Here is a 72,089-nt window from a genome sequence, read left to right on the forward strand (position 1 = left end):
ATTAGAGGTATACACGGGTGTTTCACACAAAGGTTCACATTGATGTTCACATTAATGTCCATTAGTATAATATAGAGCTACACTTTTTCTTTTTCATATTTACTTACACAATTAGTCTAATTGGTGGTGTTGGCTGCTTGATATATTGCGCGGGCGCAGCAGTTTTTCCTCCACAATCCATTTGTTTACTACCTTATAAAGTCCCAATTCCTCGCCTTTTCTTATACTTAAAAGTAGAATTGCAATTTTTTGTTTCACTTTAATTTTGCAAAAAAAAAAAAAAAAAAAAAAAAAAAAAAAAGAGGAAAAGAGCAGTCTGCAGTCTGCTTGGCACCTAAATATGGGTGTAGCTTGGTCCTAAAAAGGTGGAGTTAGCCTTATAACAGTTTGTTAGGGCCAAGCTGGCCCAAACCAACAGCGTCCATTACAGATTGTTGCGGCTGCTGTGTGTGTTATAATGGACTGTAGTGACATTAGCTACATACAAAGCGACACTATGTTGCGGCGGCAATACAGGCGACTTCCTGTCTGCTGCTGGAAATAAAAAGAGCAGGGCAGAGTGCTTCTCCACCATTCAGGATAAGCCTTGAATTTTTTTTAAATCAATGAATATAAGGCTTCCTTTGATTGGCCAAGGTGGAAATCATGATGTCTCTCCACTTCAGCCAGAGGAAGCCTTGTATTTATTGATAAAAAAATACAAGGCTTCTGCAGAATAGTGGAGAAGCGCTCAGCCCGACTCTCATTATATCCGGCAGCAGATGGGAAGTCGCTCGTGGCTGCAGCCAGAGCACACAGGCGCCGCTGACTGTATGTAGCCAATAACACTACAGTACCGCACAGCGCACACAGCGGCTGCATCAATCTGTAATGGAAATAGATTTTGCACGCGGGCACTGGACAGGGAGGAGGGGCCAGGAGCACCGGCAAGGGACCTGAGAAGAGGAGGATAGGGGCTGATCTGTGGAATTCCATTGCACAGGTAAGTATAGAGAAGTTTGCTATTTTTATTTTTTATTTTCTTTAAATATTCCTTTACAATCACTTTAAAGATAAAAAAGTGCCCCTTGCACAGAAGGCTGTTACATTAAAACTATATTATAACATAGTATACATCAATATAAACCAACAGCAAGAAAGACGAGATTGAGAATAATTCTGTATATCAATATAAACCGATAGCAGACACATGAACGGAATTTTTTTTTTTTTTTGCTGAACCACAAGCTTTACTGCTGCCAGATAAGGTCAGACATGCAATCTCTCTGCCTGCCATCAGAGATAACTCAACGCACTGAGGTCACATGCCTGATGAAGGGGTCCTGTGTGGCTCCGAAACGTCGCTTTCTGCTGTAATGATGTGATCGCCGATTAAAGCTTTGGACCCATTTTTTTGGAGATGCTGGTGTGCTGGTGACATTACTTTCTATGACTCCACGCTCTGACGCATTTCACCCAAAGGACTTACTCATAGGAGGTGACCTATGATGAAGTCCACGGGGTGAAACGCATCAGTGTGTGGATTGACGTCTGATGGTGGAGAGAATGTCTGACCTAACCTGGCATCAATAAAAGACTTGTTACAGTGGAGTACGGCTTATGTGTTTTAAATGCTTTAAGGGGAAGAGGAGGATCCCAAAGCTCCTGTGCACTTATGGCCGATTGTTGCATGTGCTTCTCTGGAGTCTGGTTTGGGTTAATGTATATTATGGTCTGCTCCAGCCCTGAAGAAGTGGTCTCTGAGTCCCCGAAGCATGTTGGCTTGCCTTCATCACTAAATTAAAAATCAGATTTTGACCTCTCCATCCCTGATAATATATAATCTGGTGTTTCATACACCAACATACAGAAGAACTCTTATCTTGGGAGGTCCTCCTCCAGGTGTACAGCCCAAATTCATATCAACAGCATCCACATTTTCCCAACTTTCAAAGGAAATCTAAAACATCCCAATCCAGTACTACCACAGCAAAAGGACAGCAATAAAAACCTGACCGAGGTTCAAACCTCTTCCCCACTCTAACCAAACATATGTTCTGTACGGAGTTGGGCTTTAAGACCTCCATCCTATATTTCAAAGGAACCTTAAAAATCTGTTCTTTTTTTGCTTCATGCCTAGAAAATACGATAAAATCTTCAGACCGGCCATATCGATGCCCCGCAATGAACAGTACACTGCCAGTCCTTTATAGGGGGGTCTACCAGCGTGCGCCCCTTTTCTCAGCCACAATCTGGATGAAGTGGGCATGGTTGGCGTACAGACTGTGGTTCTGGCTGATATCCGCCCACTGCACTTTTCCGGCATCGTCGCCCGCCTCTAAGGCCAGATGGTCCAATATGTGGCCTGTCAGACAAGAAGAACAAGGAGGTCAGCGGAAAGAAGCGACTCGAGGGAAGCTGTGTGTGTTAGGTATCAGTATCCCCCCACCTGTATCATCATGGTAATTAACTGCTTGCGTCTCCATCCAGGCGTTATCAGTGTTCCGAGGGTCATCCACATACCCCTTGTAGACCTGTAAATCACATAGACGTTAAAAAAAAAACGCAGTACAAGAAATATCAGATAGAATATAGAACACGTCCCAGGAAGGAACAACAAACTGCCAGTCTGTTAGCTTTGCACCGACCAAGAGAAATGAGACTTAAAGGGCAACTCATAGTTCCCCCGTAACAGATTTATTACCCGATGGTGTTGTTACTCCTCTTCCTGTAACGGACCAAACTGTCCAGCAAAACAGGAAGTTGGAAGGGTTGGGAGAAACCATATTCCATCAGCAGGGGTGATAACAGTTGACTTTTATATGGGTCAAAAAAAAAAAAAAAAAAAAGACTCAACTATTGCTGTAACTGCTCAATAAGTGTAAGCTGGAGTTGGGCTTTAAGTTGTTTGCCGCTTATGTACAGTCCAGCTGAGACTACAAATCCATCAAAGACTATAGGGTGACAACATTGATGCATTATTTCACTTTGGAATTCACAGCCTTGCCTGGCTGTCATGGCAATCTGATTGGACCTTTTACAGCTCCAAATCTGCATGGTTTTTCCAGGTCTCCAACGCAAAATGACTGAAGCTGTAGGATTAGTATGGTAGCTGGTATTTTCAGAAGCAAATGGTTTCCAAATTGGAGACATAAACCACAATATAAAAGCACAGGGATGGTGGAGACCCCTCATAATGGGCACATCAGGTGTACAGACCCGGGAACTCAGCACAGGGATGGTGGGAAGCCCTCATAATGGGCACAGCAGGTGTACAGACCTAGGAACTCAGCCCAGGGATGGTGGGAAGCCCTCATAATGGGCACAGCAGGTGTACAGACCAGGGAACTCAGCCCAGGGATGGTGGGAACCCCTCATAATGGGCACAGCAGGTGTACAGACCAGGGAACTCAGCACAGGGATGGTGGGAAGCCCTCATAATGGGCACAGCAGGTGTACAGACCTGGGAACTCAGCCCAGGGATGGTGGGAAGCCCTCATAATGGGCACAGCAGGTGTACAGACCAGGGAACTCAGCACAGGGATGGTGGGAAGCCCTCATAATGGGCACAGCAGGTGTACAGACCAGGGAACTCAGCACAGGGTTGGTGGGAAGCCCTCATAATGGGCACAGCAGGTGTACAGACCCGGGAACTCAGCACAGGGATGGTGAGAACCCCTCATATTGGGCACAGCAGGTGTACAGACCTGGGAACCCAACCCAAGGATGCTAGGAACCCCGCAAAGGGCGCAGCAGGTGTGCGCACCTGAAGGAGTCCCCGAAAAATAGAAGAGCCTGTCAGGGGCTGAACTTTCCAGCACCCAAACACTAGGCTTTCGGTGGACTGACCCTTTAAAGGGGACCAGAGGTTTTCATATCACATTTCCTCTGCCATGTTGGGTTTAACTCAAGATACACAATGATATGGAATTCCATAAAAGGACTGTAGGTAGCTGATAAGCACAATGACAAACACTTCATTAACTAACCCAACATACTAACAAACCACATATAAAATTTTCCGTGAAACTTCCTGGTAGAGTACAGTGCTATCATAATTATTCACAGGGGCGTTGCTAGGATTGTGAAAGACCTGGGTCACCTCTGAGCATCTAAAGGAAAATAAGGATGGTGGGTGTGCCTACTAACTGTATACACAGCACACATGTCATAGTCCTTATACCCACAAAATATGCTGTGCCACAAGGGAGAGTTTTACAGAAATTACAAAATTGAAAAGGCATGTACACAAATGCTAGAAGTCTAGTTAATGAAATGGAGGAACTATTCTATAGGCCCCCTACTATCAAAGTGGAGGAAGAGACCCATCTACTTTCACAGTTAGAAATGGCGGGGAGGCAGGGCAATGTTATAATTATGGGGGGGGGGGAATTCAACTATCCTCACATTAACTAGATAGATGGAACTCACACTTAAAAAAGGGTCATCGTTTCCTGAATGTAATGCAGGACAATTTCTTGGGTCAAATTGTGAATGTCCCAACTAAAGATAATGCTCTGCTGGACCTACTAATTACAAACAGCACAGCAAAGAGCCGATTGGGATAACTTGGGTAACTGTGATCACAGAGTAATTACATTTGCCATAAAATTGTAGATAAAGGACATATAAAAAGGACAGGACAAGAACACTACATTTTTAAAAAGAGACAACTTTACTGATACCACATGACACTAACTGGGATCATATCCCAAAGTCCACAGAAGGGCAACAAAGCCAATAAGGAGGCTGGAGGACCTCAGTTATGAGGAGTGACTACAAACATTAAAGAACATGTACACCCAACACTTCATATTCCTGATATGTGCCTGCTGTACCATGTACTTGTATGAGAAAGTCTCCTGTTCTCCTCATATTATTTCATTTATGTGAAATCCCTGGTGTTCCTGCCAGTCCTGTTTTCCTAATAAAAATGACTAAGCATGACAGCACAGCGTGGTCAGTTCTCTAGCTGTGAGAAGAAATGCTTAAAGTAGAACTATAGGCAAAACCATTTTGGATAGCGTAAGGGAGGATTATAACCTCTGTCAGATTTTTTATCCCCCCCCCCCCCCACACCATCTGCGTCCCATTGCAGAGATTTCCCTTCACTTCCTGTCCTATAGCCAAACAGGAAGTGATGAAATCCCTGCAAATTAAGGGAACTCCTAGGTCACCAGAACTAGTGTCCCGATAGGAAGATTTCCCCGATTTCTACTTTTCTGGGGACAACCCAAAATTTTGGATTTTCCTTTACTTTCAATGATAATGGTAAAGAGGACAAATAGAGAAGGTGAATCTCCCTAATGGGGGCACAGACATCAATAAAAACTGTCAGGGGTTCTAATCCCTCTCCACTCTATCCAAAACTAAAAAAAAAAAAAAAAAAAAAATTCCCTTTAGTTATACTTTAGGAGGGGATATGTTAGCGATTTACAAATCTTTAAAAAACAGGGATTCTAGCATTGGGAGGAAACTTTTTAATCTTCGGTCTCTAAAAAAGATAAGCAACCAAAGTTGGGACAGAAATGGTTCAATCCTAAACTATGTAAGGGATTATTTACAGTTAAAGAGATTGTAAACCCACCCATCGAAGCTCCCGCAGCGGTCCCGGCACACCGCTGTGGCCGGTGACATGTCTCCTGGAGTTCTTTCCGGGTATCGCAGGCTCTGGCGCTGCGATTGGCCGGAGCCACAATGACGTCACTCCCATGCATGCGCCAGAAACGTAACAAGCGAGACGTTTCTTCAATGAGCATGTGCCGATGACGTCTGCTGATACAGGGGATTTAGGAGATATTCACGGTACCTACAGGGAAGCCTTATTGTAGGCTTACCTGTAGGTAAAAGCGGTGTGTAAGGGTTTACAACTACTTTAAGAGCAGTAAGGATGCAGAACTCCCCTCCACAGTTGGTGGTGTCAGCAGGGAGTTTAGATAAGTTCAAAAACCTATTAGATGCGTTTCATAGCAAACAATGCACAGGGATATGGAAAAAAAGAGAGAGAATGTCTCACTCTCACCCCTCCCCCTCTCACCCCGCTCTCTCCTCTGACCCCCCCCTCTCTCTCCTCTCTCACCCCCCCCTCCCTCTCTCTTCTCTCTCACCCCCCCTCCCTCTCTCTTCTCTCTCACCCCCCCTCCCTCTCTCTTCTCTCTCACCCCCCCCCCTCTCTCACCCCTCTCACCCCCCCCCGTCTCTCTCACCCCTGCCTCTCGTCAGAAGTATCAGGAGTATGTAATGCAGAGTGTGCAGGGAATACGACAGGAGTGCAGAATGCAGGGGTCAGGGGTAAGGAGTTTGTAATGCAGAGTGCAGGGGTCAGGGGTAAGGAGTTTGTAATGCAGGGTCAGGGGTAAGGAGATTGTAATGCACACAGTGCAGGGGTCAGGGGTAAGGAGTTTGTAATGCACAGAGTGCAGGGGTCAGGGGTAAGGAGTTTGTAATGCACAGAGTGCAGGGGTCAGAAGTGCATCACACAGAGTATAGGGACAGGATTACGAAGTACAGGTACCTGGGAGTGCAGAAGACAGATGTAGGCAACACACAGGCTAGTGTATGGAGTATAACCTAAATTACTCCCTCCTCCCAGTACAAATCCCCCCCCCCCCTCCCCCAAGCTCATATTCCCTACAGTACAGATGCTATTCAACAGCCCCAATCCCAGTACAAATTTTCCCCCAAACTCAAATCCCACCATCCCCCACCCAGTGCACACTCTCAGTACGGATCAAACCCTTCCCAATCCATCAGACCTTACAAACCCCGCCCCTGATCAGTACAGACCACCCCTCAGTACAATCCCCCTACTACGACCTCAGGACCCAGGGCTTCCCTTGTAGTACACAGAAGTGAGTTGGGGGGGTAAATATCATTGTATGAAACAACACTGCAGACAGCACTGGATCTCCAATAGGACAAACAGGTATTTCTTACAATTATCGAGCAGATATAATAAACCTTTAAAATGTTTGTATAAGTTGCAATAAGAAACTGATTGTAGGTGAGTCAGGTATGACCTGACCCAGTGTTGGTACTACGCGCCCCTCTCCTTGTTTGATCTAAGGGTGTGACGTACCAGTAAATGATCCTGGGAGAAAAGGTTCTGAATCCTCTCCTGTGTGTCCTTCTCTTCTCCCGACCTCTCCAGAGAGTTCAGAGCCTCCTCGCAGAACTCCCTGCGTAGTGTCGCTGTGATCACCTCTCCGGGATCCACCATTCCCTGCAAAGGGGAGAAAAACAACATCAATGACGTCCTCATAGTGAAGTGGGGGAAAAAAACAAAAAAAAAAACAAAAAAAAAAAAAACAAAAAAAACACAACTATTGCCCACAGAAACCAAACCAGTTTCCTGATGCTGCTTATGTTTTGGCCTCCCTGGTTTCTCCTCCCCTCCTCATCAACATACTAATGAAATATAAAAAACAAAACAAAAAAACAAACAAAAAAAACACACACACCACACCTTTTTCTGTTTACATACATTATTTTAGACACAGTGATGTCATCACTGGGTCTCTGTGCTCCTTTATACAATGCAGGCAGATCATTGCTGGTAGGAGGGGCCAGCAGGGGGCTGTACATACCTTCCTGAAGATATCACAGCACCCAGCCTCGGTGCTCCTCGGTCCTGGATGCAAGCAGGGGGCTGGATCTTGGGAGGAGTTATGCAAAATGTCTTGATGGGTGGGTCCACCTGGAGGAGTGGGTATTCCTAGGCAGGCTACATTTACAAAGTAGCGCCCCACATGCGATGCTGAGCCTCTGCGATTGACAGAACTGAAATCAAAATGTATGAAAGGGGCAGGGCCAGGGACAGTCAAGCTGGTGAGTAAAGGGTTAGATGATGCTGGGTGTCCGCCAGCCAGGAACTGAGGTGGGTTCTGACTTGCTGCAGCTTCTAACCTATAGCGCGAGAAGCTCACAGTGGAGAGACAAGCGACTGCAGGAAATCTCACCACAAGGGATTTATATTGTAAAGAGCTGCGTAGACTGTTGGCACTATATATATCCTGAATAATGATAATAATAATAATAATAATAACTACTGTCCCCGACACCTGAAACACCAGGCAATGGCCTGCAAAAATAGATTTTAAAAAAAAAGGGGGTAACAGTGGTCCCCAACTGCCAAGATTTGCTGCTTTTACAGATTTCACTTGCCACCTGCTGGTAAGATTTAGTACTGCAACGTGACCATAAACAGTTAAAGTCGTCTATGGAAACCACTGCATATACCACTCATACTAGTCTGCCAGGTGATGTGGGTAGCAGGAGAATGGAGGTCTTATTTTATGCTGGGCACTGGGGGAGGGGCAGGCAGCTCAGAGTTTCTAGATATTAATCTTATAGGAGTCCTCCAAGCGTGGTCAGCCATAAAAGCAGCAATAACAGGATGGTTTCAGCATTTCTTTACCAAGAAATGCTTTTCTCTCGGTCACTTTTACTATCAGTGTACGTCTTCAACCACTTTAGGTCCGCCCCATAGCAGATTTACTGCAACTGCTCTCCTGTGCAGGATCACGTACACTATATTACCAAAAGTATTGGGACACCTGCCTTTACACACACATAGTGTGTGTGTGTGTGTGTGTATATATTATATATATATTTATATATATTATATATATATATATATATATATATATATATATATATATATATATATATATATAAAACTTTAATAGCATCCCTGTCTTAGTATTGAGTTGCCCCCCCACAGCTATAACAGCTTCAACTCCTCTAGGAAGGCTGTCCACAAGGTTTAGGAGTGTGTCTATGGGAATGTTTGACCATTCTTCCAGAAGAGCATTTGTGAGGTCAGGCACTGATGTTGGATGAGAAGGCCTGGCTCGCAGTCTCCACTCTAATTCATCCCAAAGGTGTTCCATCGGGTTGAGGTCAGGACTCTGTGCAGGCCAGTCAAGTTCCTCCACCCCCAAACTCGCTCATCCATGTCTTTAAGGACCAGGTCTCAGCTGAAATCATTGGCTTAAATCGGCTCTTGGCCTCAGGGAGGCGGACCCCCTGGTGAAGGACGGCTCCTCTCTGCAGTCCTTCATTAGGCAATACATTGACAGGAGTCGTTCAGTCAGTGTATGGTGGGCTCATCATGGGGGATATCGCAGTTTTATAAAAAACAGAAAATAATTTCCTGTTGCGACATCCAATCGAGTAAACATGCATCGTATACAGGATTGCAGAGGTTACAGTTTTGTGAGTCCAGAGAGGAGATATCAGGTGAGTGGCTGATAACTGTCTACTCACCCCAGGTATAGCCCACTGGCCGCAATCCTTCCTCTGAATGGCTACAAACTGTAAGATGGCTTTCCCCGTCTCCGGGTCGGTCACTTTCTCTCCTGAAGTGTTTCTCTTCCACCTGTAGGGGGAGACAAATCATGACTGATATTTGCACCAAAGAGTTAAAAAAAAAAAAAAAAAAAAAAAATCCATCCTCAGTGTTCATCAGGCAAACAACTAAAATACAAATTCAGTGCCTCAAAAAAAGTATTCACACTCCATGAAATTTTCCACATTTTGTCATGTTACAACCAAAAACGTAAATGTATTTTATTGGGATTTTATGTGATAGACCAACACAAAGTGGCACATAATTGTGAAGAGGAAGGAAAATGATCAATGATTATCAACATTTTTTACAAATAAATATGTGAAAAGTGTGGGGTACATTTGTATGGCGCCCCCTGAGTTAATACTTTGTAGAACCTCCTTTTTCTGCAATTACAGCTGCAAGTCTTTTTGGGGATGTCTCTGCCAACTTTTACATCTAGAGGGACATTTTTGCCCATTCTTCTTTGCACAATAGCTCAAGCTCTGTCAGATTGGATGGAGAGCGTCTGTGAACAGCAATTTTCAAGTCTTGCCACAGATTCTCAATTGGATTTAGGTCTGGACTTTGACTGGGCCATTCTAACACATGAATATGCTTTGATCTAAACCATTCCATTGTAGCTCTGGCTGTATGTTTAGGGTCGTTGTCCTGCTGGAAGGTGAACCTCCGTCCCAGTCTCAAGTCTTTTGCAGACTCTAATGCCGTGTACACACGGGCAGACTTTGACAACAAAGGTCCGACGGTCTTTCTAATGAAAGGACTTGCCTACACACGATCACACCAAAGTCGGACGGATTCGTACGTGATGCCGTACACCGGACTAAAGTAAGGAAGTTGATAGCCAGTAGCCAATAGCTGCCCTAGCGTCGGTTTTTGTCCATCGGACTAGCATACGGACGAGCGGATTTTTCCACCGGACCCGAGTCCGTCGGAAAGATTTGAAGCATGTTCCAAATCTAAAGTCCGTCAGATTTTTGACCGAAAAAGTCCACTGCAGGTCCGATGAAGCCCACACACGGTCGAATTGTCCGTTGGACCAGTCCGGTCGAAAAGTCGTGTGTACTCGGCAGGTTTTCTTCTTATGCCGCGTACACACGAGCGGACTTTACGGCAGACTTTGCCCGGCGGACTTTTCGACGTACTTTACGACGGACTTTCTGAATGAACGGACTTGCCTACACACAATCAACCAAAGTCCATCGAATTCGTACGTGATGACTTACGACCGGACTAAAACAAGGAAGTTCATAGCCAGTAGCCAATAGCTGCCCTAGTGTGGCTTTTTGTCCGTCGAACTAGCATACAGACAGCGGACTTTTCGGACTCGATTTCGACGGATTAATTTAAAACATGTTTCAAATCTAAGTCCGTCCAACTTTTGAGAAAACAAAGTCCGCTGGAGCCCACACACGATCGAATTGTCCAACGAAATCCAGTCCGCCGGGCAAAGTCTGCCGTAAAGTCCGCTCGTGTGTACGCGGCATAAGATTGCCCTGTATTTGGCTCCATCCATCTTCCCATCAACTCTGACCAGCTTCCCTGTGCCTGCTGAAGAAAAGCATCTCCACTACATGATGCTGCCACCACCATGTTTTACGGTGGGGATGGTGTGTTCAGGGTGATGTGCAGTGTTAGTTCTCCACCACACATAGTGTTTTACTTTTAGGCCAAAATGTTCAATTTTGGTCTCATCTGACCAGAGCACCTTCTTCTTCTCTCTTTGCTGTGTCCCCCACATGGCTTCTCGCAAACTGCAAACAGGACTTCTTACGGCTTTCTTTCAACAATGGCTTTCTTCTTGTCACTCTTCCATAAAGACCAGATTTGTGGAGTGGATGACTAATAGTTGTCCTGTGGACAGATTCTCCCACCTGAGCTGTGGATCTCTGCAGCTCCTCCAGAGTTACCATGGGCCTCTTGGCTGATTCTCTAATTAATGTTCTCCTTGCCCGGCCTGTCAGTTTAGGTGGACGGCCATGTCTTGGTAGGTTTGCAGTTGTGCCATACTCTTTCCATTTTCAGATGATGGATTGAACAGAGCTCCGTGAGATGTTCAAAGCTTGGGATTTTTTTTTTTATAGCCTAACCCTGCTTTACACTTCTCCACAACATTATCCCTGACCTGTCTGGTGTGTTCCTTGGCCTTCATGATGCTGTTTGTTCACTAAGGTTCTCCAACAAACCTCTGAGGGCATCACAAAACAGCTGTATTTATTCTGAGATTAAGACCCCTTTCACACTCTGCCGCCACGTAAAGTGGCACTATTTTTAGTCTGTCGTTATTCGGCTGCTAGCGGGGCGGTTTTAACCGGAGCGGCGTTTTGCTGGTGGTATCGCAGCGCTGCCCCATTGATTTCAATGGGGAGCAGCGGTGGAGGAGCGGTCAGTTCACCGCTCCAAAGAAGCTGCTGGCAGGACTTTTTCTGACGCCCTGCCAGCGCACCGCTCCAGTGTGAAAGGGGTCTAAGTTACACACCGGTGGACTCTATTTACTAATTAGGTGACTTCTGAAGGCAATTGGTTCCACTAGATGTTAGTTAGGGGTATCAGAATAAAGGGGGCTGAATACAAATGTACGCCACACTTTTCAGATATTTATTTGTAAACAATGTTGAACCATTTATCATTTTCCTTCCACTTCACAATTATGTGCCACTTTGTGTTGGTCTATCACATAAAATCCCAATAAAATACATTTATGTTTTTGGTTGTAACATGACAAACTGTGGAAAATTTCAAGGGGTATGAATACTTTTTTTTTTAAAAAGACAGATGAAATAAATGCTGTATATGGGAGCCATGTTATTTGTATTTCTGTCCATCCAGTCCTAAGACTTAAAGAGCTAAGTAGGCGTGGCATAGGAAACAAAAAAATGTGGCACGCGCAGTGCGCCGCGCCCAAAAAATGGGCGTGGTTTACGTGGAATGGTGGGCGTGGCTTGAAGGGGCGTGACTCAAAGGGGGTGTGGTTAGAGTCTGAGATGAACGAGGGATGGAGGTAGAAACAAAGGGATGAAGGGACAGCAGGCCCAGATCTTACACCACAATAGAAATGTGTGTATTTCAGAAAGTTTAACAATCAGCAAATAAAGATACTCCAAAAACCTGGTGTTAGTGCTTCAATCATCCCTTCACCATGGTTGTTATGGTGTCAGGATGATAGAAGCGCATTATTATCATTATTACATTGTAATAAGAATTTAAATAGTTCAACTCACCATATTGCAGAACCAGTGGGAGCCCCAAGTGTGTCACTTGTCACGTCGCCTGCCACCAGATGCCATCAGGTGTCCCCAGTAGATTCCCTCCTTACATCTCAGGTGTCCCCAGCGGAGTGCTTCCTTACATCTCAGGTGAGTGTGGGGGTCCCTCTATGACAGGTGGTCAGTGTGGAGATTAGGGGTCCCTCTATGACAGAGGGTAGGTCCCAGAGGGACCCCTACACTCCACACTGCCCTATCCCCTGTCATAGAGGGACCCCTACACTCCACACTGCCCTATCCCCTGTCATAGAGGGACCCCTACACTCCACACTGCCCTACCCCCTGTCACAGAGGGACCCCTACACTCCATACTGCCCTACCCCCTGTCATAGAGGGACCCCTACACTCCACACTGCCCTACCCCCTGTCATAGAGGGACCCCTACACTCTACACTGACCTACCCCCTGTCATAGAGCCTCTATGACAGGGGGTAGGTCAAGAAACATCCAAACTGGTGCACTCACTCACAGGGCTGCTGTTAGAAATTATTGGGACCCCATACAACCTATCTCATAGGGCCCCCACCCCCTGAGGAGGGAAAGAGGGAGGTAAGAGGAGGAGGTGAGAGAGAGAGGCAGTAAGGGGGGGGGGGGGGTGAGAGAAAGGGGGGGAGGAGAGATGAAAGAAGGGGATCTGACAGAAGAGGGGGGGTTTGACATTACACGAGGAGGACTATACGTTACAGCCTTTCGTGTCCCACAATACAGGAGGACTACCAGTCCCAGCCTACCATGCCCCCCAATACAGGAGGACTACAAGTACAACTCCCAGCCTCCCATGTCCCAGCTACTAGGAGGACTACAAGTCCCAGCCTCTCATGTCCCAGCTACGAGGAGAACTATAAGTCCCAGCCTCCCATGTCCCAGCTACTAGGAGGACTACAAGTCCCAGCCTCCCATGTCCCAGCTACGAGAAGAACAAGTCCCAGCTACTAGGAGGACTACAAGTCCCAGCCTCCCATGTCCCAGCTACGAGAAGAACAAGTTCCAGCTACTAGGAGGACTACAAGTCCCAGCCTCTCATGTCCCAGCTACGATGTGAACTAAAAGTCCCAGCCTCCCATGCCTCAGCTACTAGGAGGACTACAAGTCCCAGCCTCTCATGTCTTAGCTATGAGCAGAACTACAAGTCCCAGCCTCCCATGCCTCAGCTACTAGGAGGACTACAAGTCCCAGCCTCTCGTGTCTCAGCTACGAGGAGAACTATAAGTCCCAGCCTCCCATGTCCCAGCTACTAGGAGGACTACAAGTCCCAGCCTCTCATGTCCCAGCTACGAGAAGAAGAACAACAAGTCCCAGCTACTAGGAGGACTACAAGTCCCAGCCTCCCATGTCCCAGCTACTTGTAGTCCTCCTGTATATAGGAACATGGAAGGCTGGGAGGAGGGGTGTCTGACAGAGAGGAGAGGGGGCGGCTGACACAGCAGATGAGAGAGACCATTGACCAACCTCAGGAAGCAGAGACACACAGCACTAGTTAGAACTCCAGGAGCATGCAGGGCTGGCGTGATTACCCACAGACACAGTCCAGCCCTGCATCCACATGTGACCAGTTCCCTCATGTCCTCCATCCGTCCTGCACATGACCTGCTCGGCCAATCACAGGACACCTGCCGCTGCCCAATGCTGAGCCTGAGCTCGGCTCAAACACAGAGCTGATCAATGTTTAGGCAGCAGTGTGAACAGGCACGGGATGATCATGCACCCCTCCGGGGGCGGGGGGTGGGCGGCGCCGCAGCTCTCTTTCCATTGTAGCTTGAACCCGCCTGGTCCTCTGGAAAATGGCGGCCGACGGAGACATTATCTCCGCCGGCTGCGGACCTCTAGTGGCGGAGAAGGACATCTCCTGGTAAACACTAAAATCGGGAAAAGGGTCCAAATCCTGGGAATGTCCTGGGAAATTCGGGACTATTGGCAACTATGCATCACAGCTAAGTCACCTCCCTTGTCCCTCAATGGTAATTGCACAGTTAAAACGGCTCTTCAGTCATTTTTTCATCTTTCCATCTATTAAATCTTCTGTCCTTGTTTTACTATCCAAAGTTAAAACATTTTTTTTCTGCCAGTAAATCCCTTATACAGCCCACTTCTTTCTTGTCTGGTCATTAGCCTAGGCTTATTATGTGAGTTTGCCAGAAAGTGGGGGGGGGGGTCATAAGAGGGCCAATGAGAGCTGCAGAGCTGGAGGTGTGCCTCTGTGTAAATCCAGGAAGTGAACAGGAAGCAGCTTCAGCTGCCCACAGTTAAAATGGTTGCAGACTCAGTGGAGGGAGATTTCTGCAGCATATTTGGCAAGTACAGAATCACAGTATATATAAAATAATATGCAAAGTGGTTGGAGAGAAGCTTCAGAATGGCAAAGATGTTTTTATCACAAATTATGTGAGCAGACTGCCGTTCCTCTTTAAGGAACAGGCTGATTGCTAAATATGGAATGATTGTACTGTACGAAGAAAAAATGTCTGTGGGAAATAAAAACGTTTAATTAGAAAAAAAAAAAAAAAAAAAAATGAACAGGCTGGTAAGGTCATCTCTTTGCTCTCTCCTCCTGTCAGCACGGTCCTGGTTAGCACATGTGAATGCAGAATAACTGGCTGGCCCGAAGCACTAATCCTCCCCTCTCTCAGCCTGAGTGCTGCTGAAAGAGCTTACAAGACATTGAAATCCAGCAAAATCAGATATTTATATTAGTTGCATTTAAAAGAGATCATGTTGCTATACACAATATTATAAAGCAAGCCTGTAAAATGATGGCAGCAAACGCTTAACCTTTCCTGCTGTCTGCATTGCTGAACTCAGCTCCAGTCCTTAGAAAGCTTCTGCTGATGTCCCCAGTGAAACCAACCCATCTGGGAGTGTCCACCTCCTGAGTCCCCCCCCCCCCCGCCTCTCAATGGTTTCTTCCTCTGATTTCGCCACTGTTCCTGTAATAGGTGGGAGGTCAGAGGAAGGAAGCTGGGGGGGGGGCGTGGCTGCAGGGGACCCAGCAGTTCTCACTGGATGGGCGCAGGCATATGATGAACCCAGCTCTGCAAGCTCGCCAGGCAGCCATCACTATACTGGGCCAATCATAAGCTGTTGCGGTAGTCCCTACCCCCCAGCTGCATTTATATATGTGGCTGCAGAGCAGGAAATGCCCCGATTGCAGATGATTGGCCCAATACAGGTGACAGCTTCCTGGCGGGCTCACACATGTGGGTTTAACCACTTAAAGACCGGGCCTCTTTTTTAGATGTGTTGTTTACAAGTTAAAAACAGGTTTTTTTTGCTAGAAAATTACTTAGAACCCCCAAACATCATACTTTTTTTTTTTCTAACACCCTGGAGAATAAAATGGCGGTCGTTGCAATACTTTCTGTCACACCGTATTTGCACAGCTGTCTTACAAGCGCACTTTAAAAAAAAAAAAAAAAAAAAAAAAAACACTTTTTTTTAATTAAAAAATAAGACAACAGTAAAGTTAAAAAGAGCGAAAGGGGAAAATACTGCGCTCAAAAAATGAGTATATAGACTATAGAGCATAACAAAACATATAAAAGCAGCGGCATGCAGTGGGATATACGCACAGGAAACAGTAGGAACCAATCGTTCCCCATTGATAACGGCTGCTAATGACAAAACGCGTCTGGAGGAAAAGTACGCAGTGACCTCACCACGCGATCTTACTAGGAGGACGGGCTCCGTGTGTGTATGCCGGTCGGGACCTTTTAATTATGCATACAATCTTCTACTTAAGTGTAAGTGCATTACCTTGCTTTTAATAAACACAGTTTAGACAGTATTACGCTATGGTTAGTCTGGTTTCTTCTGGGGCACCCGTTTGAGTACAGGACGAATACCATAGGTGGAGAGAGGAAGGGTTTTGTACGATCCAGCCCACCGGCACCAGTGTTGACATCTACAAGCTAAAGGCCTTGGCTGGGCTATAGCCATCCGTCCTTTATGCTTGCCATCTGGTAAGCTGATATTAGTTACGGTGGTTGGGCTTTCATGTCTGTGCATATACACTGTGGTGATGTCAAGATTACAAGTGTTTCATATGGACTCTTTTTATCATTGATGGTTTTGATTGGACTTACCGATTAAGATTTTTTTAGCGCGGCTTCTCCACTCCCAACAGTAGAGTTAGCCCAACTTTTTTTTATACCGTGAAAGATAATGTTGCACCGAGTAAATTGATACCCAACATGTCACGCTTCAATATTGCGCCCGCTCGTGGAATGGCGACAAACTTTTATTCTTAAAAATCTCCATAGGCGACATTTAAAAAAATTCTACAGGTTGCACGTTTTTAGTTACAGAGGAGGTCTAGGGCTAGAATTATTACTCTCGCTCTACCGATTGCGGCGATACCGCACATGTGTGGTCTAAACACCGTTTTTCATACACGGTCGCTATGGTTGCATTTAAAAAAAAATTTTTTTCCTTATTTATTTTACCTTTTTTTTTTTTAAAACATTGTAAAGATAAAAAGAAGTGTCACTTTTATTCCTATTACAAGGAATGCATCATTAAATATGAGATATGGGGTCTAAAACCTGAGATCTCATGTTTACACTAAAATGCAATAAAAAATAAATAAATACAAAAATTTTTGTCATTTAAAAAAAAAAAAAAAAAAAAAAGGCCTTTTATGAGCTATGGGCGAAAGTGACGTTTCGGACGTCGCTTCCGCCCTGCAGTGTCATGGAGACGGGTGGGGGCCATCTTCCCCTCACTCGTCTCCATGCACAGCCACGGCAACGACCTGGAGGATGGGATAAACAGTTCAATCTTTGTATTTGCGGACAATACTAAGCTAAGAAGGGCAATAACTTCTCCGCAGGATGTGGAAACCTTGCAAAAAGACCTGAACAAACAAATTAATGGGGTGGGCAACTACATGGCATATGAGGTTCAATGTAGAAAAATGTAAAATAATGCATTTGGGTGGCAAAAATCTGAATGCAATCTATAGACTGGGGGGAGAACCTCTGGGGGAATCTAGGATGGAAAAGGACCTGGGGGTCCTAGTAGATGATAGGCTCAGCAATGGCATGCAATGCCAAGCTGCTGCTAACAAAGCAAACAGAATATTGGCATGAAAAAGGGGATCAACTCCAGAGATAAAACGATAATTCTCCCGCTCTACAAGACTCTGGTCCGGCCGCACCTAGAGTATGCTGTCCAGTTCTGGGCACCAGTCCTCAGGAAGGATGTACTGGAAATGGAGCGAGTACAAAGAAGGGCAACAAAGCTAATAAAGGGTCTGGAGGATCTTAGTTATGAGGAAAGGTTGCGAGCACTGAACTTATTCTCTCTGGAGAAGAGACACTTGAGAGGGGATATGATTTCAATATACAAATACCGTACTGGTGACTCCACAATAGGGATAAAACTTTTTCGCAGAAGAGAGTTTAATAAGTCTCGTGGCCACTCATTACAATTAGAAGAAAAGAGGTTTAACCTTAAACTACGTAGAGGGTTCTTTACTGTAAGAGCGGCAAGGATGTGGAATTCCCTTCCACAGGCGGTGGTCTCAGCGGGGAGCATTGATAGCTTCAAGAAACTATTAGATAATCACCTGAATGACCGCAACATACAGGGATATGTAATGTAATACTGACATATAATCACACACATAGGTTGGACTTGATGGACTTGTGTCTTTTTTCAACCTCACCTACTATGTAACTATGATCGCCTTCGGTGCTGCCGACGGCTCCGGTAAGCGGCGGAGGGCCCTCTCTCGCCGATAAAAGTGATCTTGCGGCGAATCCGCCACAGAGACCACTATTATCTTGTGCCGCCCGAACACGAGGATACCGGGGTTATGGCAGCTAGCTGTCATCTTTTATAGGTATGGCTTGCTTTACAACGTGCTGTATGGGGACCGGGTCCCTTTAATGATGATTTAAAGTGGTTGTAAACCTCAGACATGAAATATGAACAAAGCCTATCCCTCTATAGTGTGTACTTGTCTCAATCCAGAGCACTAAGTGTAATTTCTGTCTGCTGCCTCCTTCCTCTGCTATCAGCGTGAATCGCTTCTGACAAGTTTTCCTGACACCAAGAGAAAAATGGTGACAGGTGGAGGGACCTCCAGCTAATTGACAGCTTCAGCTCTGTTCCCGTGTGAAGGAGGGTGTGTGTCCCTTCTGTCCAATCAGCTCTCAGAGCTTTCATCACTGAGCTCTTTAGCTCCCCACCCCCTGCTTTCTGGGCTCTCAGACAAGCTTTATACATTCTGCACTTTGAATGGATGTAGAGAAGAGAAGACTGCAGATAAAACAAGTACAACTTATGTAGGAGGATTTGTTTAGGCTCTGTGTATCACCCGGAGGTCAGTCACTTCACTGTGTATATGGAAGGGTTTACAACGACTTTAATAAATAAATAACTACATTCATAGTGGAAATCCTTACCGTGTGATGATGGGGTCAGCTGCATGGTTGGGTCCCCACCTTCCCAGTAACCCTCTTCCTGTCACCCCCGTCCTTCCACTGGGGTTCCTGACAAGAACACATTGTGACAGATGTCAGAGGTGAATCACAACTTCAACAGCAAGATGTGTTCTTTGCACTTACTTGGGCTTCCCGTCCTCCACCAGGTACACCCCCTCGAAGCTGGTCCTCTGCACATGGCCGTCCAGAGTGTTGTACTTCGGGTGAAAGTCTTCAGCGCTGCAAGACACAATGACCGGACTTCACATACATGCAGCTCACCAAGAATCATAGGGAGTAGTGTGCAGGAACACGGGACAGGAAGGTGAAGGGATTGGTGCCAAACCTGTGGCACTTTTGTAACATGTCTGCAGTCTCTGACCATCTCCCGTCTCATGTCTGCAGTCTCTTAACCATCTCCCGTCTCATGTCTGCAGTCTCTTAACCATCTCCCGTCTCATGTCTGCAGTCTCTTAACCATCTCCCGTCTCATGTCTGCAGTCTCTTAACCATCTCCCGTCTCATGTCTGCAGTCTCTTAACCATCTCCCGTCTCATGTCTGCAGTCTCTTAACCATCTCCCGTCTCATGTCTGCAGTCTCTTAACCATCTCCCGTCTCATGTCTGCAGTCTCTTAACCATCTCCCGTCTCATGTCTGCAGTCTCTTAACCATCTCCCGTCTCATGTCTGCAGTCTCTTAACCATCTCCCGTCTCATGTCTGCAGTCTCTTAACCATCTCCCGTCTCATGTCTGCAGTCTCTTAACCATCTCCCGTCTCATGTCTGCAGTCTCTTAACCATCTCCCGTCTCATGTCTGCAGTCTCTTAACCATCTCCCGTCTCATGTCTGCAGTCTCTGACCATCTCCCGTCTCATGTCTGCAGTCTCTGACCTTCTCCCGTCTCATGTCTGCAGTCTCTGACCTTCTCCCGTCTCATGTCTGCAGTCTCTGACCTTCTCCCGTCTCATGTCTGCAGTCTCTGACCTTCTCCCGTCTGCAGTCTCTGACCGTTTCCCGTCTGCAGTCTCTGACCTTCTCCCGTCTGCAGTCTCTGACCGTTTCCCGTCTGCAGTCTCTGACCGTTTCCCGTCTGCAGTCTCTGACCGTTTCCCGTCTGCAGTCTCTGACCGTTTCCCGTCTGCAGTCTCTGACCGTTTCCCGTCTGCAGTCTCTGACCGTTTCCCGTCTGCAGTCTCTGACCGTTTCCCGTCTGCAGTCTCTGACCGTTTCCCGTCTGCAGTCTCTGACCGTTTCCCGTCTGCAGTCTCTGACCGTTTCCCGTCTGCAGTCTCTGACCGTTTCCCGTCTGCAGTCTCTGACCATCTCCTGTCTGCAGTCTCTGACCATCTCCTGTCTGCAGTCTGACCATCTCCTGTCTGCAGTCTCTGACCATCTCCTGTCTGCAGTCTCTGACCATCTCCTGTCTGCAGTCTCTGACCATCTCCTGTCTGCAGTCTCTGACCATCTCCTGTCTGCAGTCTCTGACCATCTCCTGTCTGCAGTCTCTGACCATCTCCTGTCTGCAGTCTCTGACCATCTCCTGTCTGCAGTCTCTGACCATCTCCTGTCTCATGTCTGCAGTCTCTGACCATCTCCTGTCTCATGTCTGCAGTCTCTGACCATCTCTTGTATCATGTCTGCAGTCTCTGACCTTCTCCTGTCTCATGTCTGCAGTCTCTGACCATCTCCTGTCTCATATCTGCAGTCTCTGACCATCTCCTGTCTCATGTCTGCAGTCTCTGACCATCTCTTGTATCATGTCTGCAGTCTCTGACCTTCTCCTGTCTCATGTCTGCAGTCTCTGACCTTCTCCTGTCTCATATCTGCAGTCTCTGACCATCTCCTGTCTCATGTCTGCAGTCTCTGACCATCTCCTGTCTCATGTCTGCAGTCTCTGACCATCTCCTGTCTCATGTCTGCAGTCTCTGACCATCTCCTGTCTCATGTCTGCAGTCTCTGACCATCTCCTGTCTCATGTCTGCAGTCTCTGACCATCTCCTGTCTCATGTCTGCAGTCTCTGACCATCTCCTGTCTCATGTCTGCAGTCTCTGACCATCTCCTGTCTCATGTCTGCAGTCTCTGACCATCTCCTGTCTCATGTCTGCAGTCTCTGACCATCTCCTGTCTCATGTCTGCAGTCTCTGACCATCTCCTGTCTCATGTCTGCAGTCTCTGACCATCTCCTCTATCATGTCTGCAGTCTCTGACCATCTCCTCTATCATGTCTGCAGTCTCTGACCATCTCCTCTATCATGTCTGCAGTCTCTGACCATCTCTTGTACCATGTCTGCAGTCTCTGACCATCTCCTCTATCATGTCTGCAGTCTCCCGCTGCTTGTAAAAACAATCCAGCAGCTAGATAACCACTAGGATTGCTTTTACAAGAGAGCCGACAGCGTGTACAGGTACGTTGCTGGTCAGAAAAATGGTTAATCAGACAAAAAAAAAAAAAAAAAAAAAAAATATGCCCAATATGTAGCATAATCTAGCCACACCCACTTTTTGCTATGTGCACTGCAGGTCACTGTCTCCCTGTTAGGGGCCCCAGTGCGTTACTTTGCCCAGGGGCCCATAAAGCTATTAAGATGGCACAGACAGGAAGTCTCACACTGGATGACTGCACAGATCTAGAAAAAATACACAAAAAGTACATTGAGATTCAGGAAGAATACATATGAGGAATGTATAGAGACAAGATTTGTTTAGCTTGGGGTTCAACCTAAAAACAGGAACTGAAGTTTTCTTTAAATATTGCACAGAGCCGGGCTTTAAACATACAAAGCGTTTGATCCAGATTAAGAGAATTACAAAAATAGAAGAGGAAAAACCAGCCAGGTAAAAAACAAACGCCTCTCACCTGTGTGGCGGGTCTGCCCAGACTGGCTGGGCGAGCACAGGGCGAGCCGTGTACTCTACAGGCTCGTACTCCGGCCAATCAACAGACCAGTTGACCTTTTCTGGGGGTACCGGCCACCTCTCCACCTGAGAACCTGGATACGGAGAGGTGAGCGCCTTCACGTGACCCGTCATGGCAGGCTGCCGGCTGCGCTTACTGTACCAGTATGCAAACACGAAGCTGTAGAGAGAACAATAGACCAGACATTAGATCGGTCACCTCACCCCATAAGCTATTCCTAATTTATGAAGACAAATGACAAATCACCTGACAGCAAACAATCAATGGAAAGCTTCCACCAGGACAATAACAGGACAACAATCTAAGATTGGCTGCTATGGGGCAAAACTGACACACAATCTGGTAACCACTTAGTTTAAGAGTTACTCCTGTGGTGTCCATTAATGAGGGGTTCCCACCATCCCTGTGCTGAGTTTCCGGGTCTGTACACCTGATGTGCCCATTATGAGGGATTCCCACCATCCCTATGCCGAGTTCCTGGGTCTGTACACCTGCTGTTCCCCTTATGAGGGGTTCCCACCACCCCTATTTTGAGTTCCGGGGTCTGTACATCTGATGTGCCCATTATGAGGGGTTCCCATCACCCCTGTGCTGAGTTCCTGGGTCTGTACACCTGCTGTGCCCATTATGAGGGGTTCCCACCATCCCTGTGCTGAGTTCCTGGGTCTGTACACCTGCTGTGCCCCTTATGAGGGGTTCCCACCATCCCTGTGCCGAGTTCCTGGGTCTGTACACCTGCTGTGCCCCTTATGAGGGGTTCCCACCATCCCTGTGCCGAGTTCCTGGGTCTGTACACCTGCTGTGCCCCTTATGAGGGGTTCCCACCACCACTGTTTTTAGTTCCCAGGTCTGTACACCTGATGTGCCCATTATGAAGAGCTCCCACCATCCCTGCTTGAACAAAGGGAAGATCAGCGTTCTAAGGTGGGCAAGAACAAAAGACATGGAACTACGGCAGGGAGATCTTACATTTGGAGTCCCCAAGATTCAGCCCACCAGGCCCCACCTATCACTAAACTGTCACTTGTGTAACCAACATGTGAAATCATATGGATTGAATTTGCACCTTCCAAAAGCAGCTAGTGCAGCTGTGATGGAAACCGTGGTAAGAAGACGAGGCACGTTGAGCCACACCATCCAAGCGACTCCGATCCACCAATTGCAGTAGCGTCAGTCTTCCTAGCTGTGGAGGTGAGGGATAAGACGACACAAATCAAACAGAGAAAAGAAAAAAAAACATCCAAACGACTTGCTTCCTATAGAACAAAAGAAAAGGGGCGACACAGACTACAGTACAGCAAAATGGTAGACATCCCCAATGGTGCTCTTCAAAGGGGTCAGCCCAATCATAAGTGAGATTTCAGCTATAGTTGGGAACCCAAGGGGCAGAGTCACCTTCTGACTTTCTATGTTTTTTTGGGGAACTCTGAGATATCGTACCATTAGCTGCTGGCTAGCAGAGAGTTTTGGGTGTTCCCATTACTGCATTCCCTGTAAGATTGGATAACAGGGAGAGTGAGAAGGTGTACAGACCCAGGAATTCAGTAAAGAGATGGTGGGAACCCCTCATAATGGGCACAGCAGGTGTACAGACCCAGAAACTCAGCACAGGGATGGTGGGGACCCCTCATAATGGGCACAGTAGGTGTACAGACCCAGGAACTCAGCACAGGGATGGCGGGAACCTCTCATAATGGGCACAGCAGGTGTACAGACCCAGGAACCCAGTGCAGAGATTTCACCAAGAGTCCCGAGAGACAGAAGAGACTGTCAGGGGTTAAGTCTCCAGCATCCAAACACTTACACTTATCTCTGCAGCCTTCTTGATGGTTGGTAAGTGTCTGCTCCACCAAGTTCTTTCTCCTTCTTACTCTGATTTAGCACAGAAGAAGTTGGACAATAGACAATGTCAAAGTCAAGCAGGGAGAGGTTGCATAGATGAAAAACCTGTCTGACCACCTCTGTCCCTGAACAGAGTGATGCGGTGGCACATCTGCCCCCTTGTATGGAAGTGTTCTGTTTTGGCAGGTCAGTCAACATAGATTTGAGCCCTACCTGAACCACGTCTGGTTTGGTAAAGCTCCGTGTATCAAACAATTGCCATGTTGGCATAAAATACCAGGGGTTTCACCTTTTTATTTCCAGCTCAGTGCTGCCGATCTCCTGCATGCAGCCTCCTTCAGCCACTTCCAGTCTACATGCACCAGCTCCACCAACCGGCTGCACATCATTGCTCTGGACCGGCTTCCTGACAGGGACCGTGTCTGAGCAATGTGTGTCTGCACAGCCACTCATAGTCCACCAGGAGTGGATGTGACAAGCTGACAAGGACAGGAAGGGCCCCAACAAGGACAGGAAGGACCCCAACAAGGACAGGAAGGGCCTGAACTGAACAAGGACTTCCATGGCAGGAATTATTTACATGAAAACGGCTGATTTTAAAAAGGTCAAAGTTGAACTGCAATCAGATATGAAAAGACAAAATAATGCAGGTCTGTATTCATCAATGCAAGAATGCATCATGATCCTTTAGGCCTCATTCATGCAGATGGCGGTAAAAACGGGTGGTCGTGCTGCGATTTTACTGCCCACCTAAAAGGAGAACATGCAGCCGCTCAGGGCTGTACACATGCAGTGCCAAAAATGTTACCCGGTTGCGTACTGCCGCTGAATACGACCTATTCCAGGTAAAAGGTCATTCATTACCTACAAGGGCTTGGCAATGCATTGCCTGGGGATGGGCAGCCGAATGACACATAGGACATCTGGGAAAGCCCCGCTGTCAATCAAAAAGCACAGGGCTGCCGGGGGGACAAGGCGGGAAAGCTTGAGGATAACCTGTCAATAAAGTAGAACTGGTATGCTGGGGGGTGGGGGGGTTGGCAGCGGTAGCAAATCTGACAACAGGCATGCCGTGCTTCAGCATCCCTAGAAATCATCTGCCGGATTTCCAGTCTCTTGATTGGCTGGCAGGAAATGACATGATCCTATATATACATACGGGAGTCCATGCACAGCTCAGTGTATTAAATTCATTTCATTCAGTAGAAGACTAAGCAGGCAGGTACAGTGCTTTGCAAAAGTATTCACCCCGCTTGGCTTTTTACCTATTTTGTTACATTACAGCCTTTAGTTCAATGTTTTTTTTAATCTGAATTATATGTGATGGATCAGAACACAATAGTCTAAGTCGGTGAAGTAAAATTAGAAAAATATATACATAAAACTATTTTTCAGAAATGAAAAACTGATAATTGGCATGCGCGTATGTATTCACTCCCTTTGTTATGAAGCCCATAAAAAGCTCTGGTGCAACCAATTACCTTCAGAAGTCACATAATTAGTGAAATGATGTCCACCTGTGTGCAATCTAAGTGTCACATGATCTGTCATTACATAGACACACCATTTTGAAAGGCCCCAGAGGCTGCAACACCTAAGCAAGAGGCACCACTCACCAAACACTGCCATGAAGACCAAGGAACTCTCCAAACAAGTAAGGGACAATGTTGTTGAGAAGTACAAGTCAGGGTTAGGTTATAAAAAAAAAAATATCCAAATCTTTTATGATCCCTAGGAGCACCATCAAATCTATCATAACCAAATGGAAAGAATATGGCACAACAGCAAACCTGCCAAGGGACGGGCGCACACCAAAACTCACGGACCGGGCAAGGAGGGCATTAATCAGAGAGTTAGGACAGAGACCTAAGGTAACCCTGGAGGAGCTGCAGAGTTCCACAGCAGAGACTGGAGTATCTGTACATAGGACGACAATAAGCCGTACGCTCCATAGAGTTGGGCTTTATGGCAGAGTGGCCAGAAGAAAGCCATTACTTTCAGCAAAAAACAAAATGGCAACGTTTTGAGTTTGTGAAAAGGCATGTGGGAGACTCCCAAAATGTATGGAGGAAGGTGCTCTGGTCTGATGAGGCTAAAATTAAACTTTTTGGCCATCAAAGAAAACGCTATGTCTGGGGCAAACCCAACACATCACATCACCCAAAGAATACCATCCCCACTGTGAAACATGGTGGTGGCAGCATCATGCTGTGGGGATGTTTTTCAGCAGTCGGGACTGGGAAACTAGTCAAAGTTGAGTTGAGCTAAATAAAGGGACATTTTTGAGCAAAACCTGTACCACTCTGTGTGTGATTTGAGGCTAGGACGGAGGTTCACCTTCTAGCAGGACAATGACCCCAAACACACTGCTAAAGCAACACTTGAGTGGTTTAAGGGGGAACATGTAAATGTGTTGGAATGGCCTAGTCAAAGCCCAGACCTCAATCCAATAGAAAATCTGTGGTCAGGCTTAAAGATTGCTGTTCACAAGCGCAAACCATCCAACTTGAAGGAGCTGGAGCAGTTTTGCAAGGAGAAATGGGCACAAATCCCAGTGGTAAGATGTGGCAAACTCATAGAGACTTATCCAAAGCCACTTGGAGCTGTGATAGCCGCAAAAAGTGGCTCTACAAAGTATTGACTTTAGGGGGGTGAATAGTTATGCACATTGACTTTTTTTGTTATTTTGTCCTATTTGTTGTTTGCTTCACAATAAAAAAAAAAAAAAAAATCTTCAAAGTTGTGGGCATGTTCTGTAAATTAGAAGATGCAAATCCTCAAACAATCCATGTTAATTCCAGGTTGTGAGGCAACAAAACAGGAAAAATGCCAAGGGGGGTAAATACTTTTGCAAGGCACTGTAAGTGTTTGGGGTGTGTAATGGGGTTTGGGGTGTAGTTTTTTTTTGGGGAACTCTGAGATATCGTACCATTAGCTGCTGGCTAGCAGAGAGTTTTGGGTGTTCCCATTATTGCATTCCCTGTAACATTGGATAACAGGGAGAGTGAGCAGGTGTACAGACCTGGGAACTCAGCACAGGGATGGTGGGAACCCCTTATAATGGGCACAGCAGGTATACAGACTTGGGAACACAGTTCAGGAATGGTGATAACCCCTCATAATGGGCACAGCAGATGTGCAGACCCAGGAATTCAGCACAGGGATGGTGGGAAGACCTCATAATGGGCACAGCAGGTATACAGACCCAGGAACTCAGTGCAGAGATTTCACCAAGAGTCCCGAGAGACAGAAGAGACTGTCAGGGGTTAAGTCTCCAGCATCCACCAAACACTTATGCCGCGTACACACGGTCGGACTTTTCGTCTACAAAAGTCCGACAGCCTGTCCGACAGACTTCCGGCGGACTTTCGGCGGACTTTCGGCGGACTTGCAGCAGACTTTCTAACGAACGGACTTGCCTACACACGACCACACAAAAGTCCGACGGATTCGTACGTGATGACGTACACCGGACTAAAATAAGGAAGTTCATAGCCAGTAGCCAATAGCTGCCCTAGCATGGGTTTTTGTCCGTCGGACTAGCACACAGACGAGCGGATTTCGGGTCCGTCGTAGTTACGACGTAAAGATTTGAAGCATGTTTCAAATCTAAAGTCCGTCGGATTTGAGGCTGAAAAAGTCTGCTGAAAGTCCGGAGAAGCCCACACACGATCGGATTACCAGCCAGCTTTAGTCCGTCGGCATCCGTTGGACTTTTGTAGACGAAAAGTCCGACCGTGTGTACGCGGCATTACACTTATCTCTGCAGCCTTCTTGATGGTTGGTAAGTGTCTGCTCCACCAAGTTCTTTCTCCTTCTTACTCTGATTTAGCACAGAAGTCGGACAATAGACAATGTCAAAGTCAAGCAGGGAGAGGTTGCATAGATGAAAAACCTGTCTGACCACCTCTGTCCCTGAACAGAGTGATGCGGTGGCACATCTGCCCCCTTGTATGGAAGTGTTCTGTTTTGGCAGGTCAGTCAACATAGATTTGAGCCCTACCTGAACCACGTCTGGTTTGGTAAAGCTCCGTGTATCAAACAATTGCCATGTTGGCATAAAATACCAGGGGTTTCACCTTTTTATTTCCAGCTCAGTGCTGCCGATCTCCTGCATGCAGCCTCCTTCAGCCACTTGCAGTCTACATGCACCAGCTCAACCAATCGGCTGCACATCATTGCTCTGGACCGGCTTCCTGACAGGGACCGTGTCTGAGCAATGTGTGTCTGCACAGCCGCTCATAGTCCACCAGGAGTGGATGTGACAAGCTGACAAGGACAGGAAGGGCCCCAACAAGGACAGGAAGGGCCCCAACAAGGACAGGAAGGGCCTGAACTGAACAAGGACTTCCATGGCAGGAATTATTTACATGAAAACGGCTGATTTTAAAAAGGTCAAAGTTGAACTGCAATCAGATATGAAAAGACAAAAGAACGCAGGTCTGTATTCATCAATGCAAGAATGCATCATGATCCTTTAGGCCTCATTCATGCAGATGGCGGTAAAAACAGGTGGTTGTGCTGCGATTTTACTGTCCACCTAAAAGGAGAACATGCAGCCGCTCAGGGCTGTACACAGGCAGTGCCAAAAATGTTACCCGGTTGTGTACTGCCGTTGAATACGACCTATTCCAGGTAAAAGGTCATTCATTACCTACAAGGGCTTGGCAATGGATTGCCTGGGGATGGGCAGCCGAATGACACATAGGACATCTGGGAAAGCCCCGCTGTCAATCAAAAAGCACAGGGCTGCCGGGGGGACAAGGCAGGAAAGCTCGAGGATAACCTGTCAATAAAGTAGAACTGGGATGCTGGGGGGTGGGGGGGTTGGCAGCGGTAGCAAATCTGACAACAGGCATGGCGTGCTTCAGCATCCCTAGAAATCATCTGCCGGATTTCCAGTCTCTTGATTGGCTGGCAGGAAATGACATGATCCTATATATACACATATGGTAGGGAGTCCATGCACAGCTTAGTGTATTAAATTCAATTAATTCAGTAGAAGACTGTGAGCAGGCAGGTACAGTGCTTTGCAAAAGTATTCACCCCCTTGGCTTTTTACCTATTTTGTTACATTACAGCCTTTAGTTCAATGTTTTTTTTAATCTGAATTATATGTGATGGATCAGAACACAATAGTCTAAGTTGGTGACGTAAAATTAGAAAAATATATACATAAAACTATTTTTCAGAAATGAAAAACTGATAATTGGCATGCGCGTATGTATTCACTCCCTTTGTTATGAAGCCCATAAAAAGCTCTGGTGCAACCAATTACCTTCAGAAGTCACATAATTAGTGAAATGATGTCCACCTGTGTGCAATCTAAGTGTCACATGATCTGTCATTACATAGACACACCTTTTTGAAAGGCCCCAGAGGCTGCAACACCTAAGCAAGAGGCACCACTCACCAAACACTGCCATGAAGACCAAGGAACTCTCCAAACAAGTAAGGGACAATGTTGTTGAGAAGTACAAGTCAGGGTTAGGTTATAAAAAAAAAAAATATCCAAATCTTTGATGATCCCTAGGAGCACCATCAAATCTATCATAACCAAATGGAAAGAACATGGCACAACAGCAAACCTGTCAAGAAACTCACAGACCGGGCAAGGAGGGCATTAGTCGGAGAGGCAGCACAGAGATCTAAGGTAACCCTGGAGGAGCTGCAGAGTTCCACAGTAGAGACTGGAGTATCTGTACATAGGACGACAATAAGCCGTACGCTCCATAGAGTTGGGCTTTATGGCAGAGTGGCCAGAAGAAAGCCATTACTTTCAGCAAAAAACAAAGTGGCACATTTTGAGTTTGCGAAAAGGCATGTGGGAGACTCCCAAAATGTATGGAGGAAGGTGCTCTGGTCTGATGAGACTAAAATTGAACTTTTTGGCCATCAAAGAAAACGCTATGTCTGGCACAAACCCAACACATCACATCACCCAAAGAACACCATCCCCACTGTGAAACATGGTGGTGGCAGCATCATGCTGTGGGGATGTTCTTCAGCAGTCAGGACTGGGAAACTGGTCAGGGTTGAGGGAAAGATGGATGGTTATAAATACAGGGATATTCTTGAGCAAAACCTGTACCACTCTGTGTGTGATTTGAGGCTAGGACGGAGGTTCACCTTCCAGCAGGACAATGACCCCAAACACAGTGCTAAAGCAACACTTGAGTGGTTTAAGGGGAAACATGTAAATGAGTTGGAATGGCCTAGTCAAAGCCCAGACCTCAATCCAATAGAAAATCTGTGGTCAGACTTAAAAGATTACTGGTCACAAACGCAAACCATCCAACTTGAAGGAGCTGGAGCAGTTTTGCAAGGAGGAATGGGCAAAAATCCCAGTGGTAAGATGTGGCAAGCTCATAGAGACTTATCCAAAGCGACTTGGAGCTGTGATAGCCGCAAAAGGTGGCTCTACAAAGTATTGACTTTAGGGGGGGTGAATAGTTATGCACATTGACTTCTTCTGTTATTTTGTCCTAATTGTCGTTTGCTTCACAATAAAAAAAAAAAAAAACATCTTCAAAGTTGTGGGCATGTTCTGTAAATTAGAAGCTGCAAATCCTCAAACAATCAATGGTAATTCCAGGTTGTGAGGCAACAAAACACGAAACATGCCAAGGGGGTGAATACTTTTGCAAGGCACTGTAAGTGTTTGGGGTGTGTAATGGTAGGGGGTGCTGTAAGTGTTAATTTATATTCAAGGGTGACAATACTTTTGCATATACAAATTATCGTGCAAATTAATAAGCAAAGGCAGCTCCGCCCTGGAAATAACCACCGCTCCTGGCAGACGGCAATTCTTATAGCTGATCCTGATTGGTTTTCTTATTATAATCTTCACAAACCTCCTGAAATAAACAAAAGAATAAAACAAAAACCGAGAAAGAGAAAATGATAGAACTGAACAGAGCTTGGGGATAAAAGTGAAGCTGAACTGACAAACGTTCTGAGAAAACAAAACCAGATTGTTCTCCGTAAACAGAAAGGGAAAGTAATGTCTCCTGATCACACAGCCGGGTGGGGTCCCGGTATTGGAATACGGGTCAGGCCTAGAACTCCTCTACATGGAGAGGACATTGGTTTTAAATACGTTGCCTTAGCCCAATGCACACTAACACACAACATAACGTATACTGATCCCCGGACACATGACAACCGCATGGTTATCACTGCAACTGAGGCAGACATAGACTGTGAGTCTGTCAATGTAGATCTCCATGGAGAGTACATGAGAAGGATGGATTTCACCATCAATATTTCATGTTTCCGGCACTTAAAGCTGATGTGGTGACCGGCCAGAAGAAGACACGGCTGGGGAGAGAACAGATGGACGGAAGATGGATCCTGGGTGTGTTTTCACCCCGAGCATCACTCCCCGACATCCTACAATTCAGTTCATAAGACAAATGGTAACTCACAGCGAGGTAACCCATAGCAACCAGCAAGGCTGCCAAGGTAGAGCAAGGTAACCCATAGCAACCAGCAAGGATGCCAAGGCAGAGCAAAGTAACCCATAGCAACCAGCAAGGATGCCAAGGTAGAGCAAGGTAACCCATAGCAACCAGCAAGGATGCCAAGGTAGATTAAGGTAACCCATAGCAACCAGCAAGGATGCCAAGGTAGAGCAAAGAAACTTTAAGCAACAACGACAAGGCAGTGTGAGGTAACTCATAGCAACCAGTGAGCCCACTGCAACAGATCCTCAGAGGAGGGTCCCTGGCTCTTATCAGACGCCCGACACACTCCCCCTCCTATCTGCCCCCCAGGGTAGGTTATTACTTACCCAGCGTGACATCTGGAAGTGTTTCAGCCCTTTATAAAGCCTTGGGCCCCCATTATAGTAGTATTATGTATGAAGTATTTTCACATTTGTGGGGCTAGCAGCAGTCCCTTCCCCAAAATAAAAACGATACATTTGCCCACTCAATGTGGGAGGAGGGGGAACTGGGCTGGGACAGGAAGGGGGACGGGACAGGGACAGGAGGGGGACTGTGCGGGGACAGGAGGGGGGACAGGAGGGGGGGACGAGACAGGAGGGGGGACGGGACAGGTGGGGGACGGGGCCAGGACGAGGGGGACTGTGCGGGGACAGGAGGGGGGACAGCAGGGGGGGCAGGACAGGAGGGGGGGACGAGACAGGAGGGGGGGACGGGGCAGGAGGGGGGGACGGGGCAGGAGGGGGGCCGGGACAGGTGGGGGATGGGGCCGGGGCCAGGACAGGAGGGGGGACAGGACAGGAGGGGGGGACGAGACAGGAGGGGGGAACGAGACAGGAGGGGGGAACGAGACAGGAGGGGGGAACGAGACAGGAGGGGGGAGCGAGACAGGAGGGGGGGACGAGACAGGAGGGGGGGACGAGACAGGAGGGGGGGAACGAGACAGGAGGGGGGAACGAGACAGGAGGGGGGACGGGCCGGGGATGGGGCTGGGACAGGAGGGAGGCCGGGACAGGGATGGGGCCGGGACAGGAGGGGGGGACGGGACAGGAGGGGGGGACGGGGCCGGGGCTGTGTGAGGACACCGTAATGTATTTTGTCTTTCTGCTATGGAACCACAAGTCCCAGCATCCCCTGCTTCAGCCCCTCTGAACCAATCACACTGCAGCCCCTTTTCTAGGACTTGTAGTTCCACTGACAACACCTGCTAAGTTTTCTCCCCTGGGACCTCATTGGCTGGCACAGCTGCCAGTCTCACACTGCGCGGTCTTGCATTGGTGGGGCGCTAGGCGGAGGGAAAGAAGGAAGGTGGCACGCGGCCCGCTCTTACCTGCTAGGTGCCCAAGTAGCCCTATGATTGGCCGGGCGTCCGTGGCACGAGGAGCGGAGTCCGCACCGTAAAAGCGCGGTAGGGAACAGCCCGGCGACACTTCTCAGGTGACAAATCGGTGACATACTGCGCTTGCGCAGCCCAACCCTGCCCCGCCCCTTGCACGCGCACGGCGTTGCTAGGGGAGGAGGGAGTGTGGGCGGGCACTTTGCGCCTCTCCAACGGTTACTAACGTTGCACAAATAAAATCTGTATTGCTCTGTGTACTGCTCATGCGCCAAATTCAGTCTGTTTTTTTTATAGAACGGATCTACTCCATAGTATATTTTCTCACAGCAGAGGCCCTGGAGAATAAAACGGCAGTTGTTGCAATTTTTTTTATGTCCCACAATGTTTGCACAGTTATTAACCACTTCAGCCCCGGAAGGTTTTACCCCCTTCCTGACCAGAGCACTTTTTACAATTTGGCACTGCGTCGCTTTAACTGACAATTGCGCGGTCATGCAATGCTGCACCCAAACGAAGTTTGCGTCCTTTTCTTCCCACAAATAGAGCTTTCTTTTGATGGTATTTGATCACTTCTGCCGTTTTTATTTTTTGCGCTATACACGGAAAAAGACCGAAAATTTTGAAAAAAAATTATATTTTCTACTTTTTGTTCTAAAAAAAATCCAATAAACTCAATTTTAGTCATACATTTAGGCCAAAATGTATTCGGCCACATGTCTTTGGTAGAAAAAAATATGTCAATAAGTGTATATTTATTGGTTTGTGTAAAAGTTATAGCGTCTACAAACTAGGGTACATTTTCTGGAATTTACACAGCTTTTAGTTTATGACTGCCTATGTCATTTCATGAGGTGCTAAAATGGCAGGGCAGTACAAACCCCCCCCCCAAATGACCCCATTTTGGAAAGTAGACACCCCAAGGAAATTGCTGAGAGGCATGTTGAGTCCATTGAATATTCATTTTTTTTGTCCCAAGTGATTGAATAATGACAAAAAAAAAAAAAAAATTACAAAAAGTTGTCACTAAATGATATATTGCTCACACAGGCCATGGGCATATGTGGAATTGCACCCCAAAATACATTCAGCTGCTTCTCCTGAGTACGGGGATACCACATGTGTGGGACTTTTTGGGAGCCTAGCCGCGTACGGGACCCCGAAAACCAAGCACCGCCTTCAGGATTTCTAAGGGCGTAAATTTTTGATTTAACTCTTCACTGCCTATCACAGTTTCGGAGGCCATGGAATGCCCAGGTGGCACAAAACCCCCCCAAATGACCCCATTTTGGAAAGTAGACACCCCAAGCTATTTGCTGAGAGGCATGGTGAGTATTTTGCAGCTCTCATTTGTATTTGAAAATGAAGAAAGACAAGAAAAAAAATTTTTTTTTTCTTTTTTTAATTTTCAAAACTTTGTGACAAAAAGTGAGGTCTGCAAAATACTCACTATACCTCTCAGCAAATAGCTTGGGGTGTCTACTTTCCAAAATGGGGTCATTTGGGGGGGTTTTGTGCCACCTGGGCATTCCATGGCCTCCGAAACTGTGATAGGCAGTGAAGAGTTAAATCAAAAATTTACGCCCTTAGAAATCCTGAAGGCGGTGCTTGGTTTTCGGGGTCCCGTACGCGGCTAGGCTCCCAAAAAGTCCCACACATGTGGTATCCCCGTACTCAGGAGAAGCAGCAGAATGTATTTTGGGGTGTAATTTCACATATTCCCATGGCATGTTTGAGCAATATATCATTTAGTGACAACTTTGTGCAAAAAAAAAAAAAAAAATTGTCTCTTTCCCGCAACTTGTGTCACAATATAAAATATTCCATGGACTCGACATGACTCTCAGTAAATAGCTTGGGGTGTCTACTTTCCAAAATGGGGTCATTTGGGGGGGTTTTAAACTGTCCTGGCATTTTATGCACAACATTTAGAAGCTTATGTCACACATCACCCACTCTTCTAACCACTTGAAGACAAAGCCCTTTATGACACTTTTTGATTACATGAAAAAAAAAATTTTTTTTGCAAGAAAATTACTTTGAATCCCCAAAAATGATATATTTTTTTTAAAGCAAATGCCCTACAGATTAAAATGGTGGGTGTTTCATTTTTTTTTCACACAGTATTTGCGCAGCGATTTTTCAAACGCATTTTTTGGGGAAAAAACACACTTTTTTAAATTTTAATGCACTAAAACACACTATATTGCCCAAATGTTTGATGAAATAAAAAAGATGATCTTAGGCCGAGTACATGGATACCAAACATGACATGCTTTAAAATTGCGCACAAACGTGCAGTGGTAACAAAATAAATACATTTTTAAAAGCCTTTAAAAGCCTTTACAGGTTACCACTTTAGATTTACAGAGGAGGTCTACTGCTAAAATTACTGCCCTCGATCTGACCTTCGCGGTGATACCTCACATGCATGGTGCAATTGCTGTTTACATTTGACACCAGACCGACGCTTGCGTTCGCCTTAGCGCGAGAGCAGGGGGGACAGGGGTGCTTTTTTTTTTTTTTTCTTTATTGTTTTTTTGCTTTTTTATCTTATTTTTAAACTGTTCCTTTCTTTTTTTTTTTTAAATCATTTTTATTGTTATCTCAGGGAATGTAAATATCCCCTATGATAGCAATAGGTAGTGACAGGTACTCTTTTTTGAAAAAATTGGGGTCTATTAGACCCTAGATTTCTCCTCTGCCCTCAAAGCATCTGACCACACCAAGATCGGTGAGATAAAATGCTTCCCCAATTTCCCAATGGCGCTATTTATATCCGGCGAAATCTAATTTATAAAATGCTCGTAGCTTCCAGTTTCTTAGGCCATAGAGATGTTTGGAGCCACTCTGGTCTCTGATCAGCTCTATGGTCAGCTGGCTGAATCACCGGCTGCATTCTCAGGTTCCCTGTTGAGACAGGAGAGCCAGAGAAAAACACGGAAGACGGTGGGGGGGGGGCATTCTCTCCCACTGCTTGCAAAAGCAGTCTAGAGGCTAATTAGCCGCTAGGATTGCTTTTACATGAAAGCTGACCGCTGGCTGAAAAGAATGATACCAAGATGATACCTAAACCTGCAGGCATCATTCTGGTATAACCACTCAAAGTCGTGAATGGCGTACCTGAAGACAAAAAAATGGTTAACAATAAAGCACAGTAAACGGTAAAGTATAAAAAATTGCATACCTGAAAAGGAAACATGATAAAACATAATAACAATAAAACATTGCAGAATAGAATACAGTAAAAAAGAGCAGAACAATAGAGAGAGAGAAGAGAGAGAGAGAGAACAATAAAACGACAACTATTTTTTTTTATTTTATATTTTTGTTTGTGTTTTTTTTTTTTTTTTTACACTTTTTTTGTAACTGTAACTTTTATAACTGTAACCGGTTCCAGGTTCGGGTCTCTCAAAATGCGATGGCATCTTGGGAGACCCTGTGAAAGTGTGTCTAGTCTGTGCAATGCTGTACCCTACGCTAATACTCAACTAGTGAATGGTAGCGTTCAAAACATTCACCAATGCAAGACCAGGATTGTCAGGACAGGAGGGACAATAATAGCGGGTGTCACGCCTATATCCGCGCTTGCTGCAGACACAACATCTTTTTTGGGAGGGTTCGTTGGGTAGGGGTACTCGGGAGGACATAAAGAAAATGCCTCTCATGCAGCCGACTGCATTTGGTTGGGGATGTGAATGGGGGAAGTACGGGCGCTGCAGAAGCGGTGGGTTCCCAATTAGGATTGACGAATGCAGCAGGAAGGGCACTATGGACACAACGGGCCTGTGTTCGTCTTTTTGGTGGCAGCGGGACACTACTTGTGCTTGCCACCTCACCAGCTTGAACTGCACTTATGGGACTCGCCACGTCACCAAGTGTTACTGCAGTGCTGGTTTGACTACGACCGGGGTGTACTAGGGTGCTTGCCAGTTCAATAAAAAGCTACCAAAAAAACTGTTAGCGATCGCAGGGATCAGGCCTGACTCTGCGAATGCTGCAGTTATGTGTTTAGTGTTTTGTAAGTGACAGTGATCGATCGATACTGCACTTGGGTGGGCTGGGCTGGGCCGGGCGGAGGGGCAAAATGCAGGTGCTAGCAGGTATCTGGGCTGATCCCGCTAACACTGCGTTTTTGGGAACCCTAAACTGCTGGGGACGCTAGTATAGATCTGATCGGATCAGATATTGATGCGTTCAGATACTATACCACTAAGGGAGGTGTACGGTGCGTGTGTGGGTGTTAGCGGTACTGTCGCTAATTTGACGCTGCTTGGGGCGACGCGTATCACCGCCGGGCGATCAGGGGGCTAAACCTTTATTCGGTAATAAACGGCGGGTGCCCTGACACTATAAAAAATAAACGAACTAACCAGCGTCACCCGTAACAGTTATACGGTGATCAGTGGTGAAAGGGTTAACTAGGGGGCAATCAAGGGGTTAAAACATTTATTGGATAGTATATGGGGGTCCCTGTCGCTATAAAGCGCTGACGGCGAACCTAAATATTTACCTCCTTAACTAGCGTCACCAGCGACACTAATACAGCAATCAGAAAAATGATCGCTTAGTGACACTGGTGACGGGGGGGTGATCAAGGGGTTAAAACTTTATTAGGGGGGGTTAGGGGGGTATCCTAGACCTAAAGGGGGCTAACCCTAACTGTCCTAACACTGTAACTGTCACAAACTGACACCATGCAGTAATCAGAAAAAAAAAAAACCTGCTTGGTGTCAGTTTGTGAAGGATTGGGGGGGGGGATCGGGGGGTAATCGGTGGGGGGGGATCGGGGGTGTATTGTATGCCTGGCATGTTCTACTGTGTGTGTGTTGTGCACTCACATTACAGTCTTCTCTCCTCGGCGCCGGAACGGAAAATACCGAGCCGAGGAGAGATGACATAATTTCCTCTGCCCCTGTGTACAATACAGAGGCAGGGAAATGATCCCATTGGCTGGGAGCGATCGCGAGGGGGGGGCCACGAATGGATGGCCTCCCCCTCACCACCGATCGCCGGGGGAGATTTGTCGACCGCCGCAGGCACCGGGGGGGGGGGTCCGACCCCCCACCCGCGGGTAGGCAAGGACGTACCTGTAAGCCCCTTTGCCTGCCCGTGCCGCTCTGAGGACGTATATAGTCGTGCGGCGGTCGGCAACTGGTTAATCAAATGTAAATTTTCAGGAAAAAATAGGCTTTAATGAATTTTAGGGAACACAATATAATACCCATTTTTCTGGTAAAATATAAGAGATGATGTTGTGTCAAGTAAATAGATACTAGAAATAAAATGGGAGTGGTTTATGTGAAATAGTGGGCATGGCTTATAGGGCGTGGTTCAAATGGGGGTGTGGTTAGAGTCTGAGATGAATGAGAGATGGGGAAAAGAAGGAGGGAGGGAGGGACAGCAGGCCCAGATCCTACACCACAATAGAAATGTGTATTCTGGAGTTTAACAAATCAGCAGATAAAGACACTCCAAACACCTGGTGTTGGCCCTTCAATCATCCCGGCACCATGGTTGTTATGGTGTCAGGATGATTGAAGCACATTATTACTATTATTACATTGTACTATAGAATGAAATCATTCAACTCACCATAATCCAGAATCAGTGGGACCCCTGAGCGTGTCACCTGCCACGTCGCCTGCCACCAGATGCCATCAGGTGCCCCCAGCAGAGTCCGTCCTTACATCAGGTGCCCCCAGCAGAGTCTATCCTTACATCAGGTGCCCCCAGCAGAGTCTATCCTTACATCAGGTGCCCCCAGCAGAGTCTGTCCTTACATCAGGTGCCCCCAACAGAGTCCGTCCTTACATCAGGTGCCCCCAACGGAGTCTGTCCTTACATCAGGTGCCCCCAGAAGAGTCCGTCCTTATATCAGGTGCCCTCAACGGAGTCCGTTCTTACATCAGGTGCCCCCAACAGATTCCGTCCTTACATCAGGTGCCCCCAGCAGTGTCCGTCATTTCATCGGGTGCCCCCAACAGAGTCCGTCCTTACATCAGGTACCCCCAGAATCAGAGGCCCTCCTTACAGATCTGTGTCCCTGGCAGTGGAGCCCCTCCTTACATCTGGTGTCCCCAGCAGTGGAGCCCTCCTTTACATCTGGTGTCCCCAGCAGCGGAGCCCTCCTTTACATCTGGTGTCCCCAGCAGCGGAGCCCTCCTTTACATCTGGTGTCCCTGGCATTGGAGCCCTCCTTTACATCTGGTGTCCCCGGCAACGGAGCCATCTTTTAAATTTGGTGTCCCCGGAAGCGGAGCCCTCCTTTACATCTGGTGTCCCCAGCAGCGGAGCCCTCCTTTACATCTGTGTCCCCAACAGTGGAGCCCTCATTTACATCTGGTGTCCCCGGCAGCGCAGCCATCTTTTACACCTGGTGTCCCCAGCAGCGGAGCCCTCTTTTACATCTGTGTCCCCGGCATGTAAGTCCGTCCTTACATCAGGTGCTCCCAACAGATTCCGTCCTTACATCAGGTGCCCCCAGCGGAGCCCTCCTTTACATCTGGTGTCCCTGGCAGTGGAGCCCTCCTTTACATCTGGTGTCCCTGGCAGTGGAGCCCTCCTTTACATCTGGTGTCCCTGGCAACGGAGCCATCTTTTAAATTTGGTGTCCCTGGCAGCGGAGCCCCTCTTTACATCTGGTGTCCCCAGCAGCGGAGCCCTCCTTTACATCTGGTGTCCCCAGCAGTGGAGCCCTCCTTTACATCTGGTGTCCCCGGAAGCGGAGCCCTCCTTTACAACTGGTGTCCCCAGCAGCGGAGCCCTCCTTTACATCTGGTGTCCCCAGTAGCGGAGCCCTCCTTTACATCTGTGTCCCTGACAGTGGAGCCCTCATTTACATCTAGTGTCCCCGGCAGCGGAGCCATCTTTTACATCTGGCGTCCCCAGCAGCGGAGCCCTCCTTTACATCTGTGTCCCCAGCAGAGTCCGTCCTTACATCAGGTGTCCCCAACAGAGTCCGTCCTTACATCAGGTGCCCCCAGAAGCAGAGGCCCTCCTTACAGATCTGTGTCCCTGGCAGCGGATCCCCTCCTTACATCTGGTATCCCCAGCAGCGGAGCCCTCCTTTACATCTGGTGTCCCCAGCAGCGGAGCCCTCCTTTACATCTGGTGTCCCTGGCAGTGGAGCCCTCCTTTACATCTGGTGTCCCTGGCAGCGGAGCCATCTTTTAAATTTGGTGTCCCCGGAAGCGGAGCCCTCCTTTACATCTGGTGTCCCTGGCAGCGGAGCCCTCCTTTACATCTGTGTCCCCGACAGTGAAGCCCTCATTTACATCTGGTGTCCCCAGAAGTGGAGCCCTCCTTTACATCTGTGTCCCCGGCAGTGGAGCCCTCATTTACATCTGGTGTCCCCCAGCAGCAGAGCCCTCCTTACAGATCTGTGTCCCCCAGCAACAGAGCCCTCCTTACTTCAGTGTCTCCAGCAGCTGGCAGCAGCGGAGCCCTCCTTACAGAACAATCTGTGTCACCAAGCAACAGAGCCTGCCTTACTTTAGTGTCCCTGGCAGCAGCAGCGGAGCCCTCCTTACAGAGCAATCTGTGTCCCCCAGCAGCGCGGCAGCTACAGTTCCCGGCAGTTCCCGGCTTTCTTGTGTGTGTGTTCAGTGGAGAGGGGAGAAGCTGATTGGCTGCCCCTCCCCTCTCCACTGAACACAGGGGAAATAATCCTCCTGATAATGGCGGCGGCCATCTTTTTGTAGCCCGCCGGCCGTTTTTTCCTAAAACATTCCCGATTTTCCCGGGACAAAGGCAAAATCCCGGCAAATTAATCGGGACGAGCTCCGATCGAGACGAGGGTCCCAAAATCGGGATTGTCCTGGGAAAATTGGGACTGTTGGCAAGTATGTAACAGTTTGCGCAGTGCTTTACAATGTAAAGGGAGACACTACACCAACAGTACAATTCAAAACAAGAGGGTTAGAGGAGCCCTGCTCCTACAAGCTTACTAATCTAAGAGGTAGAAGCTGGTTAACCACTTGCTGACCGGCTCACGCCGATATACGTCGGCAAAGTGGCATGTTCCCGCAAAACAGCGTATGGGCACGTCTTCCCCTTTAAGAGCCGCCGGAGCCTCACATGGCGGGGGACCCGATGCGCGTGGCCGGTGGGCGCGATCGCCGCCCAGCAGCCCGCAATCGCGGGTATGAGAGCAGAAACACACAAATCCCTGTTCTGTCAGGGGAGAGGAGAGACAGATCGTCTGTTCCTAGTGATTAGGAATGAAAATAATAGATTTGTTGCGCTAAATACACAAAAAGATATACAAATAGCAGCTAACACTAAATTGCTGGACACAATAAGCATAATGTGGATAAAAGGTGTAGCGCTCAAAACATTAAATAATAAAAAGACATAAAGTTCATAGTTGAAAGTTCATCTATGTGTAAAAAAAGTGGAACCAATCAGAACAATATCCACAGAGGAAAATGCTTTTAATAAACAGAATCCACCATGGGAGAAACTTCTAAAAAAGGAATGATACAAAGCCCGTCACCTTCACCCAATATAACTGACCCTTACCATCAGTGCATAGGCTATACACATTATATGTAATCAGATGATGATAATAGCGATCCTTCCGTCTTAAAGATCGATCCATTGCACATGTAATCCCAAAAGATCCCTCTCCCAATGGACCAGATGGAAAATCATAGGAGCCCTTCCTCTCAGCAGGATATTAAGCCAGGTATATTCCAATATACAGGTAGTAGCTCGATATTCACATGAATGCAAAAAGTAAAAAAAGGAACACTCATTGCGCAGGCATCCAATTAAGGGGTATTTATTAGGAAAAAGTAGTAAAATAAACTCACATTTGTTGAGAGCTTAACAAGCAATGTGAAGCGACCAGCGCTTCTAACCATCAAGATGGGCGCCGTGCTTCCATCCATCCGCGTCCTACGTCACTCATCTCTGGCTCCACCCAACGTTTCGTCATCAACCTGCATCTTCAGGGGCATGGTTGTGACGTGTGACGATGTTTATTTATAAGGGACCGAAGGACCTGACGGGAGGAAATTGATTGCGTTCCATAGACCAGAAGTGAACAACTGCAAAGCCCGGAAGCGACCCATCAGAGGAAGCTCCAGTATAGAACTAAGAATTTAATACGTTCCATGGACAGAAAATACATTACAAACCAGGAACGGTTGTTTAATGTTTGCGATCGACTACCCATTATTATAATAGGAAAACTGAAATCCAACCAAATTTTCCCAATAAAACCTCTTATTACGTGCACCACTAAAAACGTAGTGTAGGTTATTAAGTGCCCTTGTGGGTTACAATATATAGGGTGTACGATCCGCATGTTGCACGTTAGGCTTAGCGAGCATGTGAGAAATATCAAAAGGGTTTACCGAAGCATAGTTTGTCAAAACATTACGCTTTAAAACATGATTGCAACCCAGAGGGTACTACTTTCTTGGGTATTGACAAATTCTCGGGTCATTGGAGGGGAAGTGATTTATCAGGCTCAGACTTATTTTCCTCATGGAATGAACATTGAATGGGATATGAATTCTTTCATTAATAACAGTTAGATTCCCATTCATATTTTTTATATATTTTTTTTATTGATTTCCACCTTTTAGATTATATCTTAGGAATAGGAATCTTTTTTGGTGTTTTTATATGTTCTCACACATTGTTGATATATGTATGCTTATATATATATATATATATATATATATATATATATATATATATATATATATATATATATATATATACATTTTATAATTTCTTGTTATTTTAGTTGTATACGGATGTATTCTGCCATTTGACCACAAGAGGTCGCCGCTTCTTATGTCCATCATATGTCCACTTATACACTTTAAATCAAACGTCACACGTGTTTTAATCAAACGTCACATGTGCCCTTCCCCTTCTATGGATTTTGGTTTTCCTATTATAATAATGGGTAGTCGATCACATACATGAAACAACCGTTCCTGGTTTGTAATGTATTTTCTGTCCATGGAACGTATTAAATTCTTAGTTCTATACTGGAGCTTCCTCTGATGGGTCGCTTCTGGTTTTGCAGTTGTTTACTTCCGGTCTATGGAACACAATCAATTTCTGCCCGTCATTCATTCGCTATCATCACATAATTGGGTGGGCTCACCCTATTTTGAACCCTCTGGCTCTAAAAAAGGGGCTTAAAAAAAAAACCAAACAAACACCCCCACCCACCCCTGCTATAGGAATTCATGTGCCCGGCGTCCTGAAAGAGGCCGGGTGTATGGATAGAGAGGGGGGGGGGGGGGCGGCAGCAGGGATGGGGGGGCAGTGCCCGTGCGCCCTAAATGCACGGGCTGCCACTGCTTTTAGGGGACCTTCGCGTGGGGTTTTTTTGTGGAGCCCCTGCCCTGTAGGTGTGTGCCGCCTCTGATCCATCTTGGCTATCAGTCCTCACGGGCAGCACAGTGGTGTAGTGGTTAGCACTTTAACCTAGCAGCAATAGGGTTGCTGGTTCAAATCCCGACCACGACACCATCTGCCTGGAGTTTGCATGTTCTCCCTGTGCATGCGTGGGTTTACTCCGGTTTCCTCCCACACTCCAAAGACATGCTGGTAGGTTAATTAGATCCTGTCGAAAAAAATTGGCCAAATATGTGTATGTTGTATGTGTATGTTAGCCAATAGGTATTTTCTGCAGAGGATTGTGAATGAATAAATGAGTGACTTGTATAGCGCTACCTATGCAAACTGAATCGCCGCAGGGCGCTTTTTGCCGCCGGTGTCCATCTGCGGTATAGCGCGGTCCTTTACCCCATGGGGTCCCGACATGCTTACAAACACTGTGTTTGTAAGCATGTTGGGACCCCATGGGTTAAAGGACCGCGCTATACCGCAGATGTAAGCATGTTGGGACCCCATGGGGTAAAGGGCCGCGCTATACCGCAGATGGACACCGGCGGCAAAAAGCGCCCTGCGGCGATTCAGTTCGCATAGGTAGTGCTATACAAGTCACTCATTTCATTGTTAATATATATTCTTTTTCTTATAGAAACAGACCAAGTAAACTCCATGACTTAACACCCCGGGTGAACGGGATTACTCACAGTTGGATATCTGTCCCATGCATCTATGGTCATGTATACGAGCCATGGGCTTTTATGCTATTGATGTCATTTATGTAATTCTTTCATGTACTTCCATGTAATTTTAAATAAACCATTTTGAATGAACCTTTTTTTATACTATATGTTTATTGCTGTTCTGCCTGCCATGAAAGTCCCACTCCAATGGGGGCTTGTATCTTTTTGCTAACACACAGGGATGTCGGCAGACATACACCAGACGCCATAACTCACCAGACTCTTTTTCCACTCTGACGTTCATGGTGACACCTCACATGTGCGGTGCGATTACCGTTTAATATGTGTGCCGGACCTATGTGCAAGTTTGTATTTGCACATGAGCACAGGGGGGCAAGGGGCTTTACATTTTTTGATTATTTTATTTTATTTACTTTTTTTTTTTTTTTTTTTTTTTGCACTTTGTCTAAAAAGTTTGGTGAATGGTATCAGAAAACAGAAGTTACACACAAATGACCTTTATTGACCTTATCCACTTCAGCCCCGGAAGATTTTACCCCCTTCCTGACCACAGCACTTTTTGCGATTCGGGACTACGCCGATTTAACTGACAATTGCGCGGTCGTGCGACGTTGCACCCAAGCAAAAATTGTCATTTTTTTCCCCACAAATAGAGCTTTCTTTTGGTGGTATTTGATCACCTCTGCGGTTTTTATTTTTTTTGCGCTTTAAACAAAAAAAGAGCGTCAATTTTGAAAAAAAAAAGCAATATTTTTTAATTTTTGCTATAATAAATATCCCCCAAAAATATATAAAAAACACATTTCTTTCTCAGTTTAGGCCGATATGTACTCTTCTACATATTTTTGGTAAAAAAAAATATCGCAATAAGCGTATATTGATTGGTTTGCGCAAAGGTTATAGCGTCTACAAAATAGGGGATAGATTTATTTCATTTTATTATTTTTTTTTATTAGTAATGGCGGCGATCTGCGATTTTTATTGTGACTGCGACATTATGGTGGACAAATTGGACACTTTTGACACTATTTTGAGATCATTGTCATTTATACAGCGATCAGTGCTATAAAAATGCATTGAATATTGTGTAAATGACACTGGCAGGGAAGGGGTTAAACACTAGGGGGAGATCAATGGGTTAAGTGTGTCCTAGGGAGTGATTCTAACTGTGGGCGGGATGGGCTACCTAGGACATGACAGTGATCGCTGCTCCCGATGACTGGGAGCAGTAGATCCCTGTCATGTAACTAAGCAGAACAGGGAAATGCCTTGTTTACATAGGCATCTCCCTGTTTTGCCGCTCCGTGACACGATCGGGGGACATCGAGTCCGCGGGAGCCGCGGGCATGGTCAGAGTACGCCACGGGCGTGCGCGTGCCCACAATGCCGCGATTTAAAGGGGACGTACCTGTATGCCCATTTGCCCAGCCATGCCATTGTGCCGACATACATTGTCGTTCGCTGGCAGGCTAGTGGTTAAAAATAATCGCCACCCATCGCAACACACTTTTGGCAATGTTCATAAAGCTTCTGGAAACTGTCAGCAAAGGCCTCTTTAGGAAACGATCGCAGAGCCGCTGTCACACATTCTTGGATTGCTGCCACATCCGCAAAACATTGTCTTGACCTTAGACTTTTGCAGGCCACTCTTTTTGGGTCGTGGGGAAGACGGTGAACGCCATTCCATCGATTGCTGCTTGGATTCCGGATTGAACTGGTAGCACCAGGTCTCATCCCCCGTGACGATGGTTGGCAGAAAGGATGGATCCTGGTCAAACATGGTACTGAAATCTGTGCCCAGCAAATGCAGCCAACTGTGCCCATCATATGCAGCCAACTGTGCCCAGCAAATTCAGCCAACTGTGCCCATCATAGGCAGCCACTGTGCCCATCATATGCAGCCACTGTGCCCAACAAATGCAGCCAACTGTGCCCATCATATGCAGCCAAATGTGCCCATCATATGCAGCCTCTGTTCCCATCGTATGCAGCCTCTGTGCCCAGCAAATGCTGCCAACTGTGCCTATAATATGCAGCCTCTGCCCGCCGGCCACTCACTGTCTGGCTGGCACTTACCCCATAATGGTGGCAGGTCAGGCAGCAGGTGACAGCAGCTAGCTGTGGGGCAGCTAGCGCGGGTCAGGCATCGCCCTGTGTCCTCCCTGTGTCTCTTCTTCCTATTCTGCTAGGCGGCCAATGGGATCGCCTCTGCCTTCAGCGAATCAGGTGATCAGTATTGGATCCGCACCTCCTGATTGGTGGAGAGGCGGTTCACTGTTAGAAAAGCGAATATTCATTTGCTTTGCTAACACACCTGGGTGGACTGCGAGCGCAATGCTCTGCGCTCGCAGTTCACCTTTTTTGAAGTCTATTAGAGCCTATGGCTCTAATAAGGTGCTTCAAAAAAACACACACACCCCCGCCAATGTAATTCAGGCGCCCGGCCTCCGAAAAGGGGCCAGATGCCTGAATAGGGGGTAGCTAGAGATGCCGTGGATAGATTCATGCAATGCATGAATCTATCCATTTTACATATGGGGGGGTGGCTGGAGAGAGGGGGCGGCGCCCGTGCGCCCTTAATGGACGCATCGCCACTGACTTGCACCAACATTTCATGTCGTTTTCCCCAATTTGTAGCAAAACTTGATGTTCACTCGTTGCTCTATTGTACGGTGACCCTACCTCTCGCACTGACTACGTTCGATTGCCTGCAGCAGTTTCACCCTGATACTCCACACTAGGTGGCTCTTCTCGACGTGGCTCTGGATAGCCATGTGCATGCGTACCCACCTGGCTCGTGTTGCTGTTGAGATATCAGACCACTTACTGAACTTTTTAGGCACATCTTGTGTGTGTGTGTATATACAGTATATATATATCCCTCCCCCTATGGCTCAATTTTACTCCTGCCCATGCTCTTTTTGCTTGTAGTTTTACTATCATATAGCTTTGTGCTTGATGTTTATTTTTTGATGAGCTATTAGACCAGTCACTATCACTTGTTGATTCCTCATGTTATCCTTTTTTTAGTGATGTACACATCTTGATACATTTATGTATGTTCTGTTTAGAGCTTGGGAGTACTGAAGGAGTTCCCTGTGCTTTGGTGACCATATATCAGTAATGAAGTCATTTCTGAGTCCGGACTCTGGTGATGTTTTTATAATTGACAACATTGTAATTTTTAGTGTCGGTTGGAGGTGTAGATTGCATTGTGTCATTTTCTATATTTTGTGAAGTCCACAATAAAGAATATTTTTATATAATAAAATATAAAATAATACCTTAAGGTTACTTTTACACTGGGGCGGGTGATAGTGATAAAGTGCTAAAGTTAGCGGCGCTTTAACGCTGTAATAGCGGTGCTTTTCGGCCGCTAGCGGGGCACTTTAACCCCCTGCTAGCGGCCAAATAATGGGTTAATTGTGTCCGCAAAGTGCCACTGCCGAAGCGATTTGCAGGCGCTTCGGCAGCGGTGCCCATTGATTCCGATGGCAGGGGCGGCGGAGGAGCGCTCTATTTACCACTCCCGCACCGCCTGAAAGATGCTGCTTGCAGGACTTTTTCTAACGTCCTTCAAGCGCACCGCTCCACTGTGAAAGCACTCGGGCTCTCACACTGGGGCTGCTGGGGAGGTGTTTTTCAGGCACTGAAAAATGCCCCAGTGTGAAAGGGGTCTAAAGCAGAACTTCATTAAAATAGTCAGGGAGTGGACTGCATAGCAACCAGCAACTGTTGAGACAATGAAGATTTTGGTGAGAAAGTATACAATGTACAATATTGGTTATTTAGTGCAGGAGTGTGTAAAGCAGAGCACAGGAGTTGGAAATGCTGCAGAGAGCATGGTCCAGGAGTACATAATGCACAGAGTGCAGGGGAGAGGATTATGTAATGTACAGAATGCAGGGAGCTGCTCCATTCATCCCCCCAATCCCATTCCGGCTCCATCCATTCCCCCCGATCCCATCCCGGCCCAATCCACCACCCTGATCCCATTCCGGCTCTATCCACCATCCCAATTCAATCCCGGCTCCATCCATCCCCTGATCCCATCCCAGCTCCATCCTTCCCCTTGATCCCATCCCGGCTCCATCCATCCCCCTGATCCCATCCCAGCTCCGTCCATCCCTCAAACCCATCCCAGCTTCATCCTTCCTCTTGATCCCATCCCGGCTCCATCCACCCCCCGATCCCATCCCGGCTCTATCAGTCCCCCAATCCCATCTCGGCTCCATCCATCCCCCTGATCCCATCCCAGCTCCGTCCATCCCTCAAACCCATCCCAGCTCCATCCTTCCTCTTGATCCCATCCCGGCTCCATCCACCCCCCGATCCCATCCTGGCTCTATCAGTCCCCCAATCCCATCTCGGCTCCATCCTTCTCCCTGATCCCATCCCGGCGCCATCTATCCCACTGATCTCAACCCAGCTCCATCCATCCCCCAATCCAATCCCAGCTCCATCCTTCCCCTTGATATTATCCCGGCTCCATCCATCCCCCGGATCCATCCTCCAATCTCATCCCAACTCCATCCATTCGCTGATTCCATCCCGGCTCCATCCTTCCCCCTGATTCCATCCTTGCGCCATCTATCCCCCTGATCCAACCCCAGCTCCATCCATCCCCGATCCCATCCCAGCTCCACCCTTCCTCTTGATCCCATCCCGGCTCTATCCTTCCCCCTGATTTTATCCCGGCACCATCTATCCCACTGATCCCATCCCAGCTTCATTCATCCCCCGATCCCAGCTCCATCCTTCCCCTTGATCCCATCCCGGCTCTATCCATCCGCTGATCCCATCCCAGCTCCATCCTCCCCGTTGATCCCATCCTGGCTCCATCCATCCCCCGATCCCATCCCAGCTCCACCCTTCCCCTTGATCCCATCCCGGCTCTATCCTTCCCCCTGATTTTATCCCGGCACCATCTATCCCCCTGATCCCATCCCAGCTTCATTCATCCCCCGATCCCAGCTCCATCCTTCCCCTTGATCCCATCCCGGCTCTATCCATCCCCTGATCCCATCCCAGCTCCATCCTTCCCCTTGATCACATCCCAGCACCCCCCCCACCCCCCTCACCCTCTTCCCCATGCCTCCTTCCTCTGCAAGTCTGGTGTACACAGAAATAATCACAGACCTCACAGGAGTGGGGGGCTAGGTGTTGCTGGCGGAAGAGAGAGCACAGCAAATTCAGCTGCAGGAGTGGGGGGAGTGCTGCTGGCAGGACTCGGGAGAGCAGAGAGAGAACATCCAGAGCAGGAGCAGGGGGTTTGCTGCTGGTGCTGGCGGGGGGGCTGGAGCACCCACTACCCACACTGGCAGGACTTTCCGGAGCCTATGCTGCTGTAGCAACCCTACCTCAGATCAGCCCATGGTGTTGCTGTTCCCCGCCTCCTCCTCTGTGTACAGAAAAACACAAGAAGAGGAGGATTGGGTTCAGTGCACTCTGCTCTGCACTGTGTGCTGGGGAGAGATGCCAGCTGCGATACTAGGGGGTTTTTTACTAAAGGAAAATCCACTTTGCACTGAAAGTGCACTTGGAAGTAAAGTCGCTGTAGATCCGAGGGGAACACGAAAGGAAAATAAAAAACAGTATTTTAGCTTGCACATGATTGGATGATAAAATCAGCAGAGCTTCCACTCATTTCAGATCTACCCCTTAGATTTAGAGCGACTGCACTTCCAAGTGCACTTGCAAAAACCCACGCTAGGGCAGCTATTGGCTACTGGCTATCAACTTCCTTATTTTAGTCCGGTGTACGTCATCACGTACGAATCTGTCGGACTTTTGTGCGATCGTATGTAGGCAAGTCCGTTCATTAGAAAGTCTGCCGCAAGTCCGCCAAAAGTCCGCCAAATGTCCGTCGAAAGTCTGTCGGATGGGCTGTCGGACTTTTGTAGCCGAAAAGTCCGACCGTGTGTACGCGGCATTAGATTGTTGTCTTGCACTTGTTGCTTAGTTTGTTGTCTTGCACTTGTTTACTTCCTCCACCCCCATAACAGAAGATCTGTACCCCGTACCGAGCTGGAGCCGGTGGTAAACAATACAGAAGCTGCATTGTACCCACAACATACATAGTTAGTCTGATTGGAGAAAGGACACAAGTCCATCTAGCTCAACTAATAAAAGGGAAAAAAAATGTAAAAATCATACAATCCTATATACACAATCCTATACCTACAGTTGATCCAGAAGAAGGCAAAAAAAAAAAAACCCATGTCAATCACCGTTGCAATGCTTTAGAGACTTCAATGAAAAAATGTATTAAATGCACTTTTTTTTTTTTATTTATTATGGGTGTATTTTTTACAATGTACATATTTTTATTTATAAAAGGTAAGATCGTGCCTTTAATGTTTTTGTTAATCTAGTGCAGAAAAACCAAAGCCTCAAGGGAAATTCCCGGAGCTCTCTGCGGAATGCGGAAGAACAAGGTGTGGGGTATTTCTAGCGGTAGAGGAGCCTCTCAGTTCAGTTGCTCGTAGCTCTCTTCCACGATGGCATGTGCTGATCTTCAAGACCGGCCGAGGTGCCGCTTCAATACAGTCTCACTGAGAGGCAACACAGATACTTCTCGGAGTTCTGTGGAATGGACCAAAGAAAGTCCAGTCTTCTGCACCTACTGTATCCGCTCTCGGGTACCTGCCGCAAAGACCTGCGGGACTTGTGAGGCTTCGTTTTGCCAGCAGCACCTAGTGAAACACAGCGGGTCCAGAAACCATGACTTATTCGAACCCACGGCTTCCCCTCACACCAGAAAATGCCCCTTTCACACGAGGCCTCTGACCCACTACTGCTCCGAGGACTCCATCATTCTCTGTCATGGCTGCTTGGTGACTGGAGAACACAAGGGGCACATGGTGGAGTCTCTCCAGGAAGCTTCTGAGAAGAAGAAGGAAAAACTGGGAAATGCTCTGAATAAACATCGTTTGAGGAAAGACAGGACTCAAAACAGAATTAAACGTTTGCAAGAAAAGATTATCGACACCAACAGAAAAGGAAATGCTATAACCAGCAACATATCGTCCCTTTTTACCGACCTCCGGGGACAACTCGAAGCTCTGGAGAGACAGATGGTACAGGAGGTCTTAAGCCAGCAGCAGAAGGCTATAGACTCCATTCACGAGCAGATCCAAATCCTGGAAAAAAAATTGAAGGATCTTTCCGAGCAGATATTGTACACGGAGGGGCTGTGCAAAATGACCGATCCATTGGCAGTCATGCAAGAGCAGATGTTTGGGACCTCTAACGCTTCCCTGGTTCAGGAGGCCCTAAGAAGAATGAGTGATGAACCAAATACCAAAGAACTGGACGATGTGTTCATCTCCATGACTCTGCACAATAATCTGATTAAAATTTTAAATAAAGCAAGGCAAAGGTTTCGCATCCCGGAGGCCTCTAATATGGTGCTCAATGCAGACACAGCTGGGGATTTCGTCTTCATTTTGGGAGACGGGAAAACTGCCTGCAAGTCAAAGCTGAACCAGCTTCATCCGGAGACCCCAGCAAAGTTTTACTGCCCTCAGGCACTCAGCAGCCAGAGATTTTCAGCCGGCCAACACGCCTGGGAGGTCGAGGCTAGTGGCAGCGGGGACTGGATGGTAGGGGTGGCCTATCCCAGCATAGAAAGGAAAGGACACCTCTCCTACCTTGGGATCAATAACAAATCCTGGTGCCTAGGAAAATGGAACAATAAATATTCAGTGAAGCATAACATCAGAGAAACACTCGTAGATGCCGAACCGACCTGTCACAGATTTGTTATATATCTGGACTACGACGCCGGGCAGTTGTCCTTCTATCAGCTTAGCAATCCCGTCAATCATTTGCACACTTTTACAGCAAATTTCACGGAGCCCCTTCATGCCGCCTTCACTGTAGAAGACAATGCCTGGGTGAGAATCCGGAGCTAGAGAAGATAACCAGTGATGTAACTGCTGATCCCTCAGACTAAATGTTGGGACATAAAAGACCGATTTGTCCAATCGATTAATGTAAATCAGACTTCCTCAACCTTTTTACCACAGAGGGACCCGTGAAATAACCTCCTGGACTCAATAAACCCATGCCAATGTTGACTTTGTCTACAGCTTTCGGTACATTAGCATGATGGTCAGTAGGAAGAATTCTCCTTACATTGGTGATCAGTGGGAAGAATGTTCCTTACATTAGTTGTCAGTGGGAAGAATGATCCTTACATTGGTGATCAGTGGGAAGAATGATCCTTACATTGGTGATCAGTGGGAAGAATGCTCCTTACATTAGTGGTCCGTGGTAAAAATGCTTCTTACATTAGTGGTCAGTGGGAAGAATGATCCTTACATTGGTGGTCAGTGGGAAGAATGATCCCTAGATTGGTGGTCAGTGGGAAGAATGCCCCTTACATTGGTAATCAGTGGGAAGAATGATCCTTACATTGGTGGTCAGTGGAAAGAATGATCCTTACATTGGTGGTCAGTGGGAAGAATGTCCCTTATATTGATGATCAGTGGGAAGAATGCCCCTTACATTGGTAATCAGTGGGAAGAATGTTCCTTACATTGGTGATCAGTGGCAAGAATTATCCTTACATTAGTGATCAGTGGGAAGAATGATCCTTACATTGGTGGTCAGTGGGAAGAATGCCCCTTACATTGGTGGTCAGTGGGAAGAATGCCCCTTACATTGGTAATCAGTGAGAAGAATGTTCCTTACATTGGTGGTCAGTGGGAAGAATCCCCTATCTCTTAGTGATATATATATATATATATAACGATTATTTAGTGGAACAAATGCTAGATCTGTCCTTCTAACATGTTAGTCTCCCTAATTAGTTATATGATAAAATTATTGAGCAATAGTAATAAGTTAACTTGCTATATTTGCACTGTAGTTTTTTTTTTTGTTTTTTTTTTTTTTTTGGGGGGGGGGGGGGGTCGGGTAATATTTAAAAAGGGAAACTTGTATGTTAATAGTTATTGAACAAAGCACTTTTTATTGTAGTCAATTCTAATACCAGCTATTTATTATGATTGAGTATTAAGGTAACCTGAGAAATAAACTACACGGAAATAGCTGTTATTTTTTTATTTTATCTTGATGCTGCCAGATAATCAGCTGTGGAAAATCAACAGCAAACTGGAAAGACCTGTTCCTTTACTTAGAGAAGACCTCTGCATGTCTCATGTTCTTTGCCTAAACATGTTTTGTTACAGTATGAAAACTGTATGAATGTATATTTTCTGTTGTAATGCCTGATGTGTTATTTAATGTACAGAAATCATGGAAAGCCAATGTAATATGTTTTCTTTAAAATGTAGATGCATGAAGTAGCTTACAGAAGAATATAGTAGAACTATGTGCATCATATATGCATATATATATATATATATATATTTCACAAAACTGAGGAATTAATAAAAGACGTGGCAGTCACATGGAGTTGAATGTCTGTTGTGTTTTCTTTTTGAGTTAGGAATAATCTATGTGTACTGAGTTCTTTAGCGTTTTTTTGCCAGGAGCATGAAATACTTTACATTTGGATTGAATGAAGATGTGTTAAGATGGCCACACACCTTACAATCCAATTGTACAATACCCTTTAGATCCAGAAACAACCATGTAGAATGAGGTCCTGCCCGAATGGATATAAGTTGGGTTGTTCAGGTACGCCTTAACACAAATTAATTGCCGTAGCTCTTATGGTGGCCATACACGCTTTGATAAATGATCGATTTTTTTTTTTTTCCAACTGATCTCTTCTGACAGGAATTATCAACCCTTGTACCCTGGTAAACAACACAGGGCTTTCTACAGACAGCAGCGATGTGCAAAGCACGGAGTAAAATCCGGCAAATGGCTCAGTAAAAATGGCACACGGTTAACCTCTTGATTTCCCCTAAATGTTAACCCCTTCCCAGCCATTGTTAGTACAGTGACAGTGTATATTATTAGCACTGATCACTGTATGAGGCTGGGTTCACAGCTATGCGAATTGGATATGCGGGTTTTTCCGCACCCAATTCGCATAGCAGGAGAATGTGACCGGCTCTCTATGGAGGCGGTTCACACACCTCCGCAGCAGGTCCGGTGCGTTTTGCAGGAAAAACGTGTGCTTTTTTTTGGTCAGTTTCAGGTCCAAATTCAGCCTAAAGTTTGGGCTGAAATCGGAGCTGAAACGGTGAACCAGCGTGCACCGGACCCCTGCTGTGCGACGGATGCGGCGATGGTGTGAACCCTGCCTAAGGGGTTGATTTACTAAAGGCAAAAAGACTGTGCACTTTGCAACGTGCAGTTGCTCCAGAGCTTAGTAAATGAGCAGAAGCTCTGCTGTTGTCCATCATCCAATCATGTGCAAGCAATAATGCAGTTTTTTTTATTTTCCTTGCACGTGATTGGGTACTCTTTACAAAGTGAAGCCTTACCTCATTTACTAAGCTCTGGAGCAACTGCACTTACAGAGGGCAACTGAACTTTGCAAAGTGCACTGTCTTTTTTTTTTAAAGATATTTTTATTGGTTTAGGTTGAAAACAAACCAACAAACAAAAAAAAATAAATATACAGAAGAAAATAAAAACAAAAACAAAACAAAAGCATCTGGCAATCAGGTCATACAGAAATAGGAGTCGAAATGCCACCTATTTTAGCATATAGAAATAAGCAGAAATCATTGCAAAGGGCTTGTGATAATTATAGTAATAAGGGATAGAGACCTACTGGAATGGCATAACAGTAATGAAGGACCAGGTATCAAAAAATTCCTGGGGCGCGGCCCATCAATGGTCAATCAAGTACATCAAAATGCAGAGTGCACTGTCTATTTGCCTTTAGTAAATCAACCCCTAAGTGTCACTGGTGATGTCAGTTCCCCCCCCCAGGCATCAGTTAGTGGCAGATTGGCCGCCGCACTATCACAGTCCCACTATAAGTCGCTGATCACCTCCATTACTGGTATAAAATAAATAAATAAAAATTCCAACATATACATCATTTGTAGACTCTATAACATTCACACAAATGAATACAATATACACCTATTGGGATTTTTTTGTTTTACCAAAGACATGTAGCAGGATACATTTTGGTCTAAATTGATGAAGAAATTTGTTTTTTTTTTTTTTTTATTTTATTGGATATGTTGTATAACAAAGTACAAAATATTTTTTTTTCTTTTCAAAATTGTGTGGGGAAAAAATGATATAAATTTAATTTGGGTACAGTGTTGCATGACCGCGCAATTACCAGTTAAAGTAGTGCAGTGCGGAATAACAAAAAATGGCCTGATCATGAAGGGGGTAAACTCTTCTGGAGCTGAACTGGTTAATACCGCTTTGACCCATTGCTTTAAAATATGCTGAAAAGTGTAGAAGGGATAAGAGCACCACGGACCTAAGGTGAGTCCTGTAAATGTTTATTGATCATGGCAAGAGGTGAGGGAAGAAATCCAACATGTTTCAGGGGTTCTAATCTTCCCCCTTCATCAGGGTTTATGTACTTGCAATGATCGAGGAGAATACTGGGCAATAATTCCAAAATCAGTAAAAAATAATAAAAATAAAATTATTTCAATCCGGTGTTCATCCAGCTTGACCAGCAACCCCAGTCTTATCCTTTTATTTTGCGATCGTTGCCCATTATTCTCCTCAATCTCTTCCAGTCCTGATGAAGGGGGAGTTTTGAACTCCTGAAATGTGTTGATTCTCTCTTCTGACTTTCTTTCTTTTCTTTTTTTTTAAACTCCTGTTTATTGTAATTAAAAAAAAGAGTTTACAAAGCAGTAAAAGGAGTGTGTGGGCTTTCCCAGGCTCAAGGTGGTACATAAAAACCAAATACAAAACAAAAGCATTGAAACTAATTCCTAACAATTCACTCAGAGAGCACTAAGACGCTGCTCAGGCCCGCCAAGGCGTAACGATTGAGGAGGTAATAGGGGTGAGTTATAGAACCTGGTAGAAAGCAAAGCCAAGCCGCTCCAGGTGAGAGCATTCCCGCGCTTCAACCTCACGGTGCAGATCCAGTCCGCAATCTGGATAGGAGCCGCTGGAACAGAAAAAGGTTTGACCGCACTCACCGGTCTGAAGCAAAAGTGAAGACTTTATTGAAGATAAAAATGATCAGACAACGTCGTAGACATCATGACATCAATACAGACCTGGCAGAGATTAACGCGTTTCACAAATTGGAATTAGATTATGACTAAGCGAATTCCAATTCGTGAAACAAGTTGTTCTCTGCCAGGTCTGCATTGATGTCATGATGTCTACGACGTTGTCTGATAATTTTTATCTTCAATAAAGTCTTCACTTTTGCTTCAAACCTGTGAGTGCGGTCAAAACTTTTCCTGTTCCAGTGAGTTATAGCAGTGGTCATCAACCCCGTCCTCAGGGCCCACTAACAGGCCAGGTTTTATGTATTACCTTGGGGAGATGCAGACTAGAATACTGCAATCACTGAGCAGCAAATGATATCACCTGTGATGTATTTCAGTTATCTTGCAAACCTGGCCTGTTAGTGGGCCCTGAGGACAGGGTTGATGACCACTGACTTATAGAACCCCCATGTCCAGCTTCACCAATTATAGTGGACACAACTGACTTCTAAGCAATCGGGAACCCCTAGCAAGAAACAATAAAATATACTCAGGGGCAACCATTATGAAAAACTTGTATCATCCAAATAATAAAGCCTAGAGTTTGGAGAACATTATTGACCAACCATTGGTTTGGTCTGCAATGGTGGCATCTGACTCAAGCCACACGTCCCAGATTTTGTGGAATGACTTAGGGAATCCCCAGGAAGAATATCTCTTTTTATCTAAAGGAATAACCAAGTTAACAAGGAGTTTCCCAAAACCCCCAAAGAGGAGGGGGCAACATCCAACTTCCATTTTAGAATAATGGACTTCCTAGCATAAAAAAAGCAGTAGGCCCAGCAGCGTCCTAACGGCCTTTGTAGTGGCCAGTGCCTCAACTATACATATATCCTTTTGCGGTGGAATATGAATAGAAGTCTGATGGGTGATAAACTGTAGGATCAGCTTCCAAAAGGTTTGTATATGGGGACAGGACCAGATCGTATTAAGATATTCAGCTTGTTCTGTAGACAACGCCAGCAGTGAGGTGGAGGCAGGGGCAGACTGACAACTCATGGGGCCCCCGGGCAATATGATTTTTTGGGGCCCCCAGGCAATCAGAGATTATGGGGCCACATAGTATACACACACACACACACACACAGTAAACAATCACACAGTATACAGATACATGTACACACAGTATACACAGACATGTTTCTATTGGCTGAGAATGTACTGGAGAGGTGGGGCAGCTATAATCTTGGGATTTTTAGACCAAAAGGATGTCGGTAAGGTACATTTCAGAGACAGATGTACTAAAAAAACACAGATGTTTTACTGAGGCTGGCAACCCTGATGGAGCCCTCTAGTGGTCCGGGGCCCTCGGGCAGTGCCCGAGTGGCCGAATGATCAGTCCGCCCCTGGGTGGGGGATAGCTGGATACATTTTATGAAGCCAACAAGGTATAAAGTAAATCCTATGTAATATTTTGAACGGAACTGGTCTGTCCCTAGTGGAAACAAGTTGTAAAAAGGTTGATTCCCATATATACTTCCAGTCCAATCCCAACTTCTCCAATCCATGATCTACAGTGGGATGTAGTGTCATATATATGTTTGTAGCTCTACTCCCGTAGGAGCTGCAGGAAATACTTGTCCAGGTCTTCCCAACTTCTGCCCCGCAGCCAGGCACACAACAGGCTCATTCACTCTTTCTCCAAAAACCAGTCTAGGGGATGTTGTTTTTTATTTTTGGAGAACTTGGATAAGGATGAGAGACATGGTGAAATACTTCAAGAATAAGAACTATGTACAAATGATGACTTAATCTTGCTTTTAGTTTGAGTAGTAGTAGTAGTAGTAGAGCCAGTAGAGCAAAGTCCCTTTAAGCAGTAAAATAGCTAGACAGAGCTTTTCAGGACACCAGCTGGTGTCCCCTTTAATAGACCCACAGTGACTATAACTAGGTACCAGAGGGGGAGCTAGAGTGCAAGGTCCCCAAGTTCCAGCAAGGTATGTACTCACGAGGCCTAAGGACAGATGGGTGCCTCCTTCCAATATTCCAAGCGATGCCCTCCAGTCATACCAGATAGATCTATGGCGGACAGCTCCCCTCAGTCAGCTTCTTCCGAACACCTGGGTCTTTGCTTTCCTCCCTTAGGTCACTCACCGAGGCCCCCACATGGCAGCCTGTGCCTGAGAGGGCAGCGTGCCCCCCTCCAGGCTGGACTCCTCCTCCACTCTGGGACAAGACCCTGAACTCTGTGTGCTCCAAGAATAAATACAGTCTCCCAGCATGCCATCAGTGCCTGCCTCTCTGGGATCGGCTGGGGCTGCATCAATATTAATGCTGCTATCGGCAGAGCTCCACACCTATTATCCAGAAACTTCTCAAGTTGCCTGGATACAGAGGGAGCTGTCCAGCAGGCCTGACTAAACGATTGGCTCATTGTACTCAGTGAAGCTGCAAACTTTGCTTTTACCTAAACCAACATTACAGCTACACTGGCTACAGTGTGGCAACTAAATGTACCTATCTAAAACACACACTAACACTCACCTAACTATCCTAGCACCTATCTTGGAGGGTGTTACATGTTAGAGAGGGGTTTAGTGAGAGATTCGTCCTATAGGAATGATTCCATACCGATGACTGGAGGGTTTCCCCGTGGGGGACAGACGGCGGCGATCAGTGGCCTTACCTTAGAAGGCCGATGCTGCTCTTCGCTCCAGCTTACCGAGGGAAGAGCCGGGGCCATTGCTTTCCCCTCGTGGCCGAACAGGAAGTGAGTCCTGAGACCCGATTGGCCCGGAGTCCTAAGACTCCCAGCCAAACAGGTCTCAGGACCCACTTCCTGATTGGCTGGGAGGAGAAGCAGGAAAACATTAGCGAATATAATTTCGCTAATGTCACATAATTGGGTTGGCTCAGGGTGCAGTGCTCTGCGCCCCAAGCACGCCCTTTTTTAAAGCCAATTAGAGCCTCAGGTTTTAATCGTGCTTAAAAAAAAACAAAAAAAAAACATTGAAATCCATGCGTTCAGCGCTCTGTATAAAGATTAGGTGCCGGCACATGGATTAGGGGAGCGGCACCCCTGCCTCCCTAATAGAGCGTCTGCCACTGGTCTTTAACCGCTTCCCGACTGCCTCACGCAGATATACGTCAGCAGAAGGGCATGTACAGGGAGATTAACGTACCTGTACGTTGCCTCTTAAAAGGCGGCTTGTGGGCGCGGCTCCGTGACCATGATCGCAGGTCCCGCGGACCCAATGTCCGTGAGGATACCCGCGATCATCTCACAGTGAGGAAGAATGGGGAGATGCTAATGTAAACATCTCCCCGTTCTGCCTAATGTCACTGTCACTGATCACAGCTCCCTGTAATTGGGAGCGGTGATCAGTGATGTGTCACACATAGCCACGCCCCCCCACAGTTAGAATCACTCCCTAGGACTCACTTAACCCCTACAGCGCCCCCTAGTGGTTAACCCCTTTGCTGCCAGTCACATTTACACAGTAATCAATGCATTTTAATTGCACCGATCGCTGTATAAATGTGAATGGTCCCAAAATCGTGCCAAAAGTGTCTGATGTGTCTGCCATAATGTCGCAGATAAAAATCGCTGATCGCCGCCATTACTAGTAAAAAAAAATATTAATAAAAATGCCATAAAACTATCCCCTATTTTGTAGACGCTTTTGCGCAAACCAATCAATAAACGCTTATTGTGATTTTTTTTACCAAAAATATGTAGAAGAATACATATCGGCCTAAACTCAGGAAAAATTTTTTTTTTATATATTTTATATATTTTTTGGGGATATTTATTATAGTAAAAAGTAAAGAATAATGCGTTTTTTTTTTCAAAATTGTCGCTATTTTTTTTTATTTATAGCGCAAAAAATAAAAACCGCAGAGGTGATCAAATACCACCAAAAAAAAGGTCTATTTGTGGGAAAAAAAGGAAGTCAATTTTGATTGGGTGCAACGTCGCAATTGTCAGTTAAAGCGACGCAGTGCCGAATCGCGAAAAGTGCTCTGGTCAGGAAGGAGTTAAATCCTTCTGGGGCTGAAGTGGTCAATGTGCCATTCTTACAGATGTGTCTCTTCTGATTTGGTGCCATAAGCAGTAAAAGATTTACTGGACTCACCTTAGATCTGTGGTGCTCTCATCCCTTCAAATCGGGGGTCAAATTAACGTAAATTCGGTAAATTCCAAATCGAATGTTAAAAGCAAATTCAATTTTTTGAAGTAATATCGAACGACATTGGTCCAGTCATCGAATGTGCAAAGAATATGCACCCGAACCTTTGGTCGAAAATGTACTAGTGAATGGCCATTTTAAGTAAAATGATCTAGAAGAGCAGAGAGATGGTGCCCCCCACCGGGGTAGCTGGACAGAGAGCGTCTAGTTCTTCCATGTGTCTCCTGGCAGTAATAATAACCTGACCCAAGTTTTAACCCTTCTCCATCCTGACAGCAACAAAGGGGACATCCCCCCCAGGTGACACTGACCACAGAAAAAAAAAAAAAAAATGAAAAAACACCCCTTTCCACCCTGTCCAAATCTAAAATAAGACCAATGTGCTTGGAGTTGGACTTGCCGACCCGCCACAGTAAATATACTGCGACAGGGCGGCACGAGCGGGCCTCCAGTTTAGGCATGAAATGTAGCCAATCACAGATCACTAGGAATCACAGCTGTCATGAAGGTTGAGAAAAAACAATTGCTGTTACAGTGATCATCATTGTAAGAACAATTGAAGTGTAAAAAAAAAAAACCCTTACCCCCTCCCAGAGTAGTACAGTGTTACTATGGTGACACTGAACTACTCTGATGAAAGTATGTAAAAAAGGAAAGAAAATGTTAAAAGAAATGTCTAAAATAGCAAACAAAATAGCTTAAAAAATTATTTTAAAAATGTATTTTTACGCTTTTTAACATACGGTACTGTCACCAGTCAGTGTCCCTGATCACCACCACACCAGTTATATAACGATGCTGTACTGCACTGATGACAGTATGTGAAAAAAAAAAAAAAAAAGATCACAGATTGAGGTAAAAAGCCAATCTTTACCACGTGATCAGCTGTGTCCAATCACAACTGATTACAGAGGTAAACAGATGCCGGTTATCAGCAAGCTGATAATCGGCTTCTCTAAAAGGGACATCTACACTGATAATCAGTGTCCTGATTATTAGTTCAGTCCCACCAGTGTCCACCAGTGCTGCCAATCTTCGCCCACCAGTTCTGAAAATTTGTGCCCACCAGTGCTGCTGATCAGTGCCCATCAGTGTCACCTATCAGTTCCACCTATCATTGCTGCCTATCAGTGCCCATCAGTGCAGTCTATCAGTGCCCAATAGTGCTGCTGATCAGTGCCCATCAGTGCAGTCTATCAGTGCCCAATAGTGCTGCTGATCAGTGCCCATCAGTGCCTTCTCATCAGTGTCACATATCAGTGCCACCTATCAGTGCAGCCTATCAGTGCAGCCTATATGTGCCCATCAGTGCCCATCAGTGCAGCCTATCAGCGACCATCAGTGTAGCCTATCAGCGCCCAATAGTGCAGCCTCATCAGCGCACATCAGTGAAGGAGAAAAATGACCTGTTTGCAAAATTTTATAACAAACTATGAAAAAGTTTTTTGGTGGTTTTTGATAAAAATTTTCAGTCTTATTTAGTTTTATTTTTAGCAAAAAAAACCAAAACACTCCAGCAGTGATTAAATACCACCAAAAGAAAGCTCTATTTGTGTAAAAAAAAAGTTTAAATTTAGTTTGGGTCCAATGTTGCATGACCGCGCAATTGTCATTCAAAGAGTGACAGCGCAGAAAGCTGAAAATTGGCCTGGGCAGGAAACTGGGAGGAAAGTGCCCGGTATTGAAATGGTTAAGGACCTCAAGTAAAAGGTAAGATAGGCCATCAGTACATCAGGATTTATCAATTTTCAAATATATACCATAGTTTGTAGACACTATAACTTTCACAAAAAAAAAAAAAAACAATTAATATACACTTATTGGGATTTTTTTTTTTTTTTTTTACCAAAGACATGTAGCAGAATACATTTTGGCCAAAATTTATGAAACCTTTTATTGGATATTTTTTATAACAGAAAGTAGAAAATATTGTTTGTTTTTTTTTCAAAATGTTCAGTGTTTTTTTTATTTATATAATAAAAAAAAATAAAAACCCCAGTGGTGATCAAATACCACTAAAAGAAAGCTCTATTTGTGTGAAAAAAATGGGATGAATTTCATATGGGTACAGTGTCGCATGACCACGCAATTACTAGTTAAAGTAGCTCAGTGCTGAATAGCAAAAAAATGACCTGGACATGAAGGGGGTAAAACCTTCCGGAGGTCAAGTCCACCTTTGGTAACATGTTACACCCGTATTTGGGGTGTTACATATAACATGTTATCAAAGAGCACCTGCCTGCACCCCTCTGATCCCCAGCTGTGGGGGATTTTCTCCTCGCCCCCCTCTGTCATAATTTAAAAAGAGTTGCACAGCACGACACAGCCACATCATTTATTCACAGCGATCTGTGAATGAATAAACTACAACTACTGCCTGTCCTTGCTGCAATACGGCTTGTAGTTCTCAATGAACTGTGAGGGTGCTGGTGAGCGCCCTCCAGGGGCGGACTGACAACTCATGGGGCCCCCGGGCAATAGGATATTGTGGGGCCCCCGGGCAATAGGAGAAGATTACGGGGTCCCCGGGCAATAGGAGATTATGGGGCCCCCAGGCAATAGGAGATTATGGGGCCCCCAGGCAATAGGAGATTATGGGGCCCCCAGGCAATAGGAGATTATGGGACCCCCAGGCAATAGATTATGGGGCCACACAGTATGCACACACAGACACACAATACACACACACAGAATACACACACATTATACACACACAGAATACACACACACACACTGAAAAGGTACTGGAGAGGCGGGGCAGCTATAATCTTGGGATTTTCAAAAAAACACAGATTTTTACATACTGTCCCTGGTTTTATTGGGGCTGGCAACCCTTATGGGGCCCCTTAGTGGCATGGGGCCCTCAGGCAGTGCCCGAGTGCCCGAATTGTCAGTGCGCCCCTGACGCCCTTGTAGTACATTGATCTTCCTGCTCTCCAGTAACTGCCCGTATCGGAGGTACAAGCAGACAGCTATCCTGAGATTCTGCAGGAGCCTGAAATTGCATCCCTGATCTGCTGATCGCGGATGCAATGCTCTGCAGGCTCCAGGTAAAAAAACATTTTTTTACATTTTTTTTTGTACATTTTTTTACCAGAAAATATATTTGCATTTGTATTTATTATTATTTTTTTTTTAAAGGTGAATTTAGCTTTTGAGATGGAAACAAAGAATTCATTTCCTCGTTCTCAAAAATTACAAAAAGGGGAAGTTTTGAAAAAAAAATAAGCGAAAATTTTGGACCAGAACAACAAAAAAAGTCCCCAGCAAAGTTCATATAATAGGGACTTTTTCTGTGCCGTGATCTCTTTCCTCATTCTCTCACCTGCTCAGGTATTTCTGCTCTATCTGGTTCACCGGCACGCATTCCAGAGCATAAGGTATCTGTGAGTGCCGGTAATTATATGAAGATAATGCCGACTACTCCTGTCTTTCTCTAGTTGGAAATCTTATAATTGTCTTATATACTCCTATACTGTATATATATATACACAGCTCAACGGACACTTTATTAGGTACACCTTGTTAGTACCGGGTTGGACCCTCTTTCCCTTCAGAACGGCCTTCGTTCTTCGCGGCATAGATTCAACAAGGTGTTGGAAAACATTCCTCAGAGATTTTCCATAGTGACTTCAGCAAGTTGTCTTCACCACATCTAGATGCTTAAATACATTGAATTGCTGCCAAGTGATTGGCTGCTTAACAATTTGTGTCTCCAAGCAATTGAACAGGTGAACAGGTGTACCTAATAAAGTGATATATATATATATATATATATATACCGTATTTAGCGGCATATAACACGCACCGGCGTATAACACGCACCCCAATTTAGGAGGGAATTTTAAGGAAAAAAAAACTTTTAGGAGGGAAGTTGAAGGGAAAAAAAACTTACATTTAAATGCCCATCATTGCAGCCTTCTCAGTGCAGCCATGTCAGTGCAGCCTTCCCCAGTGTCCATTGCAGCCTTGCCCCAGTGCAGCCTTGCAGCTCGCTGAGCTTCAAAATCGCCGACCGCGATTTGAAAATGGCGCCGCCGGCGCCGAAATACACAGAGCCGGTCCTCGGCTCTTCTCGGCGGCTCTCGTTCACTTTCGGCTCCACTCGGGATGGACGTGACGGTGAGCGGAGCTATCCGAACCTAGCCGAGTACACTCGGCTAGGTTCGGGCGGCGCTCGAGTGAAGCCGAAAGTGGCCGAGAAGAGCCGAGGACCGGCACTGTGTATTTCAGCGCCGGCGGCGCCATTTTCAAATCGCGGTCAGCGATTTTTTAGATCTGACAGGTCAGGATCGCAGGGGATCGGCGTATAACACGCACCCGCGATTTTCCCCTGATTTTAAGGGGGAAAAAGTGCGTGTTATACGCCGATAGTGAGTACACCCCTCACATTTTTGTAAATATATTATTCTATCTTTTCATGTGACAACACTGAAGAAATGACACATTGCTACAATGTAAAGTAGTGAGTGTACAGCTTGTATAACAGTGTAAATTTGCTGTCCCCTCAAAATCACTCAACACACAGCCATTAATGTCTAAACCGCTGGCAACAAAAGTGAGTACACCCCTAAGGCTCGGTTTTCTGTAGTATGACTTGTCATGTGACTTGGGACTGCAAAGTAGCATGACAAGTTGTACCCCATTATTTCTGATGAGGACCATTTATATCTGCAACTTCAAAGTAGTCCCTGAATTACTTTGATGCGACTTGATGTCCATCGACCTCAAGAATACACAGGCATTGTTTCAAGTCGCATCACAATCATAGCAAAATCGCACGACTTTCAGGTCGCAACAATGGAAACCTAATAGTGAAAATGTCCAAATTGGGCCCAAAGTGTCAATATTTTGTGTGGCCACCATTATTTTCCAGCACTGCCTTAACCCTCTTGGGCATGGAGTTCACCAGAGCTTCACAGGTTGCCACTGGAGTCCTCTTCCACTCCTCCATGACGACATCATGGTGGCCACACAAAATATTGACACTGCTTGAGCAGCCTGTCAGAAGCTGCATACAGAGCGGTTTAAATACAAGCCGGCACACTCTGTTTGCAGCAGACTGAGAGGATGGGCTCACAGTGCCTCTCACTTCTCGCCAGAGGCACTGAGCTCAATGGACAGCTTGGAGTCTTGGACCAATAGTAAAGCACCATTAGTCCAAGCTGTCCAATAAAAATGCTGCAGTGGAGGCTCTCCTCTCACTGCAGTGTCATAGAAGGGGGGATGTGTCTAAAAGACAAATACTCCCTTGCAGCCCAGCCCTCTAAACTACAAGGAAAAAACATGGGTTTTTCTCACACAGTTAAGAGGGAGAACCTGCTGCTGCTGAAAAGGTATTTTTTTAATCAAGCTAAATAATATATTATTACGTTATATTTTATAACCAGGGATGAGCCGAACACCCCCCGGTTCGCAGCAGAACTTGCGAACAGGCAAAAAATTTGTTTGAACACCGTTAAAGTCTATGGGACACGAACATCAAAAGTGCTCATTCATTATATGCACGTTATTGTCATAAAAAGTGTTTGGGGACCTGGGTCCTGCCCCAGGGGACATGGATCAATGCAAAAAGAATTTATAAAAACAGCCGTTTTTTCGGGAGCAGTGATTTTAATAATGGTTAAAGTGAAACAATAAAAGTGTAATATCCCTTTAAATTTTGTACCTGGGGGGTGTCTGTAGTATGTCTGTAAAGGGGCGCATGTTTCCTGTGTTTAGAACAGTCTGACAGCAAAATGACATTTCAAAGGAAAAAAAAAGTCCTTTAAAACTATTCGCGGCTATTAATGAATTGCCGGTCCGACAATACACATAAAAGTTCATTGTTAAAAACGGCATAGGAATTCCCCACAGGGGAACCCCGAACCAAAATGAGAAAGTGGGAGGCACATATACAAACTGTTGTAATTCCTACGCCGTTCACCTGATTTGGATGTTAAAGCACATCTTGTTCGTTTCATTTCAAATCCATTGTGGTGGTGTATAGAACCAAAAAGATTAGAATTATGTCGATGTCCCAATATTTATGGACCTGACTGTATGTGAAGTATTACATGTGTAAAGCTGGAAGGCAAAGAAGGGTTAAACTGTCTCTTACATCTGATTACCCGATCATTGCTCCCTCCTCCCTGCTGGACTGGCACTGGCAACCTCTTACGCTCCAGAGGACAGGGAAGCCGGCAGCCCCACGGGCAGCAAAGTGACAGAGGGGCAAACATGGGGGGGGGGGGATCAGAAGCAGGCAGAACAGGGAGAGGGCTGGGGAAATAATTACAGGAATGATGCCCTGTGTCTGTGTCTCTCCCTGCAGCAGCTGAAAGCTGGCGGAAAGGAGAGAAACCGGCTTCCAGCTGCTGCAGAGAGCCTTCTGTAATTGCCCCTCTGCCTGACTGCACAGATTCCTCCTGCTGTTCAGGCCTCTCCTATCTGCCCTGGCCCCCTACAGGATGATTGGTGGTCCCCACCCCCTATAAGCACCCCTGGGGTCCCATGCCCCTGTTGTCATCAATTACAATGCATGGCTTATAGCCCTGCAGTAGACATAAAGGGACAGTCCACTGCCAGAGTGTAGAGGAGTAGAGGAGAGCGCCATCTGCTGGCAGAAAGAGGTATCAGGTAAGTAAAACTGCTCTGCTTGTTGCTGCAAATCAGCATTAATCTTTTACAGGGTGGGGGGCAGCCCCTCTACAAGGGAGGATTTTTGTTTCTCCCAAAGACTGGCTTTAAAGTGTTACTAAACCCAGGACTCTGCATTCACTATATCTGGCCACAGTACACAGAACATGGAAATGCAATTATTTTAGTAAATAAAATCTGCTAAATACCTTGTCTCATCAGCATTATATAGCAGTCTTGTGACTTCTATCAGTGTCTGGTTAAAGCTTGTAGGAGGAGTTTTCATTCTACTCTGACTGTCCTATGAGGCTGCAGGACCCCTGACCCTCTGTCTGGACAGTGACTCCTAGGGTTCTGTACTATCAGCAGATGGATTGGGGACAGTGGAAGAAGAGGAGGATCAGAGAAGACAGGATCAAACAGCCTTTTTTTACACAACGCGGAAGATTAACCCCTTGGGTTCCACAGTGAGTATAACAAGCATACTATTCTGCATATACAGACTGATTTTACTGTTGCGGTTAAGTCATTGCAAATAGTACCCAACGTTTCAGGCACACAATCGACCCTTTCTCAGGGACATTTTGTGGGCATCGATATTTTGGGCAATAGGACAGCAATATTCTCCTAACTGATATGCTGTTGGTAAATGTCTTTGTACTTTTTTCACAGTGTATGTGTGAATGTACCTACCTGTACACTGAGCCATAGGTGTGCATTGTATTATTGGCATACACCATCCAGACATAAAATCTCGATCATTTATACTTCGCTGGCTACGATACAAAAGTTGTATCCTTGTATCTGGGGGTGTTTCGTTCTCCGTTATAAAAATTTAGTACTATGATTGATTTTCCCACAACACAATGTGACCATCCTGGCAATGACGCTTCTTATCATCATCGTATCTCTGAATTCGCACACAACGCATTTATAAAAAAAAAAAACATTTCACTAATTCCTTCTTTGAAATTTGAGGCCACGGACTGACAACCTGTACTTTTTCCATTTAGAGCGAAATCCGATTATATCTGGATTCTACCTGATCTTACAACGAACTCTATTGCATCTTACACTGTATTTTATTTAACCACTTCATCTCCAGAATACTTTACCCCTTCATGTATTTTTTGCTATGTAGAACTGCGCTGTATACAAACTAAATTTATATCGTCTTTTTCACACAAAATAGAGCTTATTGGTATTTGATCACCACTGGCTTTTTAATTTTTTTTTATTATATAAATGAAAAAAAGGCCAAAAAATTTGAAAGAAAAAACGATATTTTTTTACTTTCTGCTATAAAACATATCCAGTAAAAAACTAAAATAAATATCTTTTATATAATATAATAAAATAAATCAAACTTCTTCAAAAATGTAGGCCAAAAATGTATTCTGCTAAATGTCTTTAGTGACAAACAAACAAAATCCCAAGAAGTGTATATTGATTGGTTTGTGTGACACTTGTAGCGTCTACAAACATTGGTATACAGTATCTCACAAAAGTGAGTGCACCCCTCACATTTTTGGTAATATTTTCTTCTATCTTTTCATGTGACAACACTGAAGAAATGACACTTTGCTACAATGTAAAGTAGTGAGTGTACAGCTTGTATAACAGTGTAAATTTGCTGTCCCCTCAAAATAACTCAACACAGCCATTATTGTCTAAACCGCTGGCAACAAAAGTGAGTACACCCCTAAGAGAAAATGTCCAAATAAGACCCAAGTAGCCATTTTCCCTCCCCGGTGTCATGTGACTCATTAGTGTTACAAGGTCTCAGGTGTGAATGGGGATCAGGTGTGTTAAATTTGGTGTTATCGCTCTCACTCTCTCATACTGGTCACTGGAAGTTCAAAATGGCACCTCATGGCAAAGAACTCCCTGAGGATCTGAAAAAAGAACTGTTGCTCTACATAAAGATGGCCTAGGCTATAAGAAGATTGCCAAGACCCTGAAACTGAGCTGCAGCATGGTGGGCAAGACCATACAGTGATTTAACAGGACAGGTTCCACTCAGAACAGGCCTCGCCATGGTCCACCAAAGAACTTGAGTGCATGTGCTCAGCGTCATATCCAGAGGTTGTCTTCAGGAAATAGACGTATGAGTGCTGCCAGCATTGCTGCAGAGGTTGAAGGGGTGGGGGGTCAGCCTGTCAGTGCTCAGACCATACGCCGCACACTGCATCAAATTGGTCTGCATGGATGTCGTCCCAGAAGGAAGCCTCTTCTAAAGATGATGCACAATAAAGTCCACAAACAGTTTGCTGAAGACAAGCAGACTAAGGACATGGATTACTGGAACCATGTCCTGTGGTCTGATGAGACCAAGATAAACTTATTTGGTTCAGATGGTGTCAAGCGTGTGTGGCGGCAACCAGGTGAGGAGTACAAAGACAAGTGTGTCTTGCCTACAGTCAAGCATGGTGGTGGGAGTGTCATGGTCTGGGGCTGCATGAGTGCTGCCGGCACTGGGGAGATACAGTTCATTGAGGGAACCATGAATGCCAACATGTACTGTGACATACTGAAGCAGAGCATGATCCTCTCCCTTCAGAGACTGGGCCGCAGGGCAGTATTCCAACATGATAATGACCCCAAACACACCTCCAAGACAACCACTGCCTTGCTAAAGAAGCTGAGGGTAAAGGTGATGGACTGGCCAAGCATGTCTCCAGACCTAAACCCTATTGAGCATCTGTGGGGCATCTTCAAATATCAAGCTGTACACTCACTACTTTACATTGTAGAAAAGTGTCATTTCTTCAGTGTTGTCACATGAAAAGTTATAATAAAATATTTACAAAAATGTGAGGGGTGTACTCACTTTTGTGAGATACTGGGTATACTGGAATTTTTTTTTTAATACCACTAACGGTGGCAATCAGCGTCTTATAATGGGAATGCAATGCGGCGACTAATCTGGCGCAAACTGACACTTTGTGGGAACTGACTAACTGACATCACCGGTGATACAAATACAGTGATCAGTGCTAATACTATACACTGTCATTGTACTAATGACACTGGCTGGGGTGTGGGTAGCATCTAGGGGCAATCAAAGGGTTAACTGTGTAACTAAGAATGCTTATTATGTGTACTGTGTGCCAGTTTTTACTCCCTGCTTCGCAGGGATATAACAACAGGCACACTGATGCTGTCTGTAGAGAGCCCTGTGTTGTTTACTAACACAGGGCTCCCTTCTGTTACTTACTCAGGCGATCAGCCGGTTCCAGCCATAAATCATTGGCTGGAACCTGCCGATCGACTTGTGCTGTAGCGAATGACAGCACACCGGGGCCGGTGAGCATAGACCCACCCCCTACCTGAAAACCTAAATCACGTATGTTTACGCGATCCTGCACAGCCAAGCTGCACTCAGGTAGTCAGCAAGTGGAAAATCCCTATCATTGCCAAAGCCGTCTTTGTGGGGTTTTTTTTGCACACATTTATAAAAAGCATTTTAGATCTACTTTTAGATTACTTAAAATCGCAAAATATATATAGTTTCTGAAAGCAGAGACCCTGGAGAATATAATAATGATAGCTCCAATATTGTATGTGATAATTGTATTTATTTATTTATAGTGTGTACTTGTCTCAATTATGCGCACTAAGTGTCATTTCTCTCCGCTGCCTCCTTCCTCTGCTATCTGGATGAGTCACTTCTGAGGATTTTACCTGACACCAAGAAAAAAATGGTGACAAGGGAGGGCCCTCCAGCTGATTGACAGCCCCTGCTCTGTTCCTGTGTGCTACGGGAAGGGGGCGTTTCCCTTCCCTCCAATCAGCCCTCACTGAGCTCTGCAGAGTGTAACGTCAACTCTCCGCCCCCTGTTTTCTGACCACTAATGCCCCGTACACACGGTCGGACATTCCGACAACAAAATCCATGGATTTTTTCCGACGGATGTTGTCTCAAACTTGTCTTGCATACACACGGTCGCACAAAGTTGTCGGAAAATCCGATCATTCTGAACGCGGTAATGTAAAACACGGGGCAGTAGCCAATAGCTTTCGCGTCTTAATTTATTATGAGCATGCGTGGCACTTTGTGCGTCGGAATTGTCCACACACGTTTGGAATTTACACAAACTGATTTTGTTGTTGGAAAGTTTTATATCCTGCTTTCAAACTTTGTGTGTTGGAAATTCCGATGGAAAAAGTCAGATGGAGCCCACACATGGTCGGAATTTCCGACAACAAGTTCCGATTGCACATATTCCGTCGGAAAGTCCGACCGTGTGTACAGGGCATTAGACAAGCTTTATAAATTCTTTACTTTGAACAGATGTAGAGAAGATAAGACTGCAGATAAAGAGGTACAATTTATGCCGGAGGATTTGTTTCATCTCTGTGTATCACCTGAGGCCGGTCACCTTACTGGGTATATGGAAGGGTTTACAACCATTTTACGTTTATTGCACACAAATGCAATATATTACCCAATTTATTGGTAAATAATAAAAGATGAGGTTGCACCGAGTAAATAGATACCCAACATGTCAAGCGTTAACATTGCACATGCTTGTAAAACGACAACGAACTTCAGAACTCTATATTCTCTATAGGCAACATTCTCTACAGGTCATCAGTTTAGAGTTAACCGCGAATAATGGGCCCAGAACTATCGCTCTCACTATGGCGTCCGCGGCGATATGTAACATAAGTAGCACAATAAACATTTTCGAACATAGGCACCCCCGATGTGTGGTGTGTTTATGTTCATATGTTCGTGTAAGTGGGGGTGGGGTGCACTCATTTTTTTGGGGGGGGGTTTAAGTGTTTGGGTGAAACTTTTTTTTCTTTGACATTTCTCACTAAAATTGTATATATATTTTTATATATATATATATATATATATATATATATATATATATATATATATATATATATATATATATATATATATATATATAATATATGTGTATATGTATATATATATATATATATATATATATATGTATATGTATATATATATATATATATATATATGTATATATATATATATATATATATATATATATATATATATATATATATATATATATATATATATATATATATATATATATATGTATATATATATATATATATATATATATATATATATATATATATCTCACCTAGGGGGGACCAAAAGTTCCCAAGTGATATAATGTCTTTATGATAGGTTCTATTTATTGGGGTCTATTAGACCCCCTGATGTCTCATTGGCCCTCCCTCCATTAAAGCTAATAGAGCACAGATCGCACTCCATTAGCATTTTCCATTGCCACAGTGGCTGGATTCATAAAATATAAAAAGTGCGCTTACAATATAGGAAAACACATATAGATGCAAATAATTAAATGTGCAAAACAGAATGTGTTGAGAACAAGCTAATAACTCAGTACATTACATAAATATGTACGTGTATAACGTGAAAAAATTAGGTGATAACAAAATAGGACATGTGAAAGGTGTACACATAAAATGCAAATGATGAATTTAAAGTGTATGTGGGTAAAAAAATGAGAACTACAAATCCCAGTCCATGGAATAAATCATACAAAGTTCATCAGTGAAAGCACTTTCATCCAC

General features: G+C 45.6%; 2 protein-coding genes across 4 annotated transcripts; one reads left to right on the plus strand and one right to left on the minus strand.

Annotated features, from left to right (window-relative positions):
- Positions 1 to 997: 997 nt before the first annotated feature.
- On the minus strand, positions 998 to 32,725 carry NUDT9 (nudix hydrolase 9). 3 transcript variants are annotated; one of them, XM_073635998.1, is made up of 9 exons: positions 32,553 to 32,693; positions 23,002 to 23,118; positions 21,876 to 22,094; positions 19,161 to 19,256; positions 18,999 to 19,085; positions 9,247 to 9,358; positions 7,058 to 7,201; positions 2,429 to 2,513; positions 998 to 2,344 (listed from the first exon to the last, which is right to left on the minus strand). In XM_073635998.1, exons 2-9 carry the CDS (start codon positions 23,070 to 23,072, stop codon positions 2,199 to 2,201), a joined length of 960 nt encoding a protein of 319 aa, XP_073492099.1. In that variant the 5' UTR covers positions 23,073 to 23,118; positions 32,553 to 32,693; the 3' UTR covers positions 998 to 2,198. The 3 variants fall into 3 exon arrangements, with proteins under 3 accessions (XP_073492099.1, XP_073492098.1, XP_073492100.1); XM_073635997.1 differs by lacking the exon at positions 23,002 to 23,118 and having other exon boundaries at positions 32,553 to 32,725; XM_073635999.1 differs by lacking the exon at positions 32,553 to 32,693 and having other exon boundaries at positions 23,007 to 23,118.
- Positions 32,726 to 50,124: 17,399 nt separating this feature from the next.
- On the plus strand, positions 50,125 to 51,540 carry LOC141147965 (tripartite motif-containing protein 14-like). Its single transcript, XM_073635124.1, has one exon. The coding sequence runs from the start codon at positions 50,125 to 50,127 to the stop codon at positions 51,538 to 51,540; it is 1,416 nt and encodes a 471-aa protein (XP_073491225.1).
- The last annotated feature ends 20,549 nt before the right edge of the window (positions 51,541 to 72,089 follow it).

Source organism: Aquarana catesbeiana, linkage group LG06, assembly GCF_042186555.1.
Source record: "Aquarana catesbeiana isolate 2022-GZ linkage group LG06, ASM4218655v1, whole genome shotgun sequence".
NCBI classification, from domain to species: Eukaryota; Metazoa; Chordata; class Amphibia; order Anura; family Ranidae; genus Aquarana; species Aquarana catesbeiana.

What these genes read in the sequence shown, in the direction of transcription:
- LOC141147965 (XM_073635124.1), top strand. Translation starts at nt 50,125, where the DNA reads ATGGCATGTGCTGATCTTCAAGACCGGCCGAGGTGCCGCTTCAATACA.
- NUDT9 (XM_073635997.1), bottom strand. Translation starts at nt 32,677, where the DNA reads ATGTCACCGATTTGTCACCTGAGAAGTGTCGCCGGGCTGTTCCCTACC. An exon ending in GTGGAGGACGGGAAGCCCAA is followed by an intron (nt 19,086 to 19,160) that starts GTAAGTGCAAAG and finishes TGTTCTTGTCAG; the next exon opens with GAACCCCAGTGGAAGGACGG. An exon ending in GCTGACCCCATCATCACACG is followed by an intron (nt 9,359 to 18,998) that starts GTAAGGATTTCC and finishes CTCCCCCTACAG; the next exon opens with GTGGAAGAGAAACACTTCAG.